The sequence below is a fragment of the Lotus japonicus genome, chromosome 6 (assembly GCF_012489685.1).
Source record: "Lotus japonicus ecotype B-129 chromosome 6, LjGifu_v1.2".
Taxonomy (NCBI): Eukaryota; Viridiplantae; Streptophyta; class Magnoliopsida; order Fabales; family Fabaceae; genus Lotus; species Lotus japonicus.
Window position 1 is genome coordinate 8261910 of NC_080046.1, and position 71092 is coordinate 8333001.

At 37.9% G+C, this 71092-nt stretch overlaps 5 protein-coding genes, 2 long non-coding RNA genes and 3 other non-coding genes across 10 annotated transcripts; 6 read left to right on the plus strand and 4 right to left on the minus strand.

Moving 5' to 3' along the window:
- Nucleotides 1-11369: 11369 nt before the first annotated feature.
- Nucleotides 11370-11476, plus strand: LOC130727049 (small nucleolar RNA R71). Its single transcript, XR_009015091.1, has one exon. It is a non-coding gene; the product is annotated as a small nucleolar RNA R71 (small nucleolar RNA).
- A 3124-nt stretch (nt 11477-14600) lies between these two features.
- Nucleotides 14601-19196, plus strand: LOC130722980 (ferrochelatase-1, chloroplastic/mitochondrial-like). The gene is made up of 10 exons (XM_057573886.1): nt 14601-14986; nt 15685-15821; nt 16579-16909; nt 17041-17184; nt 17382-17483; nt 17655-17758; nt 17843-17969; nt 18124-18276; nt 18421-18521; nt 18643-19196. Exons 2-10 carry the CDS (start codon nt 15727-15729, stop codon nt 18956-18958), a joined length of 1473 nt encoding a protein of 490 aa, XP_057429869.1. The 5' UTR covers nt 14601-14986; nt 15685-15726; the 3' UTR covers nt 18959-19196.
- Nucleotides 19197-19319: 123 nt separating this feature from the next.
- On the minus strand, nt 19320-28917 carry LOC130722978 (uncharacterized). The gene is made up of 19 exons (XM_057573885.1): nt 28785-28917; nt 28595-28664; nt 28198-28220; nt 27896-28068; nt 27160-27285; nt 27014-27059; nt 26300-26379; nt 26011-26112; nt 25441-25495; nt 24583-24676; nt 23226-23394; nt 22530-22686; nt 22406-22443; nt 21491-21560; nt 21342-21410; nt 21220-21245; nt 20229-21102; nt 20062-20132; nt 19320-19939 (listed from the first exon to the last, which is right to left on the minus strand). Exons 2-19 carry the CDS (start codon nt 28634-28636, stop codon nt 19740-19742), a joined length of 2415 nt encoding a protein of 804 aa, XP_057429868.1. The 5' UTR covers nt 28637-28664; nt 28785-28917; the 3' UTR covers nt 19320-19739.
- Nucleotides 28918-32654: 3737 nt separating this feature from the next.
- LOC130726533 (uncharacterized) lies at nt 32655-34513 on the minus strand. The gene is made up of 3 exons (XR_009014882.1): nt 34444-34513; nt 33608-33643; nt 32655-32836 (listed from the first exon to the last, which is right to left on the minus strand). It is a non-coding gene; the product is annotated as an uncharacterized LOC130726533 (long non-coding RNA).
- A 5747-nt stretch (nt 34514-40260) lies between these two features.
- On the minus strand, nt 40261-42306 carry LOC130726218 (uncharacterized). Its single transcript, XR_009014746.1, has 3 exons — nt 42143-42306; nt 41307-41342; nt 40261-40533 (listed from the first exon to the last, which is right to left on the minus strand). It is a non-coding gene; the product is annotated as an uncharacterized LOC130726218 (long non-coding RNA).
- Nucleotides 42307-48659: 6353 nt separating this feature from the next.
- LOC130726474 (probable glutathione S-transferase parA) lies at nt 48660-49949 on the plus strand. The gene is made up of 2 exons (XM_057577754.1): nt 48660-49112; nt 49424-49949. Exons 1-2 carry the CDS (start codon nt 48795-48797, stop codon nt 49766-49768), a joined length of 663 nt encoding a protein of 220 aa, XP_057433737.1. The 5' UTR covers nt 48660-48794; the 3' UTR covers nt 49769-49949.
- A 2034-nt stretch (nt 49950-51983) lies between these two features.
- LOC130727131 (small nucleolar RNA snoR100) lies at nt 51984-52095 on the plus strand. The gene has a single exon (XR_009015167.1). It is a non-coding gene; the product is annotated as a small nucleolar RNA snoR100 (small nucleolar RNA).
- A 2863-nt stretch (nt 52096-54958) lies between these two features.
- LOC130727117 (small nucleolar RNA snoR86) lies at nt 54959-55090 on the plus strand. Its single transcript, XR_009015154.1, has one exon. It is a non-coding gene; the product is annotated as a small nucleolar RNA snoR86 (small nucleolar RNA).
- Nucleotides 55091-56932: 1842 nt separating this feature from the next.
- Nucleotides 56933-59960, plus strand: LOC130721827 (uncharacterized). Its single transcript, XM_057572406.1, has 3 exons — nt 56933-58881; nt 58954-59353; nt 59471-59960. The coding sequence occupies exons 1-3, from the start codon at nt 57425-57427 to the stop codon at nt 59864-59866; spliced, it is 2253 nt and encodes a 750-aa protein (XP_057428389.1). The 5' UTR covers nt 56933-57424; the 3' UTR covers nt 59867-59960.
- Nucleotides 59961-62240: 2280 nt separating this feature from the next.
- LOC130724833 (uncharacterized) lies at nt 62241-62891 on the minus strand. Its single transcript, XM_057576104.1, has one exon. It carries the CDS (start codon nt 62889-62891, stop codon nt 62241-62243), a length of 651 nt encoding a protein of 216 aa, XP_057432087.1.
- Between the last annotated feature and the right edge of the window lie 8201 nt (nt 62892-71092).

A 71092-nucleotide genomic window follows, 5' to 3' on the forward strand; every position in this document is an offset into this window, starting at 1 on the left:
AAATGTATGATTTGATTTCCTATTTATTTCATTGTTAATATAGGTGCACATACTTTTATGTTGGCACATGCCTCCCTTGGCAAATGATGCAGCTTACTAATGGTGAGGGTCCCTCTAAGAGATCAGCTAGCACTAATGGCTTCCCACTCACAAGCGAAAACGTTCTACTTTAGACCACGGTAACCTATTCATATGTCAAAATTAATTGAGTTTTGATTCATTTAAAACCACTTTTTTTATTTTTGTCAATTTTTCATAAGGCTTAATTCCACTTTGAGCCCCTGATGTTTTCAAAATGTGCGATTGACACCCCCCCGTGTTTAAAATGTGCGGCCAGGGCCCCTAACGTTATAGAAACGTTAACTTTGGGCCCTTCCGTCCACTTCCGTTAGTTGACCAAACGGAAATGCTGACATGGGACCCTTTAATTAATAAAAAAATTCATTTTTCTAATAAAAAATATTAAAACATAATAATAATAATTTTTTTTAATTTTGGTAAATTAACCCTAAATCCCTTTCAACCTTAATTTAACCTCAATTTGAACCCTAATCCAATATGACCCATTCCCAATTTCATATCAATTTCTTCTTCTTCTTCAACAAATGCACAATCTTCATCTTCAACAATATTTTCATTGATGCCACCATTCTCTCCCCATGCGACCAAACCCCATCACGACCCTAAAGATCGTGGAAGATCAAAGCCAAGCAACGAGAGCAAGAGCGAGGGAGAAAGGGATGAAGAAGATCGAGTGAGAGCAAGAGTGAGCGAGAGAAAGAGCAAGAGCAAGACTTATGCAATTTTTGGGTCAAACCTTGGGTTTGGTTCTGATCTTCTTCTCCCTTCCCACTCTATCTTCTCACTCTATCTTCTCTCTTTCTCCTGTTTTGGTCAATTGGTTCACTGGGTGTGGGTGGGGGCTTATGGATTGTCGGGTTTGCTGAGTGTGGGTGGGTGGCTCTGGATCTGGGTTCACAGATCGAAGCGATGGGGTTCGGGATTGGGGTGGGGTGGTGTTTCTGGTTGGATTGGGGTATTGATTTGCTGTGTTAATTTGCAGGCCAGAGAGGAAATGTGCAGGGAAAGATTGCGTGATGATGAGGAGGAGGAGATGAAGGAGTAGGAGATGATGTGATGATTTAGAAGAGAAAAATTATGATGATGATGACTTCTGGAAAAGCTTCATGATGAAGATGAAGGAGTGGGAGATGGTGGTTTCAAAGCTTTATGATTTGGAAAACAAAAAAATAATTATGGAAATAGTTTTAAAGCTTCATGATGTTCAACTCTTAAATTTTCATGTTATTATGGAAAAAGTTTATGACTCCTTCGCTATATGAGGGAAAAAGATGATTATGATGTGATGAATGCTGGAAAAAAATGATGATGATGAGTTCTGGAAAAATATTATGATGATGAATTCTGGAAAAAGTTTCAAAGTTGAATTAAGCCTTTTATTTTTTATTAAATTGTATTTTTGATTAATCAAATTTTATTATTATGTATTTTTTATTAGAAAATGAATTTTTTTATTAATTAAAGGGTGCCTCGTCAGCATTTCCGTTTGGTCAACTAACGGAAGTGGACGGAAGGGCCCAAAGTTAACGTTTCTGTAACGTTAGGGGCCCTGACCGCACATTTTAAACACGGGGGGTGTCAACTGCACATTTTGAAAACATCAGGGGCTCAAAGTGGAATTAAGCCTTTTCTTAATGTTCTTTTTCTTTTCCTTCTAGATTATCAAGTCATCATCAATTTAAAATCACCAGTTGCATAAATCAAGCCATGCTCCATATGGAGAGACACAAACTCCCTCGGTCCCTCTATATTATGCGCCTTCTTACCTTGCACCATCACACTCTACATCTCCTTACCTTCAATCACTTTACCCACCATCATCCAACACTTGTTCTTATCCACCACCTGTTCTTACCCACCACAACCTTACCCTACTTCACCCCCTGTCCTTTTTCACACCATTCATCTCCCCATCAACCATCTCCTCACCCGCCACCATCATCTTACCCTCCACCATCTTCCTATCCGCCTTCATATCCACCAGCTTTCGCTTATCCACGACCTTCTCCTAGAATGTACCCTCCACCGCCATACTGAGATGGATCCTCCACACTTTACATGCCTCCAGCAAGAATAACTTTGTAGAAGATTTGTTTAATCTTCTTCTATCACAAAATCTAGGTTTCCTATGTTTCTTTTATTTTTCAACTCGGAGTATTTGGCTATTTTTTTAGTCCTGGCTATCTATACCTATATAAACTTGTAGGTGTGAATTTTCAGTATGGTTCCTCTAAGGTTTGTGTTGTTTACGCCGCCAATACCGACAAGGTTAACCTCCTTGTCTATTCATCTGTCTCTAATTATCATGGAGCCTTTGAATGAAATGATGACTGAATTAAGCTTAACTGATCCTCAATTTCCCAAGCTCTCTACTGATCAAATACTAGAATTGGACGAATTTACAATTAAATACAAGAAAATGCACTTGATCAGAATTTCTACCAGGAAATTGCTGGAAATTTTAGTGTTGGGAATAAAACTTTCATATCATGGGAACATGTGCATTAGTGGTTTCAAAATTTGGTTAACGAGTCACAGGGTCAAATTGCTTCAGCAGGCACAATGAATCAACTTGTTGACCTTTGAATTATTGCAACCTGTTGATCAATTTTGCAACAATTCAAAATCAACAGGATCAAGTTGCTTCAGCAGGCACAATGAACAAGTTGCAACAATTCAAAGATCAACAAGTTGATTCATTGTGCCTGCTGAAGCAACTTGATATTGTGACTTGTTAAGCTTATTTTGGAACTGCTAATGCACATGTTCCTATGATATGGAAGTTTTATTCCCAACACTAAAATTTGCAGCAATTTACTAGCAGAGATTCTGATCAAGTGCATTTTCTCCCATTTCATTATAAATTCTCTCCAATTACAATATTTGATCAGTAGAGAGCTTCGGAAATTGAGGATAGGTTAAGTTTAATTCAACCGTCATTTCATTCAAATTCTCCATGAAAATCAGAGATAGATGAATAGGCAAGGAGGTTATCCTTGTCGGCATCGGCGGACTAAACACCACAAAGTTGTAGAGGAACCAGAATGAAAATCACACCTACAAGTTTATATAGGTAATAGATATCCATGACTAAAAAATAACCAAATAATCCTAATTGAAAAATAAAAGAAACATAGAAATCCTAGATTTTGTGATAGGAGAAGATTAAACAAATTATCTACAAAGCTATCCTTTCTGCAGGCAACTAAAGTGTAGAGGAACCATCTCAGTATGGCAGTGGAGGGTACATTCTAGAAGCAGGTCGTGCATAAGCGGAAGCTGGTAGATATGAAGACGAATAGGAAGATGGTGAAGGGTAAGATGATGGTGGAGGGTGAGGTGATGGCTGATGGGGAGATGAATGTTGTGAAAAAGGATAAAGGGATGAAGTAGGGTAAGGTTGTGGTGGGTAAGAAACAATGGTGGATGATGGTAGGTAATGTGACTGAAGATAAGGAGGTGCAGAGAGTGATGGTGCAGGGTAGGAAGGCGCATAATATAGAGGGACTGAGTGAGTTTGTGTGTGTCCATATGGAGTATGGCTTGATTTATGCAACTGGTGATTTTAAATTGATGATGACGTGATTTAGCATTTTGTACCATATTCCAAAATATATTTTGGGGTTAATCCTCAAATTGGTCTCTATCTTTGTGTCGTCGTCTGACCTAAGTCCCGCGCCGGAAAAATTATTGAAAAATCTCTTCTTCTTTGTCAATCTTCTAGAGTAGGTCCTCGCCGGAGCTTAGGTCTCCGGCGAGTAATGATTTAGATCGCTGACTGTGTTAATGATGCTTACATGGATTTAAAAAAAAATAACTCGCAGACATGACTTGCAGAAAACAAAAAGAACTTGATTTCAGTCATTGATTTTGTAGGCCCCCGATCCAAATGACCTGCTAAGAAAAAAAATTAAAACCACTAGAGGTGCAAGAGACTTCCAAAAGCTTCTAAAGGAAAGAAAATGTGAAGTGTTGCCATGATTTAGGCAACTTTATTTTCCTACAAAAGAATATATGCTGACTGACATGTATAAATTAATTCCAGAACTATTAAAGATCCACCTTTGAAAATCCCTACTGTTACACCATAAATAACAAACACTCGAGGACAAATTTAGCAAAATTCTTATGCTGCGTCCAACAGTCATTGAATCTAAAAAAAGGCTTGGCCCCCAATCTTAATTACAGTTCCTACTAACAATAGGATTATGATAAATAAGATCATTTAAGAGTCTACTGAACTAGATTTTCCAAGACCACAATCGATTCTTCACAAACAATAAACCTATCAAGCCTGATCATAGCTTTTCCATTAGAATAATGTCACGTGAACCTTCTATCTACTAAAGATCCATGTCATAAAGTTCACAATCATGAAAATGGATCTGACATTGCTAAAATAGCAGGTGCAATAAGTTACTTCTTAACACACGATACAAAAGGATAAATATTGGGTTAAATCACCCTTGATGAAGTGTTCCAATAATATTGTAACATGTGTCTTCATGAATTCCAACTCATTTCATTATTCTTTTTAATTTTATTTTTATAATACTCGCTTTATTAAATGGTTAAATATGTTTTTAGTCCACGAACTTTTACCGAAATTTCATTTTCATTTCTCGGCCGATATAAATTTCGAAAAGCATCCTCACGATTAGAAAAATAGATGATTTTGGTCTTGACCAACTTGCTATTTGTCACCATGAGGGATTAAAATCAATTTTTTGTTTATAATGAGACTTAAACAAATTTTTTTAATAAAATATTGTTATCCCTTAATCACCTTGTCTTCATCTATGGTGTTCTTCATCTTCATCATAGTGTTCTTCATCTTCATCAAACCTCATCACCCAAAACCCAATAAATTTTCACATCATCTTTTTCTTCCTCTTTCTCGATCTTCACTCCAGTCTCATTTACCTCTGCTCAATTTTTTTTCCCTCTCTCCTACCACTCAACATAAAAAATCCTTTCCCACCACCAAATCAGAAAAGAAACCCCCAAAAAAACCAACCCAGAAAATAGATTATTAAACAACACTTAATTGATTCATCAAAACCCCAGCCACCAGATATAACACAATGATTGCATGTTACATAAACTCTTTCCAAGAGTATTCACCAGATGTGCTACAGCGATTGTTACAATGGAAGATGGAAATAGATTAGGACCAATGTTTTCCAATTTAACTGACGAAAGGGGAATCAATCAAATGAACAAAAAACATACATATTTTTTTTTTCAAAGTTCCGATATGAACATAGTAAATAGACCACGAGGGCAATTCAAATCATGACAGCGGTTGTCAAGCCAAGTGGTTCGAGGTGGTGGTGCTGGCCGCAGGTGCAGAGATGATTTTCTCTAGGGTTTCTAGGTTCTATTCTCTTGTATGATTTTTTCTGGATGAAAAAACTAATTTTTTTTCCCCTAATTGTGGAGATGCTTTTTGAAAATTATGTTGACGAGGGATGAAATTAATTTTGGTTCAAAATTCAGGGACTAAAAACATATTTAATTATTTAATAAAATGAATCTTATGAAATTAAAATTAAAAAGAATAATGAAATGAGTTGGAATACATGAAGACACATGTTACAATATTATTGGAACACTTCATCAAGGATGATTTAACCCAATTTTTATCTTGGGTCATTTAGACAACCCCTGTTAATATATATACATAACTAGTTAGAATTAGGAAACTGATCGACCAACTTTCCATCTTTCACAACTTTAAAAGGTCCGGTCTCCTCCAAATTTGAGTTAGGATACAGGAAACGGACTTGCATAATAGCTTTATCAAACCCGAACGCATACTTTAAAGCCACCTCACCCTTCAAGTCTTCTACTTCAGCCTCAAGATTCTCACAAGCCACTTTAAGTTCATCACGATCAGTCTCCAAAGTAGTAACCAAATTCTTTCTCTCTTCTTCCATCTCCTTAAACTTCAAATCCTTTACTATATTCTCAAGTTCTTGAGCATGAAACTTCTTTCTTAAATCATCTAAATCCTTCTCAGCCTTCTTTGCCTTGTCCAACTGACCCTTGAGTTCTTCGTTGCTTCTATTCAAAGTTTCAAAATCTTTCTCATGTTGCTCCCATCTCTTCTCCAAAGATTGAGAAATGAAGGTAGTTTGGAGAGCATAGGTTTCCAAAGCTTGGCAAAGTTTTTCGGAATTGAGATTTTTCACTTTCTCCACATCCTTATTATTGGTGAGATAGGTATCAATTAAGTCAGATATTGTGAATTGTTTGTCCCAGAGACTCGATGCCTCGCCAACAACCTTGTTCTCACACTCTTGGAGGATTGACTGCCACTGTTCAATTTCACTAGTCTTGGAAGATGACTTCTGAGTCGAGGGCCTCGACAAATTAGAGGTAGAAACTTCAGCAGAATTTTCAGACATCTTTTTTCTTTTTTTGGTGAAAATTTCCTTGATGGTGGACTCAGATTGTTCAGTCGGCTCTTTGTTTTCAGAGGCTTGATCTTTTCCATTAGTAACATTCTTCTTAGCTTTGTTCTTCTTGGTGTAATAAGCCAAAAGGTCTGCATCGGTCATGGGAGACATCTTGGCTGCAAAATGAAACATTAGTTAATTATTATGTTATAAACATTTAAAAAAAAAGTAGTAGTAAGTTACCTAAATACTGTCGCAAGGCAACTGGTTTGTTTCCCAAATTGATTATATTAGAGCAACTTAGGGTAGGAAAGGACTCCAGGAAACTGGCATGAGCTCGTTCGATAAGCGTAAGGCTAGATCGGTCAGTCACACTAATTGGCGAGGGGTTGGATGACTAGTGTAGAGGAAATTTATAGCCCCTGCTAGCATCTTTTATCAATTCAGGGAAATCTTGACTGCTTTTAACACGAAAATACTTGGTTTTGAAATTTTTATACGATGACGTGAAGAGGGAAAGTATACTCTTCCCTGGAATCCTAATTAGGGAAACCCACCCTTTGCGACTAAACATTCTTTCAAAGAAGCAAAAGAACAGACGAGCAGAGGGGTTTATCTTATAGTTTCGGCATAGTATGCTGAACGCGCGAACATACACCCAGCTATTAGGATGCAACTAGGTAGGAGCAACATTCAAGGTTCTCAGAACATCACATTCAAAGTCGGAGAAAGGGAGTTTTATGTTTAACCTGCTAAACAAGGTCCCATACACGTAAAAAAACTCCGGCAAAGAACCACCTGGTGGTTGATTGAAACAAACCGGCTCGTCCTCACAACATTCCTCTATAGTGATTTTTCCAGAATTTTCTTTTGAAGACAAGGACAACTGAGACCTAAGCTTGTTGATTGATTTGGGGGAGGTATAAATCGAAGATAACCTATGAACTTCTAAATTGACCCAGTCATAATCCTCGGATGAAGAAGAGGAAGACAATGTGTTCTTCACTGATTGACCAACCAGCAATGCAAAAAATTTGTAGGTTCAGAAAACTATGAGCATTTTAGCGACAGTATCTAGGTAACGAGTGTTGATCAAGAGCAATTGCATCATACCTGAGAGGAAGAAGAAGGTGATGGTGAAATCAAATGTGAGCAGATGTTGACGCTTCAGCCTTCAGCAACCAGTGGAGCACGAAGAAGAAACCAAGTCAAATGTCAAAGGTTTATTAGAGACATGAGAGAGTTACCATAAGAAGTAGCCAGCCTTTGAGAAAATTTTGGGTACCACCTAGTACGGATGCTACAAAATTAGTGTGTTTTTGTTTTGAAATAACATTAGTGTTAATTTGATAAAATTAAATTGAAAAATATGAATAACTAACTACACATAGATAAATGACATGCTTATAAAAAAAACATAGATAAATGACATGATTTTGTAAACAAAAATGACATAATTTGAATGAAGGTAGAACCAAGCACTTCATGCTACAAGAAGATTGAAATTGAATCGCTAAGGAGATGTTACACGAATCACTCTATTGGTAAGATTGAGAATAGATTAAAATATTTGTATAAGTCAATAACTTAGTTTGTAACAGGTCAAGCATGCCGACTAAATTAATTGATGAGTTATATTTATTTTTTATTCCGGTAAAAGGGGGTAAAATTAGTATTGGTACCTAAAAAAAACAATTCATTGATTTTAGTTATTTGAAAGTTATTTTCATCGATTTTGGTCTCTTATGACATTATTATTATGAGTTTGACTATTTTTGTCCCAGACACGAGCCTCACATGAAAATTTCATTAATCATTGTCGCTTTTAGGGTGTCCAATTATTAGTCCACGTGGACTTATCACTACAAGATAAAACAATTAAATAATGATAGAAAAACAGGTCGCTAAAATGATGATAAGGATACCAAATTATGTAGCGGTCTAATTTTTACCACATCCCAAATATTGGTTACTACGTTATAATTATAGAAAAGCATAAAGCTAGCACGCGTTCAAGCTTAAAAGATGAAGCAAAGATATGGGATTCAAGGGTTTTCTCAGATTATTCATGAATAGAAATAGGAATTATAACTAAAACATCCAAAGTCTTACAAAGAACCCAAAGCAAGAAGGGTTTTAGCCAAACATGGCTATGAAATCCATACAAGAAAGTAAAGATAAAACTTGGAAGATAGGACTTGGAGAAAGCTCCTCAAGCTCCAGAGACAAAACCTTACTTCTAACTTATTTGGAAATATGAAAAATGACAATAGGTTCCAAGAGAAATGACAAAAAATCAATTTATAGGCAAACTAGGCGAGTCTGGGCGCTCAGGCACCAATTGAGCACGCCTGAGCGCCAATTCAAAGTAACAGAACAGAAGCACGCCTGGCTAACAAAGAAATCTTCAATAGGCTCAAAAGAGACAACTAAGGACAAATGTTCAAGCCAACAAGATCTAAGGCTCAAAACCTACAAGTCTCAAGAATAGTGCAAGTATCACAAAGCATGCAAAGAGTGAAATCAATACAGAACCAAGAAGTACGAGTGAGTCAGGATCCTCCAGGAAAATTTTATAGTGAAGGGTCAAAGATGGACCCTTATGGACTCACACCAACTCTATCCTTAAGAAACACTCGGAAGACCGAAGTCTCCTCCTCTCTTCCCCAAAGCATGGAATCACACAACCCCAAAAGACAACACAACTATTCACAAAAAACATTTTTTAAAAAAAAACAACACAAGTTAGAGAGCAAAACTAAGGGCAAAAACATGTGATTATAGGGAAGTAAAGACCCAAAAACGACTCTAACAAAACAATGCATGAATAAAAGAAAAAAATAAAAGCTACAAAAGAAAAATATGCAAAAATGCATGAGCTAAACTAAGGGGAAAAGTTGACCTCCTTTACAAGTTACCATGGAGGCCTTAGACACACCTCCTGCTCCAGAATTCATGCTCTCATTCCCTGCAAAACGCAACAAACAAACAAGCAAAATAAAACAAGACTTGGGTTGTCTCTCAATCAGCCCTAAGTTATAGTCCTAACTCCTAGGTGGACTCTCCTTCCTTTGGTGTTATGAAGGAAATTCCTTACCATCAATCTTCCTTCCACATGTGCAAGGTAGGAACCTTGCACAAAACCTTTGGAACATCTCCTCCCAAGAGAGGGTATCATCTAAACCATCGAACCAAATCCTTGCTCCCCCCCTCCTTCAAGGATTGAGGGAAGAGCTTAATATTGAGCTCATCACTAGTCACACCTTCCATCTTTACAAGGTGACTAGCTTGAATGAATCGGGCCATGTGGGCTTGCAAATTCTCATCTTTAGACCCCCCATACTTGTTTTCACTAACAAGCTTGATGAAAGCTTGATTAGGCTCAACATATTTTTCACTTATCTTGGGGCTCTCTTTTGAAGACCTGGACAAGCTTTTGATCACATCACAAACAAAATCATCATTAAGGGTAGTTTGCTAATTAGAATTGAAAACCGAAAACCTAACCTTGTCCTTACCGACTCTGAGAATGAGCTGACCCTTATCAACATCAATCTTAGCCCTACCAGTGGCTAAGAAGGGTCGGCCTAGAATGAGAGGAATCTTTGCATCCTCCTCCATGTCCAGAACCACAAAATCAATTGGGAACACGTACTTATCAACCTTAACCATCACATCTTCCACAATCTCATATGGTGTTTTTAGGGATCGGTCCGCCATTTGCAAAGAGACCATAGTTGGGGTAACCTCACCTAAGTTCAACCTCCTAAACATGCTAAGCGGCATCAAGTTGATGCTCGCTCCTAAGTCGCACAAGGCTTCAACAACAGTCAACCCCTCAATCTCCACTGGGATAGTAAAACTCTCAGGATCCCTTCTCTTCATAGGCATTTTTCTTTGCAAAATGGCACTACACTCCTCGGTCATCATGATAGTTTCATCAACCTCACTCAACTTCCTTCTTTTACTTAGGATATCTTTCATGAACTTAGCGTAGATTGGCATTTGCTCCAAGGCTTCGGAAAAAGGAATATTGATGTGGAGTTTCTTAAAAACCTCCAAAAACTTAGAAAACTGTTTATCCAGATTTTTCTTAACCAAAGCCTTGGGGAATGGAATCTTGCTAAGTTCAGGAGAAGGAGTGCTCACAACTCTAGCTTTCACAGGTTCACTCACTCTCTTCTCCGTATCACCCTCATATTCTTCCTCTTTTTTCTCTCCCTCAATTTTTTTTGACTCATGTAACACTCTCCCACTCCTAGTGGTAACAACATCAGAATTTTCTTGTTTAGACAAAATTAAAGAATCGGGAGAAAACTTACCTTGAGGTATCTCGGCCATTTGCTTGGCCAGCTGGCCAAATTAACTTCCCAAGTTCTTTATAGCCACCTCTTGGCTCTTGTAATTGCTCTTTGAATGGTTGATGAAACTCTCCAATAGCTCCTCTAAGCTTTTCTTGCAACCACCATTTTCACCGACTTGCTCTTGGACTTGTTGAGATAGTCCAGAGCTTTGACATCGGAAACCTTGATTAGTCATTGTACAAAAATTACTAACATGAGGCCCTCCACGAGTCACACACTCCACTTTGGCTACAGTAGCACCGACCACCTTGGTCACCTTTATGTGATTTTAAATCTCCGCCATTCGTTCGGAGAGTTGCTTGTTGGAGGCTAAGAGCTTGTCATAAGCTTCAACTTCAAACATACTCCTTCGGTTTGACAATCATTTTTAGAGTCCATGGCTCTCGCTGCCATCTTTTCTATTAAGTCATATCCCGCTTGTGGGGGAAGAGCATCGAACTCCCCATTAGAAGCCGCGTCCAAACCAAACCTCCAAGAGTATTGTAGACCATCATAAAATGTTGCAACCAATTCAGCTTGGGTGAGATTATGTTGAGGGAATTTTCTCAAGAGCTTCTTGAAGCGCTCCCAAGCTTCATAGAGATTCTCTTCAGCGGTTTGCACAAAAGTCATGATGTCTTTTTTCAGCTTCCTCAAAAGAGCTCTTGGGAAGAACCTTGTTGTGATTTTTTCTGCTAGGTCTTCCCAAGTAGTGATACTCCCTTGAGGTTGTGAGCTCAGCCATTCCTCAGCCGTGTGCTTCAAAGAAAATGGAAACAAGCTCAATCGAATTGCATTCCCCGGAACATTGTTCACCCGGTAAGTGTTGCAATTCCGGATGAACCTCTCCATGTGAGCGTGAGGATCTTCCAGGGCACCTCCACCATATTGGCTTTGGCTCACCAAGTTGATGAATGTCGGTCTCAACTCAAAGTTTCTCACTCCCTCGGGGAAAACAATGCTCCTCGGATAGTCATAACTCATGGTAGCCGAAGTGAGTTCTCGAAGAGACCGGTTGGCATTCTCAACTTCTTGTTCATGTAACCGGAGGGTGATCCCCTCTTGGATTCTTGCATCAATATGGGTTTGCATCTCCTCCTCCGTTATTCGGCCACCCATGGCGGTGTCTCATGTGAGAGTAACCTGAAAGTGTGACTCTCAAACAGAGAAAGATTAGTAGCACCAATTCTAGACAAATATAAAAGCGAGAAATAAAACCACAAACTAAAAACTTAAACCAAAAACCAGAAACAATTCCCCGGCAACGACGCCAAAAACTTGTTGATCAATCTGCAAGTGTACAAAATCTACCCGGTTTTAATTTATCGAACCACAGAGAATTGGAATGTGAATTCAGTTTAAGCCTCGAGTTCACGGTTGGAAAGCAAATAAAATTCAGTTTTAAGTTTGATTGTTTAGGTGATTAATTAACAAGCAGTTGAGATATAAGTGTGTGAAGAACAATGGTGAGCATGCCTTGGGTTCTTGCTTAACTAATTCAGTTTTAGTCAACCCATTCTATCCACAAAACTCTAAGTCTCTCCTTGATGCTCTAGCCTAATCAATCATCTATCGATGTCTCGCATAAACAATCCTCTCAAGTCAAAAGATAGGCACAATTCCTTGACAACCTAAACATTTGCTAAAGGCATTAAGCATGCAATTCAGGCCAACAAACCCCAACCCTTCCTCTATTCCTAGTAGCAAGCATAGAAGGGGTAATCCCACAACAAGTCTCTAATCTATAACAAACTTCTGTTATAATTATAGAAAAGCATAAAGCTATCACGCGTTCAAGCTTAAAAGATGAAGCAAAGATATGGGATTCAAGGGTTTACTCAGATTATTCATGAAAAGAAATAGGAATTATAACTAAAACATCCAAAGTCTTACAAAGAACCCAAAGCAAGAAGGGTATTAGCCAAGCATGGCTATGAAATCCATACAAAAAAGTAAAGATAAAACCTGGAACATAGGACTTGGAGAAAGCTCCTCAAGCTCCAGAGACAAAACCTTACTTCTAACTTATTTGGAAATGTGAAAAATGACAAGAGGTTCCAAGAGAAATGACAAAAAACCAATTTATAGGCAAACTAGGCGAGTCTGGGCGCTCAAGCACCAATTGAGCACGCCAGAGCGCCAATTCAAAGTAACAGAACATAAGCTTTTTTCCCCATCTACACGCTAGAAAGCCTCTTGACCTTCTTCTTAACTCCTCTTTAAGCCTCCCTTCAATTCTCCAAGCCTTTTGACCTTATTTCTTCATCAGTTTTCAGACCTAGCTGCTTGGGAACAAAGCAAGGAAAATATCTAGGAGTTCCAAGAGTTTATTAGCACAATTGACCCTCAATTCAAGTAGAAAAGATATGCAAGTCCTAAACTTACTTAAAATGCAAGAAAGGTCCCCAAAACAAAGTAAAAACATAAAGAAATATAAAAATGCATGAAACACTACATGAGACTCAACAAAAAGACTCAAAACTAACAAAGAAATAACCCTAAAAACACTACTAAAATAGGGTCATCACCCTCTCACATCATAATCATGAAGTTATAAAGTTTTCCTACCAAGATAGTGGATAATTAATTTTTTTTTTCCACTCTCTCATATCATTAAACCATTTATCATTTTCCCCTCCCTAGTAGCAATAAAAATTTATAACCTCCCTCCAATTCCAACGAAATAAGCATTTAACTTCCCTCCTATTCTTTTATTTGGCACTTGGTAATTTTAATATTTGTTATAGAATTTTAACTCTTCAATTGATGAATCTTTTCCTTTAATAGAATTTAATGTTAACATCCTTTTTTATGTAACTTTGAAAGCTCTTTTGGGTACTTTCTTTAGAATTTAATTTCCACTTATTAGACAAGACTTTGAATTGATAATGAAAATTTAATTTTCACTTACTAGTACTATTAAGGGTATAATTGACAAAATGGACCTTAAAACATCAAAACGACAGTTAAATAGGAACACAAAATTTCTTCTAAAACGACACTTAAAAAAGGAACGGAGAAAGTATATAAATACTTAATACATGTGTAAAAAAAAAGATAGTTACAAAATTTCGAACACGAAAAATATAAGAAAATTTGACAAGAAATAATCCATTACTTATAAACTTTTTGCAAGGAGTGCATTCCTTACGGAAGTTCTCGCGCTTACGGCCTGTTTGTTAGAGAAGAGTTTGAGGAGAGGGAGATAGCCAAGAGAGAGATAGAAGAGAGTTGGAGTTACCACCCTTGTTTGGTTCAACACAACCAGAGAAGAGAGAGACAAATATTGCGGGCCCCACGTTCTTTTTTCTCTCTTCGCAAATTGCGAAGAAATCCAACTACAACAGCTTTTTTTTTTCTTTTTTATAGTTAACCTGTTTGTGGCGGTGCCACATCTCCACTAACTGACTTTTGGACCGCCACAAAGATTTAATATATATAAAAATGTCTTATCAACTTTTAAAAGTAATATTTTCTCACTCTTCCACCTCGAGTCGGGATCCTCTCAAGTGTAAAAAAACTTGAGAGTGTCAAGTTTTACCATCTCACCATTAACTTTTGTGTAGATAATAAATCAAAAATAAAATAAAATAAAATTAATGGTGAGATGATGAAACTTGACACTCTCAAGTTTTTTTACACATGAGAGGATCCAAACCCCTTCCACCTCATTACTTCTCATCTCTCTCTCATTTATCTCTATCATACCAAACAACATATAAATTCACTCTATTTCTTACCTATTTCTCTCTACTCAACTTCTCTCTTCTCTACTCTCTCTTCTCTATCTCTCTCTTCTCTACCAAACAAAGCCTTAGGGATGGTCTTCGGTTTGCTGGGAAGCGTGGTGATTGTCGGTTGCTCTGCGAATCTGATTGCTTGGATTTGGTTAGCATACTTGTAGACATTGAGAGTGTTCGTGCTCATGTCCATTGCTCCATTCTCAATGAGATCCAGGGCATGATCTGTTGGAACTGGCGGGTTGAGCTTGCTCACGAGGGTAACGTGGTGGCAGATTGGTTGGCCAGAGAGCTGCCATCGACATTTAGGGCCACCCAACTCGACGGTGGAGAAGACCAGCACACCCACCCGTGGCGACGAAGAAGCAACATAACTTGTTTGGCACAACATCTCCGCTCAAAATACCACCTCTTACCCTAGGTATGGGTGATTTCCATAATCCTAAATTGATTTCCTTTCTCTTCTCAAGCTTGATTTTGATGACATGTTTGGTGATTTGGTCATAATCATAGCCTTAGACTACTCAAATCCCTTCTACCCATCACCTTAGCTTATTTGTAGTATATATTTGTGTATTTTTGCTATAATCATAGGTTTTAGTAAAGTTATGTTCTTGGTCTTGATTGTATTTGATGAATTCGTGTGGTTCATCTTTTATCAGATTGATAGTAATTGTCTGTGCTGTGTGTGTTGGTCCAGTCAGACCTGCGTGCTCTTTATAGGGGTGAGGTTTTGAGCAGCAAGTGTATTTATCCTTCATTATTTTGAACTTTCAATGTTTTACTTTCATCTAAAAGATCCCATAAAACTTGATCATTATATAGTCTTTGTATTCCACTATTCATCCCGAGAAAGTAATATCTTTGTATGTATTACTTGTTTGACTTGACTTGATGAATATGATTATGGATTTATGGTATGTTTTTAATTTTAGGAAGGTCATGGACAAATTTTTAGTAAAGAGAGCAAGGTCATTAAGTGGATTTAGAGTTGTTTTTAATTATATTTTTATCAATTTGCTCATTTGAAAAATTTGAACCCCCTGACCCCGGGGTCCTGGATCCGCCACTGGTGGTGAGTGATTCTTCTTCTTCTTCTTCTTGGTTTGGTTTCCGCAGAACATCATTCATTTCAATTCTCCACCTTCGATTTGGGAAAACATGAACGCGGCAGCAGCAACAGCAGCTTCTTCTTCTTCGTATTCTGCACTCCTCTCCAACCCTAACAACCGCTCTCTCCATCGGAATTCCTCTTCGTAAGCTCCTTTCCTTTCCTAATGTTTCACGTTCTCGCTTACATTTTCAATTTCACCTTCAAATTGCTAAACCCTTTACCATACCCTATTGCATCACTTTTTTGCTGTGTTATGCTTCTCTTATGAACTGAAATTCTAAATACAATCACACTTTAGTCACAATAGTTACATGGTTTGTATTTGTAGTTTTCATCAGTTTCTTCAAATCCATTTTCTACAAAATGATCATTATAATTTATAAGTGTGGGATCCGTGAGTTGAGAGATCACACAGTGTTGTTTCGGATACCTCTATCATGGTTTGTGAAGTTCAATAAGAGTGCTATGCTAACCACTTGAAATCAAATGATGTATTATTGTATGGTTAAAAAAACTCAATGCTTGTTTCATGGCTGCTTGTTTTTGTAGACATGTCATGTGTACTATGTTATCTTCAAATTTATAACACAGCTAAATGCCTATATTTAGCTACCACAAACTCTTCTGTTGATCAGTTCTAAGGTGGTCACTGACCATAGATTACAAATGTTAGTTGGCAACAGGAATCCTTTATCAAAGGAAAATTGTTAGACTGCACTCCAGAAGAGAAGAGTATATGTTTTGGTCTATAAGTAGTTCACATAGTCTATTTTGAAATTTGAATTCTTTTATTTATTATTCCTTGTGTCAATATGTAGCAGGTGCAGAAACTTGTTTTCAATTGATCTGTAGTATCTGCTGACTAAATTGCTTGATCACATCCTTTCCTTTGCTCACAGGTCATGTACTGATATCCGAAACATTACATTTGTCACTTGCCACTCTGATTCTAACAAGTCTACATCTCAAGCATCCTTGTTTTTGTGTCCTGGCTCGACGAATAGGAGAAATGGCATGCTTGCAGGACCTTTTTCTGGGAACCTCTCTGGCAGGAAAAATCTTGTTTGTCAGACAAATTATTCTGTGAATACAAGCACTTTTGATGGGACTGCTTTAGAATCTCCCTCCCGTGTTGTGGAAGAGAAAGTTGGGGTCTTGCTTCTCAACCTAGGAGGGCCGGAGACGCTCCATGATGTTCAACCTTTTCTATTTAATCTTTTTGCAGATCCTGTATGTCTGATTGTTTTTCTACTTCCTGAGCCAATTTACTCGAGTGTTTTTCCCCTCATATATGCCTAAATTCCATATTAGCATACACATTCATTAGTTTTGTATGCTTATATGTTTTTGTCTTGAAACAGGATATCATTCGTCTCCCGAGGTTGTTTCGGTTTCTCCAGCGACCACTGGCAAAATTGATTTCTACACTTCGGGCTCCTAAATCCAAGGAAGCGTATGCTTCTATTGGAGGTGGCTCTCCTTTACGCAAAATTACCAATGACCAGGTGGATTTCAAATGCTCTTTAGCACTTTTCTTGTTTTGGTTTTACCATCATTTTATGCTGTGTGCCGTTCCTTTTTCTGTGCGAGTGGAATGCTTTTTTGGCTTCTTCCTTTTATTTTCAATAAAAACTCTGTGAATTTATGGTTTGGAATGGAACTAACACAGCTTTCATGATTTCTGGATTCTGGGCATGTACAGGCACTGGCAATTAAAAAGGCTTTGGAAGCAAAGGGTCTCTCTTCAAGTGTCTATGTTGGGATGAGGTACTGGTACCCATTCACAGAAGATGCAGTTCAGCAAGTAAGTCCTCACATGTCTCCATTCTACATGATTCTCATCATACATCCATTTTTTTTCTTTTGATTATTAAATGACGTACTGGTTACAAATCATGAATTAGATTATTTATTCTGAGCTCTATTTTATCACCTTAGTTTGGAATCTAAAACTAATAGCTCCTCTTGGGTGTAGATTAAGAGGGATGGAATAACAAGGCTTGTGGTATTACCCCTTTATCCCCAATTTTCTATATCTACAACTGGGTCAAGCATCCGTGTCCTCCAGCATATGTTCAGGTACTCTTTCTTGGCACTTTGTGCATACTCTTAAATAAATGATTGAAAGATTATTACTAATATTTGATGTTATTTACGTGTCAGGGAAGATGCTTATTTGTCCCAGCTTCCTATTTCTATTATAAACTCTTGGTATCAACGAGAAGGTTACGTTAAGTCAATGGCTGACTTAATTGAGAAAGAGCTCCAGACTTTTTCTGAGCCAAAGGAGGTAGTTTCATTATTGCATTGAACGCTTTCAACATGGTTCTTTTGATGCAATAAAATTAATAAAAATTCCCTATGGAGCCTGCCTTCTAAGGATTGAAGGCTATATGATGTATTTTACTGCAATCTGAACCATGGCATTTTCCCCCATATATCAGGCAATGATATTTTTCAGTGCACATGGTGTGCCCGTCAGTTATGTTGAGAATGCTGGGGATCCGTACCAAGTTCAAATGGAGGAGTGCATCTTCTTGATCATGCAGGAGTTAAAAGCTAGAGGAATTAGTAATGAGCACACTCTTGCCTATCAGGTTTGTCTTGAAGTCTTTTAACTTGCTTTTCTTGCATCTTGAGTTGAATGGAGACTTAATGTTTACTTAATGGCTTGAGTTATTGCTTTCCGTGGTTTACTGTGTATTTTTCCTATCTTACACTTATGTTGGATGAATTTCCAGAGTCGAGTCGGTCCTGTACAGTGGCTGAAACCATATACAGATGAAGTTCTCGTTGAGCTTGGCAAGAAAGGTGTGAAGAGTCTTTTAGCTGTTCCAGTGAGGTACATTATTATGGGCCTTTTGCACTTGTTGATTTGAGCTCTACGCGATAGTATATGGATTTTATAATACTTTACCGTACCAGAACCTTAGTAACAGTCATCCGTTCTTCTTATATTCCAGCTTTGTGAGTGAGCATATTGAGACCCTTGAAGAAATTGACATGGAGTACAAGGAGTTGGCTCTTGAATCTGGTGTCAAGAATTGGGCACGTGTCCCTGCCCTCGGCCTTACCCCTTCCTTCATTACTGATCTGGCTGATGCAGTAATAGAAGCTCTCCCATCAGCAACAGCAATGTATGCACCGAGCAGCACCAATGAAGATGTTGAACAAGACCCAGTTAGATTTTTTGTCAAGATGTTCTTTGGTTCAATCTTTGCTTTCTTCTTGCTTTTGTCACCCAAAATGATAAATGCCTTCAAGAATCATGTCATTTAGAAGAATATAGAATTGCCTGAGGAATTCAATCTGGAATTATAGTAGTTGAAGCTATTGATAGCAAAGTTGTACACTTGGATTTTTCGTTTTTACTCTTAAGTTTTAACTGCATACATCACACAGATATGAACAAGTAATTTTTGTAAGTGATCGTCATGAGAAGTTGTACATCGGCACGTTTCAAAAAAATAATGACCAGAGGTCTATTATAATAAAGCCGTGAACAAGTTATTTTTTATTATTAGGTATCTATATGACTAAATTTCAATTTATAAACTGATTCTTATATGAAGATTGCTACATTAACTACGTGTGAAGTTCGTATATGCACAGGAACTCATCTTTCATATCATTTTAATATAAATACTTAGCATCAACTCCTTCAATCAAGTTAAGAGACCAATGGATAAGGAGATGAAGTCAATGTAGAAAATATATGAATCAATGGCAATTGAGCTGACTCTGAATGTAGAACACGATAAAAAGCAATTTTTGCAGGGTAATGTTGAGAAATCCATTTGTAAAATCTCAAATTGATTATTTTCAACACTGAAACTACTTGCAGAATTGATTATGTGACTGAAATCAATTCTCCAAATGACTTCCACACATCTATGTTGTCATCCAAAATTGATTTAGTCTATCATATTGATTGAGGTTCCCAACAGGGAACAAACACGCTTTTTAAGTATATACAATACCAAAACTTATTCCAGAAGATTATCTGTTTAAGTTTTTACACTGCATTGCGAAAAAAAGGTGTCTATTGTTATTTTGTTGTCTAAATCTTGTGACAAATTTTACTGATCCCAGGTCCAAGGAAGACATTATTTCTTCCAGATGTTTCCTTCAATACCTTCTGAACACGCAAAAGCTGAAAGACGTAGCTTTCAAACATCACCTGACCGGACAAGCTCATTTGATCACTACAATGTTTTTCGTTCACTGAGTTTCTTCCTTCAGTCTGCCAACTCCTCGTTTCTGTGTAAACAAAGAAGAGTAGCATGTTCATCCACAGCAAAAAGAAAAGTGAATTGGTTTACATATCCAAAAAGAGCAATATGTAAGTGAGTGTAGATGAATAAAGAAAATAAACTGCATACCTGCATTTGTAGTTTTACATTTAAGAGGAGTTTCAGCATCAGAATAGCTCCTGGTGAATTTTTCCAGTTTCCTTAGCATATATCTCACATAATAAGTATTTGGAGTGTATTGACCCAACCACCAATAAGCCAAGAGAAAAAAATATAGGAATTAAGAGTAGACATACTTTCTGTTATCTACTTGGCTTTCATGTTTGTCAGGTTTCTTCAGTGACGACGATATCTCCTCCACATGACCAGGAGATTCAGCTGTTTCGGGACAGTGAGCAGTCTTTGGATTTGTGTCCTCTGTGCCTTCACATTCTAGTGTATGATTATTGGAAGTTGGAGCATCTCCAGCAATTTTCTTTTCTGAGGATAATTCATTATCTCCCATGAAAATGTCTTCTTGCTCAAAACTATTGTGTCTGTCTTTCTGCAATTTCACTTTTTTTTCACCCTTGCTAACACTTCCCTGTACTGACATACCAGTAGATGAAGTCTCAAAAAGAAAAACCCCCGTGTCTTCAGGCCCTTCTTTGAACTGGAAATCTGGAGATTCACTACTTGGGCCGGTTGGCCATGAGCGAACATTAGGGATTGCAGGTGAACAATCAAATGCATACTTTTCTGATGTAAAACTGCAAGGAGGTGAATCTACAAGAGGTGCAGCCTTTTTAAATCCACCGAAGGAAGGACTAGCCATGTTATGTAATTCAGGGGTACTAAAGACGCTAAAAGGATCTTCAGTTCTAAAGTTGGGGCAGAAGACTGCAAAATTTTCCTCTAAATCTTGACAGAATGAAGTGGTAACAGAACTTCTATCAACTGAGGCACATCTTTCCTCAAATTGCCAACTCTTATATGCTCCCAACTCTTCCTGAAGAATAGAGCTTGAGAAATGAGATGATTTTCGCTTAGATGGATTTGACGAACTTCTGCATTTCTCTTCCTTAGTACTGCACTTATGTTTAGGGCTCACAAAAGTATTTCTGTGCTTTTTTTTGTTCTCTTCTTCTGTCACTCTTCTTGATGGTGGACGCACAACAGACTCGCCCCTCACTGACATTAAATGTAGAGGTTCCAAATAAGATTGACGACAATGCTAAATGTATCAAATAGAACTATTAATCATATTTGAGCGTGCATTTGCATGTGTGAGATAAGTCGATATAGTACCTGCAGTGGATGAGCTTGACTCTTCGCTGGCCGAAAAAGGACGTAAATAATAGTCAAACACAAGTGTCAGTATAAAGAAACAGATAAAATCACCTAGGAACCTAGTAATGTTCTGATTTTACCTCAGCAAGCTCGAATTATCTCTAACATCTTCTGGAATTAAATGTTGAGAATTGAAGTTCCCATCTAATCTATAACATTAACGACCACATAAAAACATAACCAAATAGTCCTCCCACTACAGAGCTTCCCAGAATTATGATGTTCATACCTTCCCCTACTAGCGGCATAGAAGTCAAAATCATTCTCTAAATCGTCTTCAGAAAATGAAGCTAATGGCTCTGAAGATAAGAAAAAGGAAAATGAGTGTTAGACACCCATGTAGGTGTAGGCTTCACAAACGGTAAGTAAGAGAAAGGAATAGAGACGTGAGGTGATAGGAAGAGAGATAGAGAGAAAAATGAGATATATGTGGGGTGTTACAGATTTGGTGTAAGAAAAAAGGGAGCATAAAAGTAAACATGAACATGGAATGATATATAAATCATTTCTTAGGTCAATATGTTATGGACTCACAAATCAATGAAACCATACATGTACGTTAACATGACATCAGAACTATGAATCAGTGAATCACATTGATCATTAATAGGGGACAAAATTTTGACCTATGAGAAGTTAATAATTGCAAGAGTGGCATAGGTAAGAAATAAAAACCACTAACATTAATGTACAAAATAACCAGATGTGGTAGTTAGTTACAAACACACATACTATGTGTCTGATTCATTGTTACTTACCAATGACATTAAACATGAAAGGAAAGAATTCTTTCCATTGGCCTTAAAGCACTTTTTCAGGCTTCTAAATGTTTAATCAAAATATACTCATAATTGTAGCTCCATCAGAGTATAACCAACAATTGAATAAGTAGCATCATTCTTTAGAAAATAAGACATGCTATTTAAGTGTCAAATGACCAGGCAATTTCTTGCAAATATATAGATGCATCGGCATAAAGTAACAGAAGAATAGGAGCTCATAATTGGGAACTAACTAGAGTGGGCAGAAATCAATTAAGATCTTGTAGTTGTCACTGTCATTGGTTTTCCAATAATTATTTTAAAACACACTTAACCGAGAGTTTATACTATATATGATGATGGTCAGAGGAAGTAAGCTGTACCTCCTATGTTGATCTCTTCCATTGCTGTTGCTGAAGACCTACACAGCCATAGAGAACAACGATCTTTAAGACAAAAATATCATTATAAGAAACAGGGAAAGGTATGCTCAAATACAGGAAATACCATTTCGGTGGAAGGAGGTCTTCAAAAGCATAACTTCCAATTTTGGCGGCTCCTCTGTTAAATAATTCAGGATATTTAGAACCCATTTGAAAAGTCTTCTTACATGACCTATCATATCCTATCTCTTTGTCAAATTTCCCATCAGCAAAGATGGAACCTGCTATATTATACAAAGGCGGAGGGGTTAAATATTTTCAAATATTCATGAAAAAGGTCATGTCATTTATTGGAAAACTATACGAGCCCGAGAAACAAGGCCATCACTGTCTCCTAACAGATTAAGTATGGTCAAAACCTAGAAACATGTGGATTACTTGGACATGTTCTAGTTGAATCATTAACCCAGGAAACTAAGTTGATACATATTATATGTCAACATTGCATTTCAGTAGGATCCAATCTGTCAAATGATGTCATTGCGGCCTCAAACAAAGTCTAATACTTATGCATGCATTTCACATTTTTTTCTTCATCTGTCACTGCTATTTTTCTTTCTATCATTTCTGAGGGGAAGGCATTATTACATTTCATTTCATATGACGTAGACAAAACAAGTTAGTTATGCTTCACAGTTAATGTTAAATATGCAAAGCAGCAAATGCATAAAGGTTTTTGCAATAGGTCATAAAAATAAGGTGGCAAATAAAATGCAATGATATATTAGAAATAAAAATGGAAAAGCGGCAGTTATATTACCATTCCATATGTCTTCATTATTATCATAAAAAAGTTCTTCCCTGATGGAAGAGCCACTTTTGCCAGTATGGTCATAAAAATGCTTGCAGTCTGAATTTCGCTTTAGTTTGTTATATGGAAAGTTTGAAGCACTGATGGGCGAAACCCTGATATCTTGTGTCATTGTATCCTATAAGCAGTGATAGACAACATTGCATAATCTCATAATTGTTACAAAGTACAAGACATTCAATTTGAATTAAAAAGGCGGAATATCATGAAAACTAGTGCAAGTCTAACAATTATTCAATCATGCAATAATATCTTGGAGAACTTGCCACACTCTTTCAAATAACCCTCCTCCACTTTTTGTCACTCACCCTCAACTTGGATTTTAATTGAAAATATTAACTTTTCAGTTAAATTTCAGGACAACAAAACATTTTCCAAACTTACCCTCAAGTTTATGATTCTAAGGGTTAATATATATAAAATAAATAGTAACTGTTATGGATAATTGAAAAAATGTTAAACCATATTAAAATTCAAGTTAAAAGTTGAATTTTTCAGCTTAAACTACAATATAGGGAGTCAAGTGATAAAAGAAGAAAACGTTACTGGGTTTATTTTAAAGCAGGCAAACAACTACAATTATGGGAGTTAAGTGGCAAAAAAGTGTTAATGGGGTCATTTGAAAAACAGTGAAACTACATGGTGGTGTAACCTGTAATTTTCCCTAATATCTTCAATCATACCATTACCAGTAATTGCAAAGTCAGTCATCACAGCTTAAAAATGACAGATCCTTTTCCTAAGAAATCATGATTATTTCTCCAACATAGTCAAGTGATCGGGGGTTTTGAGGGAAAGAGAAGAGAAATTAAGGTTCACTAGTTAAAAAAAAAAAACTTTTAGAATGAAAGAGATGAGATTATAGATTATCACAAAACCTAATGTTCTAATCCCTCAAGAATTAAAATTTTACCCTCATTTTCTTTAATCTCTAAAACTCTCAATCAAAACACAATTTTATTTTTACATTTCATATTATAACTGATGAGTATGGACCAACTCTTGGCTCAACCTGTGTCAGTGCTACTTTCCAAGCATGGTGGTTGGTTATTTTACGGTGTCCTTGGTCAATAATTACATGGGTTGATTTTCTACCAGGGAACAGGGAATAAATTACTTCAGATGTAACAATTATGAAAGCACGTCAGTAAAAGAGAAGTTCTAAAATCTTCAGAAACAAAACTAGATATGGAAGAGTTATATCAGTTCAGGTATGGCAATACTGACTAACATATAGTTTAAGATGCAGATTGGATTATTTTACAAAATATAAAATATAGAAGGAAGATTTTGATATTTTCCTTACCGCTTCAAGTTCAATGTCATCCAGCACATGGTTAAGATTCTTTAATTTTGATTTCCTTCCATCCTTCAGCAGTGGAGTGTTTCTGTAGGGAAATCTGAAAACCACAAATTCCAAAAGATGTTAAGAAAGATTTCATCCGTCTAAGCTAACAGCCTGTGAATTTCCATCAGTACTACAAAACCACTTCTATAATAAAAGACAACAGGTGAGGACTTGAGGTTGTGTAGTTCATTAAAATATTGTCAACTTCGTAGAATTTCAATTTCATATTTAAGAGCGACAAATTACAAGTGGATGTTGTTTCCTTTAACTGATCAAGGCTACCTTTCATGAAACTAAAGGAATGATAGTCCTAATCTTTCATGAGTAGTATAACGTGTACTATTCTAAAGAGCATTAGCTAAAGTTAATACCATTTTGATGAGATTTTAAACATTGAAAAGAAGGCTAAAAACTAAGAGGTCTAGCGATAATCAGAGACTTGAATGCAGCATATTGTAACTGGCAAAAGCAACTAGCTAAATGCCAGACTGCAATAGCACATGGAGCATCCCATCCTTTCACTCAAACAGCATTGAAATTTTTATTTTGTTAAACTTGACTTCATGGATGTTTAAGTAGCAACAGGTCGTATGCTATGACAAATATGCGTATATCAGTCAAAAATTTCATCAGAGAGTGAGATAATTTGGTGATACTATGAATTGAAGCAAATTTCCACATCGTAAATACTCAAAGTTAATTGGCATAAAGTCATGGGATTGATAATAGTTTCCCCAATCAGTTGCTAGGAATAGAAAAGATATTTAAGGTTAACAGGACAAAATGACTACCCAAAAAAGTATGAATATAGTTTACCTAGCCTGTTGTTCTGGCGAATGAACGGGTGTCTCTGTTCCAACTTTACCCAAACCTAGAAGGATTTAGTTAATGTTATACGAGGAAAAAAAAAACGTCTGAGTAACAGTCAATTGAATAAAAATTGGAATATGTACAGTTCCACATATCTAAACTTGAAAGTGCATGCAATGCAATCATCTCAGAAACAATACTATGAGATCAGATATGCATTGAAGATATAGATTGTGAAAAAACACAACTAAATTGGGCGACAAAGGCAAGCATAAAATGTTTTAAGATATCAAGTTCCTGAGAAAGGAACGAATTTTAAGACTTGGACTCATTGCAACATTTGAAGATCACAAATTTAATCATCATTGTTAATTTTTCCTTTCTATTATAGCAAATTATGTTCAAAATTATAGAGAAAGACAATTACATCAGCACCTTTGCTTTCCCCAAATAATTTAAAACGAAATAAAACACATACATGACGTTAATGAGCATGTTACAATAATCACACTGATCATATTAATAATGCAATATGAAATGGGAGGGGAAACAATACGAGTTAAAAGCAAGATATACCTTCAAGTGAAAAAGAAACATGATCTTCACAGGTTGGAGACTTTTCCACAGTGGGATTAGGCTCATCATCACAAAGCAAATCCATGACAGATAATTCCGAGTCTAAGAACAAAGAAAAATCAATAGGTGAGGGAAGAAAGTTTGGACGGTGAAGGGTAGTGTTATAATATAAAATCTTAGATGATAAATAAATTCTAGTATTATGGCCTCAAAACCAAAATTGCTAAGAGGTCATCTAATACAATCCCAAACATAGGTTTATTGATTATCTGCGATATGCTCTACATACATTGATCGGTTACTGTCTTCCAAGGGCTTGGTGATCCACTAAAAGTAGTATTCTGGTGATCACGATCAGATACTGAAACCCTGTCAAGTGATAAAAATATCAGTACTTTGGGTGGTGAAAAAATTAAGTGCATGTTTGGTGAGTTTGCCTAAAACAACCAAGCCAATGCAATTAGAATGAATTCCCAGGTAATTTTTGTTGCATTCTCCCAACTCCAAAAAAGAGAAGAAAAAGAAAAGGAGATACTTTTGGTGTGGTTTAAATTCTTCCCTTTGCTTTATTTTTAATTGCTTTGATTATTTGGTCCAAACTCCAGAGTTCAGAACATTTCTGAGCCAGTCAGAATTGACCCAATTAATATAGCATGAAGTATTTTGAACCACATCAAACCAACATCTGGGCACCCATATAAGGAAAGAAAAATGTACAATGGAATCAGAAACATCCAGTGAATATATGTTATGTTAGACATTTCTTATAGATTCACTGAGAACACCTTTTATGTGTTTGCTTTCCATGACTGTTACTAAGTGGAGCAATAGGTTAGAGGAAACAAGTGAAATAATGCATACAGTTATGCAATGCAATCCTTCTCCAACCTCCTGAAAGCCCCTTCTAGCCATTTAATTGCTTTAAGATGTCTTAACCAGTAGCGGAATAAAGCAGAAGGCCCAACTAAATGATATTAACAGATAAAAGCAAGTATACACTCACTTCTTTGGTGATGTTTCAATCTGGCAGGACAAAGGTGCTCCTGGTTCTGTATACATTTATTGTATATTACCCATCTCAGTTCCAAGTTGCATTGAAATGAAACCATACAGACTTGGCAGGTTGGGAAAATGCACAAGAGAACATACTTGTTTCTTCAAATCCACGAGAATTTATAGTGGCCTCCACATTGGTAAACATTCCTGGCTGATTTGTTAAGACACTTCCTGGCATGGTAAAAACGCTGATTTCTCCATCACCCCTCTCTTTTACTACTGTACAAGTAATATATGGAGAAATTGATTGTTTAAGTATACTGTACATAGACAAGAAACATAATGCCATCAAAACAAAAAAGACACAACAGGAAGCAGCACGAGCCACAAAATTTGGCAAGGAGTCCTAAATCATAACCATATCACACAGCTATCTTGTAGGAATCTATCAGGAATCTGAATGTTTTACCCTAATGGCTTATTTACCAAATTTAGCATCCGGATTTTAATACAGTGAATCATTTCCATTTTAGTTAACTAGTAAAATATCACAGTGGGAGAGAGAAAATAAGTGGGTAATAATACTGAGCATGTGTATGATATTTGCTTGAAAAGCTCATAAAGAAACCTTTTTTCTCTTTTGTAAATAAGCAGACTAAAGAGAAGATCCAGAGTAGGTTTGGTTAATATTTAATGCAACATCTACTACAAATTACCCTGATAGACCATGCTTATCCAAACATGACAAGATTGGCAGACTACTTCACTGATTAACATATCCTACAAAAAATAGTGTTTCTACACTAACATACAATGATACAAATCTCACTTCTCAAGACTGTAACAGAAACTATAAAACTGCTACGCTGAAAGAATGTTAGATGCTTACCCTTCGGGCAGGAAGAATTGCATTTTTGAGCATTTTCTGACAAGTTTAGCAAATTAAGAATGTCCAGAGACCGATGTTCTTTGAGGCTTTGTCCATTTATGCCTGGGTTATCTGACCCCATCATCTGCAGATTTTGTTGCTGACGCTTCCTTTGTTCAAAGTATTGCTTTTGCCTGGTGGAAATAAAAAATTTGTTATCCGACAAGAAATCATAAAATTTCAGCCGAATCGCTCCTCCCAGTCTCAACTCTCAAACAACCAAATACCACTAGGACAAACATAATTAACATATATGTCTTTACCTTTTCTGTGTAGACTTCCTTGACTGAAAATCTCCATCACAGCACAAGCCACATCATGCAACAAATAGATAGCATCATTGAATATCAGAACAAAACAAACATCTACAATTGCAACTTGCAATTTTGAATCATATTTGAAAAATTGAAAATCATATTTGAAAAACTTTTTTCCAGAAAACCTAATGATTTCCTTAAATACATAATCAATCTCCATTCTCCAAAGTATGTTAGCTTTTGAATCAATTCAAACATGTAAACTCCCTTGAGATATTGTTAATCCTTTAAATGAAATTTAGGTTTTGTTCTTCCCTAATTAAGCATGATACATGATTTCGATTGAATTCAAATTGCAGTATGAACAAAAGATTATTGAAATTAGTACGAAAATCCAACTCACAGTAGTGACTTTCCGCCTGGATCCTCCCATCCATTGCAACATCGTGCAGAACGCGATCGAAAACCTAACACTGGATAAAGAAAAACTGCAATGGTCAAAAATAGCATTACGAAGTTCAATTGAAAAAAGTAATGTCAGAGAGAGATTTTGCAGTCACAGAGGAACTGAAGAAGAAGAAGAAGAAGAAGACCTGAGAAGATGGATCGAGATTTGAATGTCTGTGTTGAACGTAGTGAAGAGAAGACGATCGTTGAAGGTGAAGCTGAAGAGTGAAGAACGCGTCGTTGCTTCTTCAAAAACCGAAAATTTCAACTGCAAATGGCACCGCGGGAAGAGAGTGAATCTCAGAGTCACCTATTTATAAAGAAGAGATTTTAATTAATAAGATTTTAAAATTTAAATTTAAATGCGGCAAACATTTTTACTCATACTTCGAGGTTTTTCTTCCAAAAAGAAATGAGTTTTTGACTTTTTGTAAATAAGTAATATAATTTTTTTTTCTAAATTATGCATTCACTTGATTTTTTGTATGGAGATGTATTTTATTCAACTAGAAAATGTGCGGAAGAATATCCGACGGAATACGAGTTTGAAAATAGGAAGGAAAAATATAAGAAAATCAAATTGCAATGATTCTCCTTCTTTAAGTGTTGCGCAAATTTTATTATGTAGGGGACTCAAGCATCACATGGAGCAAATTTTCAATCATGTCCTCTTGCAATTTTATAGTTATGCTCTTTTTAAGAGAAAAATAAATAAAATTAAGTAAAACTATTCATAAAAACTGGTTGTCATAATTTAAAATGAGAGAGCATGTATTTCTCTTTACTTTTAGGGTTTATTTTATAAGGTTTTAATGAGGCTTGAGCATGCATAGATCCTTGGCTATTGTCACGCTTTTGGGTTAGTTTGGATGGTAGGATATCATGCATGGAATGGAAGATGGCTATTTTAGTTGGTTGTTTTTAGTGATGCTGCCCTTGGTGTATTGCGTTTCTCTACTTTGTGGATTTTGCAGCAATCGGCTAGGTAGCCACGTGATGGAGGGACTTGATTTATTTTCAGAGAATTTGTGAGAGGGGCTTGTTTGGTTGACTACTGCAGTATGTCTTGGAATGGAGGCTTTGTTTTGTACAATATCAATGGGTATATTTTTGCTGGAGACACTTGCTAGCTGCTCTGTTTTGGGATTTTGGGTTGAGCATTAGTTTTAAGTTTTAACATCCCATATTAATCCCACATCCTGTTTATTGCACAAAAATGATTAAATACCCTTAAAATTAATTTCATTCCAATTTCCAAACATATCTCTTTTTCTACCTTTTTACCACCATCTCTTTGTTTGTCATATCATCATTCACTTTCACACTCCTCACATGGTTTTTTTCGTTGCTACGTTTCACACTTAATATGTGTGAAACATTTCACACTTTGTAAGTGTGAACCGTGGTCTGTTCACTCTCTTCACCTTTCGTTTAAACATTTCACACTTAGTGAGTGTGAAACATTTTAACACTCTGTGAGTGTGAAAATGTTCACAATTAATAAGTGTGAAAATTTCATTTTATCATTATTGTTCGTATTTCACACTTTAGAGTGCGAAATTGGTTCGTATTTCATATTTTGGAGTGTGAAATTGTTGTTCGATCCAAACTCTAAAGTGCAAAATTTGTCTTGCTTGCAAATTTTTCTTTTTTGATTCTTACTCTTTGCCAAGTTCTAGTTTCCTGGACATAAAAGCAATTGGACAACAGTTTCACACCCTTGAGTGTGAAATTAAATTGTGTTTCACATTCTTTAGTGTGAAATTATAATTTAAAAAATAAAATATTTAAAATTAAAAATAAAATTCTCAACAGTTGATCCATTCATATTTTTGAGTGTGAAAATGATTTGTGTTTCACACTCTTGAGTGTTGCTAGTGGCGGAGGCAGGTGTGAGTGGTTTGCGGCGGCAGAGGCAAGTGTGGATGGCGGAAGTGTGTGGGTGAGAGAGAGGCAGATCTGATTTCAAAAGATTTAGGGTTAGGATTATTGGTTATAAGAGAGGGTATTAAGGGAATTTACAAAAAAAGGAAGTGTGGGATTAATAGAGGGGGTGTTAAAACTAATGTCATTTTGGGTTGGGTGGTTTTGATTGTTAAGTCACTATGTAGTTCTCCTTGGAAATCACCTTTTGACTTTAGAAAGTTGGTACTCTTTTTTCTTCACTAGGTTTTCCCAATGGGATTTTTCATAATAAGATTTTAATGAGGCGTCTTTTCTAAAGTCTTTTTCCAAGGAGGTTGTTGGTAAGTTTTAGTAGTAGAAGGATCATTGTCATTGTAAATGTTGTTACATTTAGCTTGTTTTCCTTATGTTCATACTTGTATTAGGTTGAAGTACCCCTTGTACTTCATTTCAATATAATTCTTATTGCTTATAAAAAAACATAGTACTATACATTATAGTATAAGTTTAGACACTATATTTTGAGTTTATCCATTGTTTGGTGCTAACATTGTATTGTACAAACTCATCTTTCAATCTACTCTTATAAATTAAAGTAATGGATTGTTTAATCCATCATATAGATGATGAATAAGTCTGATAAGATTGTGATATATAAGCTACTATAAATTATTTAATCAACTAGCACAATCACAGTCATCACCCTCCACTACCATTGTCTTTGTCGTCGTTGCCACCATTCTCATCGCCACCATCGCCTATCTATCGCTGTCACCGCCATGATCACAACCAACTCCACTGTCACCCTCACCACCAGCTTTACAACTGTCATCTCCACTACCACCACCACCATTCTATTGCCATCACCTCTCATCATTGCCACTACCACTACCTGTAACACCCCGATTTCGGTGGCGTCACTTTAGTAACCAAAAGAAACTTAATGCGGAAAAAAACGTGAATATTTTTTTTCGATATAATAATATAGACAAGACTAAAATAAATAAACGCAAATGCGAGAGATAGCAGAACTAATACACAATATATATTACAGCCCCCGCTGTAAGTGGCAACCTCGTCACGAGTAACCTCCAGTGACGGAAAAAGAGAAAGATGTAACGCCCGTAGGCAATATGTACAAACCAAATATAAAGGTGAAGTGTCCGCAACACCATCCCTCAAAACTGAGAATAAGCTGACCCAATGGTCTGAAAATAAGACCTCCTAAGTCCAACCAACTCTCTGTGATTCCCGTAAAGAAACCACACAAAAAGCTATCGGTGGGAAACTACCCTGTCCCAAAGGAAACAAATGACAGTCAGAGCTAAGACTCTACTCCTACACTAATCCTATCTCGAGGAGCTCACACCAGCACTAAAACCTACATGCTAGCATGATCGTCGTCCGAATTCAAAATCCAGAACGACCTAGTCTATGTACACCATCCGTCCTCCTCTCGCTACCGCGATGCGCTCCGGTTCCAGCATCTCAACCCTAGTTCCCCCCGAAGGGTGAACCGTCGTGAACCAGCCCGCCAAAGACATCTGACAAAGGGCGTAGTCCGCCAAAGCACACACAGAAGACGCGAGGGTCAACTCCAAAGAATTATGTAAATAATAGCACCGATAGATACAGATAATATAATAGCCACTTAGGCTTATAGCTAGGGATAACATCCTAGGGTGGCATATTCCATAATGAATATAAAAGACAGTAATAACAATTAGCATGCATCAAATAGGATTATCAATTATCAATCACACTCAGCAACTAAGTCAGTATCTATGTTGCATGAAATGATATGACGGTTAACCTAGTTAACCAAATGCATTCCGGAAAACGGATGGACATCAAACGGATCAATCCTAGCACCAGCAACGGTGGGACCATTTCTGTAACACCCCAATTTCTCAACTGAGGAGTCACATTAGTAACCTAACAAAGTCTAAGGACCAATCTGCAATCCCTAAAAACCAAGGGAATTTTTTTTCTGTAAAACAACTAAACACTTCGGCTAAAAGGTTGGAAACATACCATAACTTTATTTAGATAACTTGTTTCCCGATATACAGTAATAATAATTTACAATACCATAAGTAAGGTTCAGAATAAACATGCGCACTTTAACAGTGGCGGAAGCAAGACTTTAATAACAGAGTTCTCATAAAGTAAAAGAGACTCCAACATAATCCACAAGAAGAGAAGCAAAGCTGCTTCTCATAACTCTACTCCACCGCTTACAACTCGATCTCCAACTCGAGTAGCTATGCCTCGGCGGAAGGATCTCCATCGCCTAATAGCGTTAAGCGCCCAAACAACAAGTAGCAAATAGAAAGGGTTAACTCCATGCAATTACCATGTATAAAAGAGAAAAATCATGTTGTTCGAATTTAATTACCTGGCATGGTAAATAACTAGCAACATAACTCAACTCATATATCAACAACTTAAACATAAATCGGACTCAGATAATAATAACCTCAACAATGTAACATCAAATCAGATATCAATAAACCAATACGAAAATCCAACAACATAGGGTCAGGTGTTAGTTCCCTATAATGCAACTATATGCTGCTAACAAAATGGATCGATCAATATCGTCTCTCAAGACGGGACAATGATAGGACACACCTCCTCATCGCCACTTATACGTCATACATGACGGGACAATCATAGGACACACCTCCTAATCGCCACTTAACGTCACACAAGACGAGACAATCATAGGACACACCTCCTGATCGCCACTTAGCACCTCGCAAGATGGGACAATGATAGGACACACCTCCTCATCGCCACTTGACTCAAGCCCTATATGCCAAGTCAGACAATAACAAAGCCCACCCAAGGACCAATCCAAAGTAACCACATGTTCCATCCACTAGGAAGCAGTAACGACAGAAACCAGTAAACGGCCGAAGCCTCTCAGAAAACATTTTCCAAATTCAGCATAATAATCATAATCATCTGCCAATCAATATAAACATCTTCATCTCAAACACAGGCAGTGCGATAAAAGCATGCAAGACTCAAAGACGCTCTAAAACCGAGTTACCCTTACCTTCGTGAGTAGAAGTTGGGCATGGAAATTGCGAACCTAGAACAAAGAAAACACAATCATCAACACAAGCTTCACTAGGAGCAACACGATCTACTAATACTAATCGAAATCGTAAAGAAAGCCTCTAAAGCTTCAGAGTTCCTATTTAGGCACAAATTGACAACGGAGACTTCGTTCGCTAAAACGAGCATAACTCGAGCTACAGAACTCAGAATGACACGAAACCGGCGCCAAAATTTCGACAATTGAAAGAGCTACGCAATGGCTCAGGTCATAGAGACCCAAAAATTATTTTTGGACACGGTACCCAAGCAATTAGGTTTCGGCCACTATGGAAAATAGGGTTTTCGAACTTTTTCTTCGATCTAAATCAATTCACAAGGTAGTTTTAGGGTAAAACTAAGGCAAAGAAATTGTCGGAACAATTTTCGGACAATCGGGTCGAAATACGACTATCCAGGGGCATTTTGGTCCAAAATAAAGGCTCAAAACTTCAAAGTTATCAGTTCGGAAAACAAATTTGACAGCATTGATCCTCATGACATCCGTGACAACAAATCCTAAAGGCACGAAGTCAGATTACAGCTTTTCGACAATAAAGTTTCGAAATGTGCGACTAATGGGGTTTTGAATCAATTTTTCAGATCTTGGACAACTGAATCGCAATCGGCGATTACTGACAGAGGTTTTAGACTCATGGGAACATAAGGAACATAACCCAACCAAGAAATCAAGGAAATCGGACAATATTAGAAAAAGCTCAAAACTGTGAGCACAGAAACGACTTCAGAAACGCAACAGAAACAGTAAACAGAGGTAGGATTCATGCTAGTTACCTCGATACCTAGAAGTAGGGACGAACTGCACGAAGATTGGTCAAGTTTTCGTGAAAATTTCTCCTCTCCTCCTCTCTCCTTGCTCGCGGCCTTGAATGGGTGAGAATGAAGAGATTTTGCTTTTTCGAGCTATTTATAGGCAGGTGAAATCGCGGGAAAATGAAAATTTCGCGATTCCGATTTTTACAGCACGTCCACCGAGGAATTCTAAGAGAGATTCTGGCGTCAGAATTCCAGAACTCAAAACAATTATCTATGATTTGGGAAAAACGATATCTAAAATCCCAAAGGCGGTGTAAGTTAATCTGTCCCGAAAAACTACTTTTTGCTGTGATGCTCAGACGACAAAACTTCCTTCTGAAGAAAGATTGGAAATGTCGAAACAAATCTGGCAATGCGAACGGAAACTTCGTTAGAAGTCCCGAATAGAAAAAGTCTTCATCCATCGCTCGAATCTAGGGTTTCGAAGCAAGGAAATTAGCGTCGTCGGACTTCTGAAAAGTGAATACTATCGTGCGTACAGTCTAGAGTTCCGAAATGAAACGCTGGTCGAAGGAAAAATAAAGAAAATCTTTAAATTTTCCAAGGATTTGAAATCTCACTTAAAACGTTGCTCTAAAGCGAAATTAGCCTATTCTGGACACGCTTGCCATAAGGCGGGTGTGCAGACGACTCGCTCTAATTCCTAAAATGACTACGCAACATTTCTCAAGCAATTCCTGAACTTTCTTCTTCATTAATCTTTCTCAAATATCAAACTCCTGTCACGCTTACACTGATTCTACGCGTGAGTCGGAAATTAGCTTGTTCTGAAAATCCAGGTCTTACAATACTACCCCCCAAAAAGAAAGTTTCGTCCTCGAAACTTAAGGCTCAGTGAAGAGTTCCGGATACTGTTCCTTCATCCTCTCTTCTAGTTCCCAAGTAGCATCGCCCGTGACTTGGTTCCAAATCACTTTTACCAGAGGAACCTGCTTGTTCCTCAACTGCTTGATCCTACGTTCCTCAATCCTCATTGGTGCCACTTCAAAAGACAAGTTGTCTCTAAGCTGAATATCATCTTCCTTGATGATGTGAGAGGGATCAGGAATATACTTCCTCAATTGTGACACGTGTAGCACATCATGAATCTTGGAAAGAAAAGGTGGCAACGCAATCCGATAAGCTACTTTACCGACTCGCTCGATAATCTGATACGGTCCAATGAACTTCGGTGTCAGCTTCCTCGACTTTATCGCTCTTCCCACTCCGGTAGTTGGTGTCACGCGAAGAAACACATGGTCTCCCGCCTCAAACTCTAACTCTCTCCGTCGTGTGTCAGCATAACTCTTCTGTCGACTCTGTGACGTCCTCATCTTCTCTTGTATTTGCTTCACTTTCTCAGTAGTTTGTTGTACTAATTCTGGTCCAACGAGAAGATGTTCGCCATCTTGAAACCAACATAAAGGAGTTCTACATCTCCTCCCATACAAAGCCTCATAAGGTGCCATTCCAATACTAGCATGAAAACTGTTGTTATAAGTAAACTCGATCAACGGCAACAGCTCATCCCAGCTTTCTTGACTATCCAGAACACAGGCTCGCAGCAAGTCTTCCAATGACTGTATTGTCCTCTCTGTCTGTCCATCCGTCTGAGGGTGATAGGCAGAGCTCAACCTCAACTTCGTCCCAAGCGCCTCGTGCAACACCTTCCAGAAATGCGAAGTAAACTTCGGATCTTTGTCAGAAACAATACTCGATGGTACTCCATGAAGTCGTACAATCTCAGCGACATACACTTTTGCAAGTGCCTCCACATTGAACGTGGTCTTCACCGGTATGAAATGTGCTGACTTCGTCAGACGGTCCACAATGACCCAAATGGAATCAAATCTCTTCCTCGTAGCTGGCAAAGCTACCACGAAATCCATAGAGATACTGTCCCACTTCCACTCCGGCACATCAAGTGACTGTAACATACCCGCAGGCTTTTGATGTTCTATCTTCGCCTTCTGACATGTCAGACATGCCGCCACAAACTCTGCTACATTCTTCTTCATTCCTGGCCACCAAAAATTCAACTTTAGATCTTGATACATCTTTGTCGATCCCGGATGAATACTCAATCTGCTCTTGTGACCTTCGTCAAGAATCATCCTTCTCAACTCCATGTCCAATGGTACGCAGACACGTCCTTTGCAACGCAGAATGTTGTCGGTTCCTACCTCAAAATTCGGCGCTTTTCCCAAAATGATCAAGTTCCGTTTCTCGATCAGCTCCTCATCTAACAGTTGTTTCACCTTGATCTCGTTCAGAAAATCACTAGTGATCGTCACCATCCCAAAGCTCAATTTTCCAGGTGTCACTTGCATACCCAAACTGAGGTCGCGAAAAGTCTCGATAAGTTCCAATTCCTTAATCATCAACGATGAAACATGAATTGTCTGGTGACTCAGTGCGTCTGCTACAACATTTGCTTTTCCTGGGTGGTACAACAAAGTGAAATCATAGTCCTTGATGAATTCCACCCAACGCCTTTGTCTCATATTCAGATCCTTCTGATCGAACAGGTACTTCAAGCTCTTATGATCACTAAAAACAGTGAAAGTGCTCCCATAAAGATAGTGCCTCCAAATCTTGAGCGCAAATACCACAGCCGCTAACTCCAAATCGTGCGTAGGATAGTTCCGTTCATGTATCTTCAATTGCCTTGAAGAATAAGCCACAGCCTTTCGGTGTTGCATCAACACACAACCCAAACCTTGGTACGAAGCATCGCAGTAAACCTCGTAGGGTTCCTTCTCTTGTGGTAATGTCAGAACTGGCGCGGTCGTCAAACGCTTCTTCATATCTTGGAAACTCTGTTCACAATCCTCTGTCCAAGCAAAAGGTTGGTTCTTCCGGGTGAGTTTCGTCAATGGTCCTGCAATCTTAGCAAAACCTTCGATGAATCGTCGGTAATATCCAGCTAAACCGATGAAACTCCTTATATCTGTCACAGTCTTAGGACGCTCCCATGCAAGTACCGCTTCCACTTTACTGGGATCCACAGCAATACCCTCCTTTGAGATGACATGTCCTAAAAATTTTACTTCTTCGAGCCAAAATTCACACTTTGTCGCGTTAGCATACAGTACCTTATCCCGAAGAACTTGTAATACTTGACGTAGATGTTCCTCGTGTTCTTCACGATTCCTCGAGTAGATCAAGATGTCGTCGATGAACACCACAACGAAGCGATCCAAGAATGGATGAAAGATCCTATTCATGTAGTCCATGAATACAGCTGGTGCATTCGTAACTCCAAACGGCATCACCAAGTACTCATAGTGCCCATAGCGTGTCCTAAACGCCGTCTTTTGAATATCCTCATCCTTGACTCTAATTTGGTGATATCCCGATCTCAGGTCAATCTTCGAGAAAATAGCAGCACCCTTCAACTGATCCATCAAATCGTCAATCCTTGGCAACGGATAACGGTTCTTTATCGTGACTTTGTTCAACTGTCGATAATCCACACAAAGTCGCGATCTTCCGTCTTTCTTCTTCACAAGCAGCACTGGCGCTCCCCACGGAGAAACGCTAGGTCGGATAAACCCCTTCTTGGTTAAATCTTCGAGTTGACTCTTCAGCTCAGTCAGTTCTGCTGGTGCCATACGATACGGTGCGATTGATATAGGTCCAGTGCCTGGGACTATATCAATTGTGAACTCCATATCTCTGACCGGAGGTATTCCAGGTACGTCTTCGGGGAACACATCCTCGAAATCTTGCACAACAGCAATTCCGTGTACTCCATTCTCCTTAGCTTCCACCACGGTTGTAGACATGAGAGAACTCAAAGCTCCTTTCCTCAAAGAAAACTTTGAAAAGTACGAGTTCAGGAACTCAGCGAGTCCAGCATCGGGAAAGATAACTACCTTATTGGCGCAATCAAGAAGAACATGATGGTGGGACAACCAATCCATGCCTATGATCACATCCAATCCCTTGAGAGGTAAACAGATTAAGTTTGCTACAAACTTCTTATCTAGGTACATCCAAGGACATTCCAGACATGCAGTGTTAGTTACTAGACTCTTAGATGCAGGGGTAGACACTGTCAAGTCAAACGGTAGCTTTGACACTTCTAGCTTTAACCTTGCCGCACAAGCTATATCTATAAATGAATGCGTAGCACCAGAATCAAATAGCGCGATAAAGGAATTACCCGCAATCTCGCAGGTACTGCGGATCAGACCATCGTCTTCCTCAGCTTCAGTTCCACTGATCGAGTAGACCCTTCCACCAGCAGTAGGCCTCCTAGCCCCAGCAACATTTGCAGCAGCCTCAACTTTAGGAATCCTGCACTCTGCAGCAGTGTGGCCTGGCTTGTTGCAGTTCCAACACGCCGCAAGACTCTCAGAACAGTGGTTGGCATAGTGCCCCTTTTTGTTGCACCTGAAGCAAGTCACATCCTCCCGATTCCCAGATGGGGTTCTTAGTGCAATTGCATTTCCACCAGTAGGATAAAAGGACCCAGAAGTTGTCCCCCTACCCTGAGGACGAACATACGGCTTCTTCTGGAAATGCCTACCCTTGTCACCTCTTCCTTGGTTAGTCCTAGCCGGACCTCCACTTCCTTGGTAAGGCTTGTTCAGACCTTGGAATTTGCCCCTTGCATTATCAATGGCCTCAATCCCCTTGGTCTTCTCCACCAGCACTTGGTAGCGATTCAGTCCTAGCGGTTGCACCGCCCTCTGCAGCTCATAACACAGCCCCTCAATGAATCGCTCACACATGTAGCCTTCATCAATCTGTCCTCTAAAGTAACGGAAGTGTTTAGCCAACGACTCCAACTTTGCAGCATACTCAGCAACGGTCATGCCTCCTTGACGGAGTCTCAGAAATTGTGCTTCCTTAGCGGCTCTAGCACTTCTAGGAAAGTACTTGTCCAAGAAAGCTCCACGGAAACACTCCCAAGTGATGGCTTGATGGTCAGCCTCCATCATAGCCCTAGCCCCACGCCACCAATACTCAGCTTCACCCGTTAGCAGGTAGGTTGCATAATCAACTTTCATCTCTGCAGTTGTACGCAAGAAGGTAAAAATCTTCTCCAACTCTTGGAGCCATAAGTCAGCTTCTTCCGGATCGAAGCCCCCAGAGAACTTCGGCGGATCCTGACGCTTGAAATCATTCAGACCCCTGGTCTGAGCAGCAGCTAATTCACGTTCCTCCCGCTGAACACGGCGAGCATTCTCTTCAGCTTGGTTTTGTGCAGCCACCAAAGCAGCAGTAGCAGCACGTTGAGCTTCAGCTTCCTCCCTTGCAGCTGTGTTAGTAACTTGTTGTGCCATAAGGGCAGTCAGATTAGCAATAGCTTGCTCCATCGGATTCATGCTGTCTGAACCTTGAGTCTCGATCGGTTGTGGAAACCTCCTGTTCCTGTTTTCATGAACAGTCAAAGACCACAACAGATACTCAGGCCAGAACAACACAAAGTTCTATAATAACTAACTATGTATATACTTATATCAAATGTATAATTAACAATAACTAGCATAAGGTTATTCACTTACGAATAACCTTCAAAAATAATCTATATAAACAGTAATCAAGCACACTCTTCCTCCGATTGACACCCCATCAATCGGTCTCAGAGTTCAAACATCTTAAGTAGGCACTCTACCCAAAAGCTCTGGTTTTCTAGACCAAAGCTCTGATACCACAATTGTAACACCCCAATTTCTCAACTGAGGAGTCACATTAGTAACCTAACAAAGTCTAAGGACCAATCTGCAATCCCTAAAAACCAAGGGAATTTTTTTTCTGTAAAACAACTAAACACTTCGGCTAAAAGGTTGGAAACATACCATAACTTTATTTAGATAACTTGTTTCCCGATATACAGTAATAATAGTTTACAATACCATAAGTAAGGTTCAGAATAAACATGCGCACTTTAACAGTGGCGGAAGCAAGACTTTAATAACAGAGTTCTCATAAAGTAAAAGAGACTCCAACATAATCCACAAGAAGAGAAGCAAAGCTGCTTCTCATAACTCTACTCCACCGCTTACAACTCGATCTCCAACTCGAGTAGCTATGCCTCGGCGGAAGGATCTCCATCGCCTAATAGCGTTAAGCGCCCAAACAACAAGTAGCAAATAGAAAGAGTTAACTCCATGCAATTACCATGTATAAAAGAGAAAAATCATGTTGTTCGAATTTAATTACCTGGCATGGTAAATAACTAGCAACATAACTCAACTCATATATCAACAACTTAAACATAAATCGGACTCAGATAATAATAACCTCAACAATGTAACATCAAATCAGATATCAATAAACCAATACGAAAATCCAACAACATAGGGTCAGGTGTTAGTTCCCTATAATGCAACTATATGCTGCTAACAAAAATGGATCGATCAATATCGTCTCTCAAGACGGGACAATGATAGGACACACCTCCTCATCGCCACTTATAACGTCATACATGACGGGACAATCATAGGACACACCTCCTAATCGCCACTTAACGTCACACAAGACGGGACAATCATAGGACACACCTCCTGATCGCCACTTAGCACCTCGCAAGATGGGACAATGATAGGACACACCTCCTCATCGCCACTTGACTCAAGCCCTATATGCCAAGTCAGACAATAACAAAGCCCACCCAAGGACGAATCCAAAGTAACCACATGTTTCATCCACTAGGAAGCAGTAACGACAGAAACCAGTAAACGGCCGAAGCCTCTCAGAAAACATTTTCCAAATTCAGCATAATAATCATAATCATCTGCCAATCAATATAAACATCTTCATCTCAAACACAGGCAGTGCGATAAAAGCATGCAAGACTCAAAGACGCTCTAAAACCGAGTTACCCTTACCTTCGTGAGTAGAAGTTGGGCATGGAAATTGCGAACCTAGAACAAAGAAAACACAATCATCAACACAAGCTTCACTAGGAGCAACACGATCTACTAATACTAATCGAAATCGTAAAGAAAGCCTCTAAAGCTTCAGAGTTCCTATTTAGGCACAAATTGACAACGGAGACTTCGTTCGCTAAAACGAGCATAACTCGAGCTACAGAACTCAGAATGACACGAAACCGGCGCCAAAATTTCGACAATTGAAAGAGCTACGCAATGGCTCAGGTCATAGAGACCCAAAAATTATTTTTGGACACGGTACCCAAGCAATTAGGTTTCGGCCACTATGGAAAATAGGGTTTTCGAACTTTTTCTTCGATCTAAATCAATTCACAAGGTAGTTTTAGGGTAAAACTAAGGCAAAGAAATTGTCGGAACAATTTTCGGACAATCGGGTCGAAATACGACTATCCAGGGGCATTTTGGTCCAAAATAAAGGCTCAAAACTTCAAAGTTATCAGTTCGGAAAACAAATTTGACAGCATTGATCCTCATGACATCCGTGACAACAAATCCTAAAGGCACGAAGTCAGATTACAGCTTTTCGACAATAAAGTTTCGAAATGTGCGACTAATGGGGTTTTGAATCAATTTTTCAGATCTTGGACAACTGAATCGCAATCGGCGATTACTGACAGAGGTTTTAGACTCATGGGAACATAAGGAACATAACCCAACCAAGAAATCAAGGAAATCGGACAATTTTAGAAAAAGCTCAAAACTGTGAGCACAGAAACGACTTCAGAAACGCAACAGAAACAGTAAACAGAGGTAGGATTCATGCTAGTTACCTCGATACCTAGAAGTAGGGACGAACTGCACGAAGATTGGTCAAGTTTTCGTGAAAATTTCTCCTCTCCTCCTCTCTCCTTGCTCGCGGCCTTGAATGGGTGAGAATGAAGAGATTTTGCTTTTTCGAGCTATTTATAGGCAGGTGAAATCGCGGGAAAATGAAAATTTCGCGATTCCGATTTTTGCAGCACGTCCACCGAGGAATTCTAAGAGAGATTCTGGCGTCAGAATTCCAGAACTCAAAACAATTATCTATGATTTGGGAAAAACGATATCTAAAATCCCAAAGGCGGTGTAAGTTAATCTGTCCCGAAAAACTACTTTTTGCTGTGATGCTCAGACGACAAAACTTCCTTCTGAAGAAAGATTGGAAATGTCGAAACAAATCTGGCAATGCGGACGGAAACTTCGTTAGAAGTCCCGAATAGAAAAAGTCTTCATCCATCGCTCGAATCTAGGGTTTCGAAGCAAGGAAATTAGCGTCGTCGGACTTCCGAAAAGTGAATACTATCGTGCGTACAGTCTAGAGTTCCGAAATGAAACGCTGGTCGAAGGAAAAATAAAGAAAATCTTTAAATTTTCCAAGGATTCGAAATCTCACTTAAAACGTTGCTCTAAAGCGAAATTAGCCTATTCTGGACACGCTTGCCATAAGGCGGGTGTGCAGACGACTCGCTCTAATTCCTAAAATGACTACGCAACATTTCTCAAGCAATTCCTGAACTTTCTTCTTCATTAATCTTTCTCAAATATCAAACTCCTGTCACGCTTACACTGATTCTACGCGTGAGTCGGAAATTAGCTTGTTCTGAAAATCCAGGTCTTACAATTTCTGCCCGCGTGCCTCTTACACCACACAAAGGTAGTCAGATCAGCCGTAACCCGTAGGTCTGCCATTTCGGTCTGCTACAAGAGTCGTCTACAAACGCTCTTACATGGCATTCCGGGTCTTATGACCATTTTGGAAACCGACGAGGTCCAGAGTACGTCCTGTGTTAATACCTCATTAATGTTGCATGAATGCAGGATGATTAGTCAATCAACGTCTCTGAATCTCACTCGACACGTCGCCACGTGTTCTAGTTAAATTAAAGTCTCTAAAAGCTTACTCTAAGGTAACAGTCGATTCTGCGACAAAAGACACATCTTCACAACAACACATAGCTCATGATGATCTCCAAATCATCTGACTCATCTCAATCCGATGGTCAAAACTGCTCAACGAGCAAGAGTATCAACATACTCGGAAACTATCAATTTCCCGGACTTATCCCCCGGATAGCCCAACAACACAGCTGCTCCAACAGCACAAGAGCATCAACATACTCAATACTCCTCAACACTTGGATCCGACGACACTTCTCGTTTTCCAAAAACTAAGATTTGCATCTTAAGCTTCCTTTCGAGTTTGTTATCATTATTTGAAGATTTAGAGGTTGTTTAATGTCTTATGAGTTTTCTTTACAAAATAATATCCTTTTAGTCTTATCGCAAAAATCTTATAAGTTCTCGGGATCTCCTAATCCCCAACTGACTCCAGAGAATGTCTCGATCCATAAACACCATAACAAGGCCCGAATCTCATTCGTCCTATCAAACTTTCTCAAAACTCTCAAAATAAAATCGGCATGACCTGCCCGCTATTCTCACTACTCAGAAACTCAAATTTCAGTGTAAAAGCATAATTAACTCAGCACAATCAACCAACATGTCATATATCAACATATTATGCAATAACCACGTAGCACTTAGCATATAAGGCATGCATCACACATCCTAAATTACCCACTTAGCACTTAACATGAAATTCACTCTCAAAAACATTCAGTAGATGAATCATCTACATTGTCAGCCGAAGCCTCAGAAAACATTTTTCCAATCAAACACAACCAAGTGCATAAACAGTAAATCAATGTCGAAAGCATCGACCCTAAGCATTAACTAGAGATTCAGTGAGAAGCCCTCACCTGTAGGTTCTCAAGAGTGATCTTCGAACTCTTCCTCACAAGCAAAGCGTTGCTCCTCAGGAAATTCCTCAAAAGCACCTTTAAAGTAAAACCACAGAATACTATCAGAATCTATCGGAAACTAAGCTATCAATACTTAATAAGGTTACACGAAGTAGTATATACTCCGAGGTACGATAATCTAGCGCGAAAGGACAAGTTTTCGGAAAAGGAAATTTTCCTCCTCCCCCCTTAAAGGGCTCGGCCACTTTTGGTAATTGTGGGGCTCGATTTTTCTTCGATCAAACTTGGTTCCTATGCTATCATTAGCCGTAACTAAGGGTATTCTAAACTCGGAAAAATTATCGGATCAAAAACTGTCGCAGGGGTATTTTGGTCACTATTTTTATCTCAGAATTTCAAAACTGAAATTTCGAAAAACAAATTGGATGGGGACGTCACCAACGACGTTTATGACAACTAATCCTACTAGCACTAAGCTAAGGCGATAGTTTTCAGCCCAAATAACGAAGCTTTACTCCAAAAATGGGTATTTGAGGCATAAATTGATTCCGGCGGAATTTCGGCGACATAACGGAAAAACTAATCCGACAGAAGTGATCTTGGGCACGTAAGGAAGATGTTTAGAATCAAAAATGAAATATTCAGGATAGTTTTGCAAAAACCTCAAAACTATCAGCTCAGAAAAGTCTAGAGAAAAGCTATGGAAAAAGCGATCAGAGGTAAGGATTAGCGACTATACCTCGAAACCTTGAAGTAGCAACTGATTAATCGACGATCAAGCAAGAAATGAAGAAAAGCTCTTCTTCCTTCCTCTTCAATGGAGCTCGCGGATTTGGGAGAGGAATGGAGGAGTTTTTGTGATTTTTCTCACCTTTCTTGCTATATATAGAGGATGGCAAAACGCGGTAAAATGAAAGTTTCGCGAATCTGATTTTTCCGGCTTCATTCTCCATGAATTCTAAGATATGTTTTGGCGAAAGAATTCCAAAACTAAAATGAGGTCTCCTTGTATTTTTGGTAACTAATGCAAAGTCGGTGTAAAACTATTTTACCCGATAAGTTGCTTTTTGCATCGAATGTCGGAATAGAAAACTTCCTTCTGAAGAAAGATTGAAATCATCAAGAGAAATGGGTGTACGCGTGTGGAATCTTCATTTGATGTTCCGAATAGAAAAAGTCTTCATTGTCGGGTGATTCTAGGGTTTTGAAATACCAGGGTTTCGGTTTCGGCAAACTTCCGATGATTGGAATCGGACGTTCGTAGATCCTAGAGTTTCGCCTCGAAACGATTATCATATATGGAAAAAGAGAAGTTCTAACATTTCTCTGAAGATTTTTGGAATTAATTTCCATCGTGCCTATAAGTGAAAACTAGCTATTTACTAGGGTTTCTGACCTAGGTTTAAGCGTATATCGATCGTGCTATACCTTTTATCGACTTCAATACGATCCTCAGACTTTTCCTGAACTTTCTCCTTCATACATTTATTTCATTTGGTAAACTCTAGTTCAGGTTTCCCTTCACGATACATCAACCCTAATCGTGAATAGGATTTTATTTACTTGGCATAAGTTTAAAAACTTGGGCCTTACACTACCGCTACAACCACCACCCTTCGCCACTGCCACCACCATTGTCGTATGCCCTACAACAATACTGCCACCACCACCATAGCCAATTCCACCACCCTTCACAATCGCATCCATTATCCTCCACCACCACCACCACTACCGCCACAACTACCACCCCACAGTGTTGACGCCATCACTGCCATATATATATATCACCACCATCATCGCCACCACCCTCCACCAAACATATGATTGTATCAATTTAAATAATATGACAAGTCATACAATGTATGATCAAATTTGTATAATATTAGCTTTTTTTCACAGGCATTATCCTCTCAAACCTAATATTATCAAACTTTATATTATATAGCATATCAAACGGTTCCTTAGTTAACGTATGAATATATTACACTTTATTTGGATAGAGAGAAAATAAATAGAAAAAAAGGAAAATGTGAGTTATGGAAGGAAAATTGACTCTTTGTATGTTTGGACCGAGGAAAAGAAAAATATTGGTGGGTCCCATACATTTTGGTTGAGAGAGGTTTCTAATATTTTTAGATATAGCTGAAACAAAATAATTTTTTTTTAATAATAGTTGAACATGTAAATTTTTTTATTGTTAACTTTGTTTTTTATTTTGGTCGAAATCTATACATTATAATTTTCCATCTCTTTTCTTTTGTTTTGGTGTTTCCCGTGAAAAGCTTAAACATATGTTCGGTTTTTTTTGTTAGAATAGGACTTGGAGCTGGGCAAGTGGGTATACTGCAACTACTTGGGATCTATATATAGGTAGTAAAAATTTATTTTTTAGGCTTAAATGCATTTGGTGCCCCTGATGTTTCAGGTTCATGCAAATGATACTCTCCATCTATTTTTGTCGACGTTTGTACCCTCGATGAAACAAAATAGTGTAGTGAGTACCCCTCCGTCAGTTCAACGTTAAAAAACTAACGGAAGGTGCTGACGTGGCTTTTTTATTTATTTTTATGTGGAAATTACATTTAAAATTTTAAAAAGAGGGAGAGGAAAAAGGAGAGGGTGGGGGGATTCGAACTCAGGATCTATAAGTGGCAAAACACAACCCTAACCAGTTGAGCTACACAAAGAATTGATATATAATGCAATACAATTTTATTTATATCTTTATTTCGTCATTTTCTTCTCACCAACACAGTTCTTCTCCCTTTTCCTTTCCCTTTCACGCTGCCATTTCCCCTTTCCCTCTCCTCTTCATGTTTTCCTTCTCTTGGTTGTGTCTTCTTCTTCACCTTATCACCACCGTCACCGTGTTCCTTCCAAAGTTTCTTCTCCTTCAAAGGACAACACCATGAAACTTACCCAAGCTTTGTCCTCCTCAACCCAAGATCAGATTTGGGCTTGGAGTTACCCCCACTTCCGCCAGTGGCCGACCACCACCACCACCACTGTGAGTTCATCTTCTTCATTCGTCTCCGGCGAGACCGCCACCAACACCATATTCGTTGCACTTGAATCGGCTAAAAAACCCCACAAAATCATCATTCCCGTCTACCCAAGTGAAGAGGAACGACCAGAAATGCCTCTTGGACGTCTCACGGCCGCGATCTGGTCGTTCACCGACGAACCATCCGACCTGTAACTGCGATTTCCTGGAAAACCGTTGAGAAATTGGAGAAACGGATGCCACCACCGTGTTCCTGGCCACGAAAGGATGGAGAACCATTACACTTTTCCCCCCCGGCGACATCTCCGACGCGGGCCACCATCCTTGCCGGCGACACTTCGCCGGAAAATCTCCAGAATTGCGTTTTGGTAAGTTTTGACCTACAGAACTCATTTTTGGACTCCAAACTTCAATATTAAATAGAGAATAAAGTGTTGGTTGTTGAATAAAGGTGAAAAGGTGAAGAAGAAGAAGGGTAATCTATCGTTCTACACATGAGCTAGATGCTAATGATGTTGTTAGTATCAGCATGTGGGTTGAAAGCCACCTGAATTGTGTTTTCTTCTATGAAGATTTCTCAAACTCAGATCCTTTCATTTTGGGTATTCAAACTGAGTAGCAATTGCAAAAAAACTAACATCAAATGGATAAATGATATAAATAAAATTGTGTTGCTTAATATATCAATTGTTTGTGTAGCTCAACTGGTTAGGGGTGGGTTTTGCCACTTATAGGTCCTAGGTTCGAATCTCCCCCACCCTTTTTTTCAACTTTCAAAACGTGGTAGGTCCAAAAAATTTAAAAAAAAAAGCCACGTCATCACCTCCGTTAGTTTTTTAACGTTGAACTGACGGAAGGGTACTCGTTACACTATTTTGTTTCATCGAGGGTACAAACGTTGACAAAAATAGATGAAGGGTGTCATTTGCTCGAACCTGAAACATCAGGGGCACCAGATGCATTTAAGCCAGCCTATTTTTTATAGGGGCCTTAGGCATGTGCCTGTATGACCTTATGCTATCTGCGACCCTGCCTATCTCTCTCAAATGATGCACGCCCTTTAGGTGTACCTCAATCTTTATTCTTAGGCAAGAGATGCTGATCCTCCCTTAAGTGAGACCAACCACATTTCCAAACCAGATTCATAAGTGTTCTTGAGGATAAGAAAAGAAAAAGACAGAGACAAAATGAGAGAAATCTAAATCTATGCGTCAGGGATATCCGTAACCCATGTATATCTATCGATTTGACACCCCAATTAACTTTCACTTCATACTTACTCTTCTACTACGTCGACATCCGTGTCAAATTTGATTTCTAATAGGTTTATTTAAAATTTATCTGAATTTGTTCCTTTCACATTTTGGGTGGTTATTCTTTTCACATTTTCAAGTGTGCTCCAATTCCATAAAAGAAGCATTAAATATTGTACAATTATTGGATAGCTATCACTCTGCATTCAAAGAAATAAAAAAGGAAAAAAAATAAGGGAACAAGGAGCACAACAAAGCTAGATCCCAAGTCCAACATGATCATTGACGCCATCTGTGATATAACACTTCCACGTTTTATTGTTTGCCAAACAAGCAATGCACAACTATAAATACCCCAAACCTACAAAGATCAAAATCAGCTAAACAATCTTATAAGTTTCTCATCAAAATTAATCCAAGGCAAATGGCAGAGAACAAGGTGGTTCTGTTGGATTTCTGGCCAAGTTCTTATGGAATGAGGGTGAAAATCGCTTTGGCAGAGAAGGGCATCTCATACGAGTGCAAGCAAGAAGATTTTCAAGCTAAAAGCTCTCTGCTTTTAGAGATGAACCCAGTTCACAAAATGATCCCTGTTTTGATTCATAATGGAAAACCCATATGTGAATCACTCAACATCGTTGAGTACATTGATGAAGCTTGGAACCACAAACCTTCCCTTCTACCAGCTGACCCTTACAAGCGATCTCAAGCCAGGTTTTGGGGAGATTACATTGATAAAAATGTAAGATATCTTTTTACTATGTATATTGTTACGAATTTAATTAGTATATATGTTAGGGTTAAATGTGTTTTTAGTACCGTAAAATAGGTGTGAATTGAATTTGGTTCCTAAAAAAAATCATAAATTTTGGCCCAAAGCCCCAAACCATCACTGAAATATGTGAAGTTAATCTTATGGTGGTTTAAATTCTGCACCATATGGACTAAAATGTGAGTATTTCAAAAGTTTGATCACATCCTACATATGCTTCTTGTCCACAATTTGCACATTTCATCATTCTTCTGATCTTCTCTAACATGATGTAATTGTAGGTATACAGCATTGGAAAGAGAGTGTGGACAGGAAAAGGTGAAGATCAAGAAGAGGGCAAGAAGAAATTTATTGAATGCTTGAAGATTTTGGAAGGAGAGCTTGGAGACAAGCCATATTTTGGTGGTGATAACTTTGGGTATGTGGATGTGGCTCTTGTTCCGTTCACCAGCTGGTTTTACACGTACGAGACATGTGGGAAACTGAGCATAGAGGAAGAGTGTCCCAAGCTTGTGGCTTGGGTCAAGAGGTGCATTGAAAAAGAGAGTGTGAGGAAGGCACTCCCTCACCCTCACAAGATCTATGAGTTTGCCCTGCAATATAAACAGAGAAATGGACTTGAGTAAAGATTGCTGCTGATGAAGCAAACTCTGTGTTCCGTGGAGAATAATACATTATGAGTGTAATCTCAATAATGTAAAATTTGCATGTTTTGTTTTGTTTTGTTTTTCCCACATAAAACATGTTCTTACTATGTCTATGTAACCGTCTTCCCTGGGCCGAAGTTTCTGTCATACTTCTTATCAATATATTTATTTGGCTTCTACAAAAAATATTGCACAATTTGAATTTTGCTCAACATGTGATTGGAGTCTTTATTCCATGACTACTTTTAATGACTTTTTGAATTACTTTAGTTTATCTTAAAAATTTATGTATGATTTAGATTGTGTTTGTATGATTTACATTTTTGTCAATGTAACCTCCCTGTAAAAAAAAACACAATTTTGCTCAACATGTGATTGGAGTCTTTTTGTAACCGTCTTCCCTGTTTTGGGCCCAAGTCTCATACTTCTCAAAAAAAAACTTTGGTTAGAATATTAAAAATCATTATGTTTTAATTTAAAATAAACACACCCTTAACATAATAAATACAAATGCTTCCAAATAAAATAATGAATCATTATTATTTTTTGGCTTAAATATGTTGGAGGTCCCTCTAAAATAGGGGTCCTTTGGTTAAGGCCCCTGCAACAAATTTTGGGTGGAATAAGCCCCTAATGTGAAAATAATATATAGGGATAAGCCCCTGCCGTGAGGTTCCGTTTAATTTTTGATGATTCTACAAACGATGCTGACGTGGATTATATTTTGTGAAAATTATTCAATTAAAGAGGGTGTCCAACATATTTAAGCCTTATTTTTTTAGATCATAGTTTTCTTTTTCTTTTTTAGACTTCGAATTAAATAAACTTGAACCGGTATAGACGCCAAATAATCCATAGAAACAAACGGAAGAGCATTGGTGGGGACTTCCTCCACCCATACCAAACCGGCATAAGTAGAGACCCTCCTAGCAAGAAAATCCGCAACCAAGTTACCAGAACGTCGAACAAAAGACAAAGTCATTACATCAAACAAATCCGGGGCTTCTTCCACCTTTGGAATAGTTGCAAGCAATCCGTTTCAAAACAAATCCGGCGAAAACAGAAAAAATAGCCCACTTTTAAAAGTAACACCCTAATTAGAGGAGGTTTCTACCGGAAGCTTTTTCTCTTATAAATGCTGATATGTTGACTTCAATGTCATCTCTTTGAATTTTTTTATTGGTCAAAGGATCTTAGATTGATAATCAAAGGATGCCCAGCGACACTTACAAGCAAGCTTACAAGAGACACTTACATCAGTGAAACTATACTCAAGGACTAAAATTACAATGCATTACAGATTAAACCATTAAAATTAAACATTTACCGTCAATCAGCAAACTAACACCTACAGAGATCCAAAATTTCAAAGATCACCAATGTGTCAAACTGACTTTCTGGACAGTGTTAATATTCCATTTTATCTCTTTGAATTAAAATAAGCATCTTTCAAAAGCAAATGTAACACCCTAATATAAAAAATTGGTACTATCAAAAAAAAAAAGTAAAAAGCAATCCGTTCTCTTTTTTACAATGAAGACCTTACAGAGAGTCCATTATTTAGGCCCAGTTTGGAAGAACTTATTTGAGCTTATCTGACAGCATAAGCTCTTATGCCAGTGTTTGGGAGAGTTTATGCAAACAACTTATGGTATGCCATAAGCTATTTTCAGCTTATTTTCATAAGCTACTCAGGATAGCTTATGAAAAACAGCTTATGCTTATACACAGCTTATTTTTAATTTATTTCAATAAATTTTTAAAAATAGCTTATGAATAAGCGCTTATGTCATAAGCGCTTATGACCATAAGCGCTTAATTAAGCTGTTTATCCAAACGGGGCCTTAGTTTTTTTTAATTACTTTTGGGCCAAAGTTTCTAAACGGTCTAAGCCCATAACAAAATTGACGAATTCACCCACCAGAAGAAGCAGGCAAAACCCTAAACGCCTCTCTCCCCTTTTATAAATACCCTCTCCATTCGCATGTGTACTCAAACCTCGTGAATACAGTAGAAGCATTAGCGGCTATGTTCTCGTTTCAAACTATTTTCCTCTCGGAGATTCTGTTATAGCTTCTTAGTTTTTTCAATTCTCGTTTAACTATTGTGATTTTTGTTTGTTTGTTTGTTTATGAATGATGAAATTTGGTATGAGATTTGAATCCGTTCACAATAAGCCGATGCTCTGGATTAGTAATGAAGGAACGCATGGTTATGTGAACGGAAATTGATTTAGCGCTTGGGTCAACATGTCTGCTCTCTCTGATTCCTGAATTGATTTGAGGGCCTGGTTGCGACCTACATTCTTTCCTTTAAATCCTCATTTTTTAAACATTTTTCTGTGAAATTTAAGGATTAATTGATCGGGATTACAGATCTATTAACTTGATGAAGGTTCCTTTTGCAATATCATTGACTTGAATAAAATAAATATATTGGATCAAATTTTTTATTGAAAACGTCATAGTAGTATAGTACTATAAACCGGCAAAAATCGTTAACTTCCTGAAGCTTCCTATGCCCTTAATTTTGGAAGGCGTTTGTTACAAGTTATCAAAAATGGGTAAATAGTCAAGTTGGTCCCTAAATGTGTCAGCCGCTTTTAAGTTGGTCCCTAAACTTCTAAAATGCCTCCCGTGGTCCCTGAATGTGGCAAAACACATTCACGCTAGTCAAGCTAGTCCTTGACATTAAAAAATGAGACTGCCGTTAACTGAATCTTTTTTTTGTAATTTTTTTACTTACGTGGAATGCCTACGTGGAACTAGAATGTTGGGAAAAAAATTTATACGTCAAATTAGTCCCTGAATGTAGCAAACAGTCCCCAATGTAAAAAAAAAGTGAATTTCTATCATAATTTTGTCATCTTCATCCCTAATCATTTTCAACCTCTATTATCTTCTTCATCTTAAAGTTTAAATTTGAAACTCAGAAACCCAGAAAAATTTCTAATTCAAGAAAAAATAAAATTAAAACCCCTAATTTTTTTCTAATGTTAAATTTATTTTTGTTCATCTTCTTCTATTGAAAATCAAACCCAGAGACTCATGCCCGCGAGTATCATTTCTGAAAACAAACTTAGAGACTCAAAACATTCACTTGTTTCAAAACAGCCAATTATTAGTATATTGTAGGAAACTTCATCCCTGACAGAAATATTAAAGACATTCTGAGTAAGGTTTATGCATCCACAATTTGAATATATCTATCATAGAATTAGCAATAAAAATATCAAACTCAATACCCATCCTCAAAGTAAATGCACGGACTTCCATTCCTGACTTAAAAAATCCAAATTCTCCTAATACTGGTAACATACTGGAAAGGGTAACAGAGTTTGGTGTCATTCCTCTATTAAACGTCAACCTAAATGCATCCAGAGCATCCTTGCACAACCCTCTGAAAGAAAAAGTGGTAATAATAGCATTCAGATCCAAAAAGCTTCGAACTTCATGACAAATTGAACCCAGTAAACTTCAACAATGAGTTAATTTTCACAATGAGAGTTTTCAACCCATCTTGTTCAGATTTTCAGATTTTGTTCGCATCTTGTTCAGATTTTTTCTCTTCAAAACCCCATCTTCTTCTTATTGCAATCTCAAAGTTCTCAACTTTCCTACTTCCCATAAACTCTTTCCTCTCACTCAATCCAAAACCTTTCTCCACCCCACCCACTTCTCCTTGCAAAACCCCTCTCAGTTCTCAACTAGATGCGAAACTGGACAACCCAGATGCAGATGCAAAGTCTCCACCTTTGTCGAAATCTCGCATCTAGTGGAGTAGCTGGATTTGGAGCCTCCGAATCTGAGATTTGATTTGGTGGAAGAAGATGAAGGTTGAGGGAGGTTGGTGTTGGTGGAAGAGGGTTTCGATGGTGGTGGTGGTGTTGGGTGAGAGAGGGGTTTTGGTGGTGGTAGTGGTGGTGTTTGGTGGGGCTTCAATGGTGTTGGGTTTCTAATTTTGAAGGAGTTGGGAGGAAGAAGATGAAGGTTGAGGGAGGAGGAAGAAGATGAAGGTTGGCTTTTTTTTTTTTATAAGCAAGATGAAGGTTAGTTGTTTAATTTTATCTTAAGTTAATTAAGGTGACAGAGACCAATTTGACCACCATTTATGCCTATAAGTCTCTGACACGTGTCCTGTGAGTTTCATTTTTTTGGGGGAAACTAAATAATTTCCACATCAGCCCTCATTGATGGAAAATAAAATTCCAGGTCCGACTTCCGTTAACGGCAGTCTCATTTTTTTAACGTCGGGGACTAGCATGAATGTGTTTTGCCACATTCAGGGACCACGGGAGGCATTTTAGAAGTTTAGGGACCAACTTGAAGGCGGCTGGCACATTCAGGGACCAACTTGGCTATTTACCCTATCAAAAATTGTTTTCGGGTATGAGGTTTTTCAGGAATAGTAGAACCGGAATAAAATGTGTTTGGTTAATAAATTCAGGTCCTGGGCATATTTTTAAATTTTAATTAATTAAAAAATAAAAATTGAAATAAAATGAAATGTTTGTGGAAAATAACTTCCATAAAATGCTCATCTAGTCCATGATTCTTGGGAATAATTTTTCTAAAACTTATAACAAACATGAGAAATTTACATTCTTGGCATTATTTATTGGGAATGTTCAAAGTTTCCTTTTACCAAATGTTCCCTTTGAACTTAATTAGGTTTAATATCTCTTTTGATGCCTTACTTATCACAATTTTACATTTTGGTCCCTCTAAAAAATATTAATAAAATTAGTATTTTATATTTACACTTTTACTGTTTTAGTCCCAAATTGGGATCACTTTTGCAAAGAATTAAGCAATGTGGAGGTTCAAAAATTCTAAATTTTTTTATTGGGACTAAAAGTGCAAAATAGTGATGAGTGAGGTACTGATAGAGCTATTAAGCCTTTAAATTATGTAGAAAAAGGTTTTCAGAAATCAACAATTGAAATAGTGTATAATGCGGTTTTGTACTAGACTTGGTGGAGTGGTAATCAGTTACACATATGCCCCCCTATCTTTATTTTTGAGGCTTCTGCTTCTAATTTTGAACTTTGGCTTCTTTGGGCTTGTGACTAATAATTTCGATTCTTGTTCTTCTGGTTCTCTTTTTGTTTGTGTTTTACTTGTTATTCATTATAATTTCTTTCACATAGAAAATGAAAGCCAATTTGCAGAGCAAGAGCGTCAATAAAAAATAACGCACCTTGCCTTGAAGGTTGGCAAAATTAATCACCATTGCGATTCTCCGTGCCTATCAAGTTGATTCACGTCGTTTTGACGATGGTCTCGAACAAATCGCTACATTTTTAACACGTTTCATTATTTTTCTCTGTTTGATATTTCTGAAATCTTTTATTTCTGATAATGGATCTATTTCATGAATTAGTAAGATTTAAAAAAAAGATTAAAATGGTTTTAGAATGTTATGTACTTATGCTCATATATAACTGAATGTAACTCTAATACCAGACTTTGAGTTTAGAATGGATGAAAATATGCACTTGATTAGGAATAAGAATAGAATATGGTGGTGACTGGTGAGGCTTATCTGATTGACAAAAGATCAATGAGCCTCACCATTATATTTTATATTCCTAATTTATTGTAATATGTTCATTTATTTTAAGGGCATTAGTTTTAACACCCCCTCAATTAATCTCTCACCCTCCTTTATTCACTAAAATGTCTTAAATACCCTTTAAAATTTAATTTTATTCCAAACATATCCCTTTTCCTATCTTATCAATACCATCATTTTTTTTTGCCACACCACCCTTCACTTTTACTCTGATCATCTCATAGTTTTCTTCATTGCCACTTTTCACACTTAATATATGTGAAAATATTTCATACTTTGTAAGTGTGAACTGAGGTATGTTTATTCTCTCTTCATCTTCTTCCTTTTGTTTTAAGTGTTTCACACTCAGTAAGTGTGAAACATTTTCACATTCTTAATAGTTGGTTCATTCACACTCTTGAGTGTGAAATTTGAAAATATTTCACACTCTTGAGTGTGAAATGAAAATATAAAAAACTAAAAATTATTTTTAAAAATAAAATTATTAACAGTTCAATAACTCACACTCATGAGTGTGAAATTTGAAAATGTTTCACACACTTGAGTGTGAAAGTTAATTATAAAAAGCGAAATATTTAAAATTAAAAATGAAATTCTTAACAGTTGGTTCCTTCACACTCTTGAGTGTGAAATTTGAAAAGATTTCACACTCTTGAGTGTGAAATGAAAATTTTAAAAAATAAAAAATAAAATTTAAAAAATAAATTATTAATAGTTCAATAACTCACACTCTTGAGTGTGAAAATTGAAAATGTATCACACACTTGAGTGTGAAATCTAATTCTAAAGAAACGAAAAATTTAAAATTGAAAATAAAATTTTCAATAGTTGGTCCATTCACACTCCTGATCTTGAGCGTGAAACTAAATTGTGTTTCACACCCTTGAGTGTGAAACACAATTGTGTGAATCGAGTATGATCATTCTCTCTTCACCTTCTTCCTTTTGTTTTAAGCGTTTCACACTTAGTGATTGTGAAATATTTTCACACTTATTGAGTGTGAAATGTTTCACAGTTAGTAGGTGTGAAAATACTATCACACTTTGACTATCTCTTTTATAAGAGAGGGTATTAAGGGAATTTAAAAAATAAAAGAGAGTGTAGAATTAATAAGGGGGTGTTAAAACTAATGCCCTTATTTTAAACTCAAAACATTAGTTTTAGAGTTATGTTTGGCATTGATAGTAGTAATATTACCTACATACTATTCTAAAACTATGTAGTTATTTCTTAAAAATATTCTTGCACTTCTAATGCACCTTTATACTTTTTTGAATTTATGGTTAACCCCACTCAAATTCATCTATCACCATCAACTAAAATATTATAACCACAAGCCTCTAAAATTCAATTCAAGTTCAAACACTGGTGATCAATGTTGTCAGACTCGCGAGTTAACTCGCTGACTCGGTAGACTCGCGAGTCTACATAGGAAAAACGAGTCGACTCGCTGTTAGACTCGTTTTTGGTCAAAACTCGGTCAGACTGGGTCTGACTCGGTTGACTCGCGAGTCATGACCGAGTCACCGAGTCAAGGTTTTTTTTTTTTTTAAGTTAAAAAATCCCCAAATTCTAAACCTAATTTTATACCTTCTGCGTTCTATCTTCCCTGCGTTCTCCTCAGTCCTCTCCTCTGCTTTCGTTCTTCCTCACTCAAGGATACCTCTCAACCTCGCGCCGCCGCCCGCGCCTCTGTCTCGCGCCGCCGCCCGCGCCGCCGCTGCGTGTCTCATCTCCTTCGTTCGTGGGTTCGTGGGTAACCTTCTCCTCTGCGTTTGTTTTATTTTTTTTTTTCATTTCCTTCTTCCTTCATGATTTGCTTTCATCCCCTTCTTCTTTGTTTTTGTTTCCTTCCTAATTTGCTGTGCTTAATTGCTTATGTTCCCTTCTTCATCCCCTGATTGCTTCATCTCCTTCGTGTACCTTCTATTTTTGTTTTTTTTTTCATTTCCATGTTCTTTCATTTCTGTGAGTGAGATGAATGTCAGGTTTTGTGAGTTCTTTCATGTTCTTTCCATGTCCTTACCTGCTATTTTTGTTTTCTGGGACAGTGAGTGAGCAATGTCAGGGGCTGGAAGTTCACAAAACACTAGTAATGCTGCTACTGCTTCTTCTAATGTAAGCGGAAGATCGAACTATCCCGGTAGAAGAAATGATCCTGGGTGGAAACATGGGATAGATGTTCTTGGAAATGGCAAAAAAGTTCGCTGCAACTATTGTCATAGCGAATTCTGGGGAGGAATTAATAGATTCAAGTTACACCTTGCTTGTTATGGAGGAGATGCTGGGCGATGTGTTAGTGTCCCAGATGATGTGATGCAATTGTTTAAGCAAATTGTGTCTAATGCTGAAGATGCAAAAAATAAAAAGAGGCATTTGATTGACATTAGTGCAGAAAATGAAGTGGAGGTTGATGTTGCTAGGCATCAAATTCAAAGCAAAGGGAAAGGTCTTCTTAGCTTCACATCAAAGGGAAAGAGTAGTGGAGGAGGGGTGCAACAACATTTGAATGAAATGCTGAAAAAAGACTTGAAGGAGCAAGCTTATGATGAAATTGCTGAATTTTTCTACACAAGTGGTCTTTCTTTCAATGTGGTGAAAAATCCTGCTTTTGCAAAGATGTTGGAGACTGTTGGGAGATATGGATGTGGTTTCAAACCACCTTCTTATAATGATATTAGAGAAAAGCTTTTGAAACGAGCTGTGGCTCGAACTGATGGAATAAGAGATGAGTTTAAGGAGGAATGGAAAAAAACCGGTTGCACAATCATGTCTGATGGATGGACTGATAGGAAGAGGCGCTCAATTTGCAACTTCATGGTAAACAGTCCTAAAGGTACATTTTTTCTGTATTCATTGGACACTTCTGACATTTCAAAAACCACTGATAAGGTTTCAAAAATGTTGGAAGATGCTATCAATTATGTTGGAGCAGAAAATGTTGTTCAGGTGGTTACTGATAATGCTGCAAATTACAAAGCAGCGGGAGAAAAATTGATGCAAACAATAGATCATTTGTATTGGACCCCGTGTGCGGCACATTGCATTGACTTGATATTAGAAGATTTTGAGAAGATTTTGAATGTGCATAAAGTCACTATAAAGAAGGGAAGAAATATCACCACCTACATATATTCCAGGACTATGCTTATTACTTTGTTGAGGAAAGAGACTTCTGGGAGGGACTTGATTAGGCCTGGTGCGACTCGCTTTGCCACAGCATATTTGACTCTATCTTGTCTTAGTGAACTCGAAACACCACTGAGGGCCATGTTTGATTCAGAAGATTGGAGGTCAACTAAGTTTGCTGCTTCAACAGAGGGGAAAAAGGTGCAAAGAATAGTAAAGGATTCTCAATTTTGGAAGAACATAGTGATATGTCTCAAGGCTGCTGGTCCTATGATAGAAGTCCTTCGCTTGGTGGATTCAGATGAAAAACCCGCCATGGGTTTCATATATGATGCAATTGATACCGCTAAAGAGAAGATAAGAACAAACTTCAAGGATGTCAAGAAAAGGTAAATACGTTTTCCTTATTCATAGATTATTTTCACTCTTTCTTAAAACTAAGTGTTCTCTTTATATTGTAGATATGAGTCTGTATGGAAAATCATTGATGAGAGGTGGGATAAACAACTTCATAGGCCCTTACATGCAGCTGGATATTATCTTAATCCCTACTTCCATTGGGATTCTAATTTCAAAAAGGAAGATGTTGAGGTCAAAGAAGGGCTATACAGTTGCATGATAATGATGGTACCCAATGTCGTGGAGAGGAAAAAGATTCATGCCCAACTTATTGTGTTTCATAATAGAAAAGGCATGTTTGGACTAGAAGATGCACAAAGTGTTAGGAAGACTGTGACTCCAGCAGAATGGTGGGAGGCTTATGGAGATCATTGTCCCGAACTAAGGAATTTTTCCATTCGGGTTCTAAGCTTGACTTGTAGTTCTTCCGGGTGTGAGCGTAATTGGAGCGCATTTGAAATGGTATGTTTGACTTCTATCTCACTTTGTTTCTACATATTAATATATATGGCTTAGAATTTAGGAAGTTATGATATTTTTAGATAATATTGAAATTGTAAACTTATGTTTTATTTCTAGGTGCATACAAAGAAAAGGAATAAATTGCACCAAAAGAAGATGAATGATTTGGTTTATGTCATGTACAACTTGAAGTTGAAGAATAAACCAAAAAAGAGAAATGTTTTTGCCTCTTGTTCATTTGAGGAAGTTGCTTCAGATGATGAGTGGATAACTGAGGAAGGAGAAGATGTTAATGTCAATGAACTGAATGAAGAAGTTGGACTTGAACATCTTAATGATAATGATGTTAATGTTGATTTGGATGAAGTTGAAGGAAGTATTAGTACTCATACTAATGCAAGTGGAATTAGACAAGACTTTTCATCTGATTCTGATGAAGGTGATGTCGATGGCAATGATGATGGAGGAGAATCTGAAGATGATGATGGTGATGATCATGGAATGGAAGAATGACTTTTCATCTGACTTTTATGTACTTTGTTTTAATGCTTTTGTTGTGGTACTTTGAGTATGTACTTTATTTTGGTACTTAACTACTTAGCTTATGGTGTGGTACTTTGTTAAACTTTGCTTAATTGCTTTATTATGAAGTTGGATTTTGAGTTTATTTGATTAAATGCATCTTGGATGCTCTTAATCCTCTTATAATTAGATTATATGTTTGTATTTATTTTTCATATGACAGGGTTATACTTAGTAAATTTTCATTTCTGGTAGACTCGAGTCTCGTCGAGTCTACGAGTCGAGTCTACGAGTCGAGTCTACCTACCTAAAACGAGTCTGCTTAGACTCACGAGTCTGACAACCTTGCTGGTGATAATGATTGCTGAGGTTCTGCACTTCTGCTTGAGTACAATAAAATGACATGTTCTGCTTGAGTACAATAAGAGCATCTGCAGCAAAGAAATTTAGTGTGTTTCTTTGTGACATATCATCTGAAATAAAGTTTCTTAACTGTTGCAGAAAATAAAGTTTCTCCACGTGGCAAACAACTTTGCTCTAGAGAAACTTTGCTCAAAGTTACTTTGCTCAAAGTTTCTCTTCCAAATTTAATGATTAAAAAATAAATAAAAAATAAGAATTAGTTAAAATGAAATATAAATAATAAAATTATAAAAAAGGTGAGGTATATTGAGGGGTCCATTTAAAAAACTTTTTAGAGTTGCTGAGTTGGAGTAAAAAGTGAGTAGAGTTGATTAAAGTGATTTAAATAACGTGACATTAGCAAAACTTAAATTAGAAACTCATTAGAGTTTCTTGGATAAATAATGATGGTCTAAAATTACTTCAGTTGGATTTGAGTTGTGATGAAATACCCCGCAAAAGCAAGTTTGACATCGGTGGGTTGGAGGCCAAAATAAACGGGACATCGGTGGGTTGGAGGCCAAAATAAACGGTGAAATAAAAAATGACTAAAGAGATCATTATCGATTGCTACAAGACTAGAGACCAACTAGGAAATTTATTCAAAGTGTTGCACACTATGCTTAGAGAAAAAATTACATCTAAGAGGAGTGATGAAATATAATGGTTTTTTTTCATAGGCAAATGTTAGTGGTTAGTTGTTAGTAAGTTATAAAATTCTTTTAAATTTTCTTTCAGAATTTAAACCCTGAATCTTCTCCTCCCCAACTCTTATGTCCTAGCTCTTATCACTTGAGCTAACTCTTAAGGATGTTGCAATTTATGGAATCATGTAGAAGATTTAAACTATTGTAATGTTATAATTATCTAGAACCATCACGATATGTCTTTCTCTATAATAGTCTAAATCAAGAGTATGTAAACCGACATTGATGGGTTGGTATGTAAAGCTTATAAATTAGCTTCAAGTATGAAGCATGCATGTGTGGAGAAACAACAATCACCATTCCCATATCAATGGAAATACATTGTTACAAGTATGAGTGTCACCCGTTTCTAAAAATATTTTATTTTTAAATTCTAACTAGTTTCATAACAAAAGTGGAACTGATGAATACAGAATATAGCATTTTTTTAAATATTTATATTGACAAAATTACTTGTAGGTTTATTTTATTATTTTTTCTAATTCATACGCTTTTGTTTCTCTTCGTCATCAAGCCCTCACTCCCATCTTCTACTGCCTACCATTTTCATTGTGAAACTTCGATTTTGTCCTTGAGGACATACTTATCATCGTCATTACCAACCTCGTTGAGTGAATGAAGCCTTTCATTTGTTTTGTTTCAGTTGCAAATCTGAGCTGCGACTTTACTTGTAATAATCCACAAACCACAATTGCAAGACGTGCGTAACCAATAAAACCGTCCTTCTTCACGATTGCCAATTGCTTCAGTCTTTTTTTTTATACCTTGGAAGATTTAATTGCTTCAGTCTTATCACACAGGTTTCTTTTTCCTTTTTATTATCAACGCTTGTTGTTCTGGAACCAAGAGAAATCCCTCCCTTCGGACGGTCGTGGCGACCCTCATCCCCCGAAGGAGCTAAACAACCGGTCCGAGGGATTACTGATCCAACAGAAACCACTAAGCAAAGGGACGACCGCCTGAAGAACTACACCCGGGGACGACTGGGTAGACCGACTATAGGGCATAAGGGACGAGTCGACCAAACACTCGTCCCACCGGTTACCCCTTTGGACAGGATGGGCCGGTCAGGGAATAAGGGATCCCTCTGTACAAAGAATTTCGATTAACATACTAGTACATTCAGTTATCATTCCAAACCAAAATCAGGCTAACAAGTATCCACCAGAAACACAATAACATTATAGCATTAAAACAGACATTACATAAAAGGATATCAAAGCCCAAACTAGTACAATCATCAAAACACAGAAACATCAAAGTTCAAAAAACTTATAGAAAGTAACAACAAAAGACAACAACGACTTAAGAACCCTCTGTCGGGGGTAAGAAGGAATGGAGGCATTATCTTTGACGGAACCGATCTTGCCACCGGAAGCACACTTTCGGTAGTGGACAGGTTTCACGTCAATGCCCGGATTAACCACTTGAAGCTGACTGACAGCATTATTAAATGCTGCCTTGTTGATCTTGGCCAGACTGCCCTTAAGCTGCTTCACTTCCTCCTCCAAATCGACTATCTTAGCATCCCGATCCGTCAACGCCCCTTGCATGTTGGTCTTTTCCATTTTCAAAGAGGCACTCTTCTCGGCCATCTTCACCTCTGCGACCTTTAAAGCATTCAGCTCCGCTTCTAGCGTCTTCACCCGATCGTCCCTCTGGAGGAGGAACTCTTGAGCTCTAGCTAAATCGGCCTCCGCAGAAGCCAACTTGTCCTCACACATAGACTTAACTTTAACAGCAACTTCCAATTTTCGGGCGAGATCTCCCTTAACCCGGCTAGCCTCCTCCAGTCCCTTGGTCAGTTCCTGCACGACCTTTTGACTCTCGGTCAGATCCTCCTCAGCCTTCCTAAGACTTGCAGCCAAGTTCTGCTCATTCTCCTGGCACTCGGAGAGCTGAACCATCACGTCATTATGAGTAAAGCGGATTAAGGAGGCCAACCGCAAAGAACTCCTGAGTGCATGGTTGTACAGCGAAGGGAGATTATGACCAAGCACAAAATCCCGGTCAATCTCTTGGAACACCAGCTAGTCGATCCGATCCAAATGTTCATCAGAGTTAAGAGTTTCGTCCCTCCAAACCGAGATTGGTCGAGGGACTTCATGAACCACAGACCGAAGATGAATGGCTTGGGACGGGTTGACATTCACCACCGGTGGATCGGGACCCTGAAAATAAGTGTTAAAAACTATGCGTCGCGACCTCTTCGGGGGACGAGCACTCTCTGTACCCTCATCTCTACCCTCATCATCCGCGTTTTTCGGATCGCCGCTGCCACCGTCACCTTCACCTTCGAGACCGATGGCCGACTCTTTAGTCCGACCATCTTCCTTGTCATTCCCATCAGACCCCGAGCCTACGGAGTTCTGCTCCCCCCGGGATCAACACGCCCTTCCTGCTCATGTCCATGCCCCGGATCGTCTTCTTCCCCCTCGTTTTCTTCTTCTCGACCTTCATCTTCCTCATCATCAGTTACTTTATTATCCACGATCTGAAGAGCGCGGATCAAATCAGGATCTACGTCCATTTTCGCCCCTAAAAATAAAAATGGAACGAGTTAGAATCACTACAAGAGAGAACCAAAAGAAAGGTCGAGAAAATAAACTTACTTAGCTCCCTAGAAACTCTACGGGCACTAAAACGACAGAGATCAAATGCCCTCAAAGGCTTTATCGTCTTCATCTTTCCCTTGACCATAACGTCTCGGGTGGACCTTACCAAAATGGAATGAAACTAACGGCGGCTCTCCGACAGCGCCCCCGAGTCCTGAGTACAATACCTTTGCGCACCCAGTTTGAAGTTCCGATCAGTCCAAACCAAAGGAAATCGCGGCCGCGTTCCCCCACCCTCGTTTCTCTCAAACCACCAAGCAGGATCAGGACTAACCGGGGCGACTTGGAAGAAGGCATTCTTGAAGTCCTTATAAGAATCAACAAAAGGGTGGAAGATCTGCTTCCGGGACATCAAGCTCACCATACCTTATCCACCGGCCCCCTGGGTATGAGAGGGCTCGAACAGATGGAAGAAGAGGGCCAGGGTCGGTTGCTTTCCGAACAACATACAGGCGGCTTCATACGCCTGGACGAAAGCCCACCCCCCGGGAGTAAACTGGGAAGGAGCCACCTGTAGGTGGTTCAAGACACGCACCAGGAAGTCGGTGAAAGGCATCGACACTCGTACCCTCTTGATTGTGTACATGTGCATGTATATTCCAAGGGGGGGGGGGGGAAAGGAAGCCTCTTCTTGGGACCTGGAGAGAAAGTCTCATGACCCAGTCCTACCAAATTTTCCGGGACAAAATATTGGGTCCGGAAATATCCTTCGTCCTCATTGGCATAAATCGACGGCATGTCCAGAATATTCCGGCAGCACCAGTTGTAGGGGGCCAAATCCCCCTTCAGCAGAGGATACTTGACCTGCTCCCTCTTGGGACGTTTCGGCCCACTTTCCCGAGACTTGGAGGCCGGAATCCCCGAGCCGTCGGCCTTCTTCTTCCCTCGTCCCAACATCTCTTCACCTGCACAGGGGAGCACGTTATAAGAGTAAGGCTACCACTAACGGGACCCCACGCCTCAGCCCACAGAGAAGGACGACGGAGAAGAAGGCCTACGTGAGCACCGTGGCTCGCTGTAACACCCCATTTTTCCCATTGTTTTATTTAAAAATGTTTATCAGAGTTTAAAAAACATATCTAGGGAGTATTACACTTTTTCATGAAAACTCATTAAAATTAACGCTGATTGTGTTTGAAAATTTATAAGTTCATATGATTTTCAAAGAATGAATTATTTATACCTTTCATGCATAGCACAACAGGCAAAATATGTATCCCAAAGATTTATATAAAAATATGGGCAGAGTTTCCTCCGTATTGTCAGCATTTCTAAAATAACAAGACCTGCCAATCAAATTTCTAAACCAGCCAGATAATCCTAAGATGCATAAAATCACTTATTTAAATAGGTTTATCTTCCATGATATTCCAATAATATTCATCATACTCAGAAATGAATTTCATAAGCACTTCGGCCATCAACAGTACGACATCGCCATAATTTAGAAAATTATTCAACAACTTCCATAAGGAGAGGTTATAAAATCCTCTCAACAGAAATGCAAAAGTAACGTAAAATTTCTACTCAGTGTTACATTACAGAGCAAGACACTTTATTTTATTATAATAATAATAATAACATAAACTAAGACTCTCCGAAGCTACTCCTCATGAGCCACATCTCTACCTCCAGTACCTGTACGATGTCGCATAGAACATCATTCCAACAGAAGGGTAAGAACTTACATTGTATAAAATATAACATAACAAAGAACAAGTAAACAATCACTACACCAGAAAAGGGCTTTTACAGCGCCCCTATTACAGCGCTTCTCCTAGCAAGAGCTGTAAAAACAAAAACACGCAGCGGATAATAGGATTTTATAGCGGTTAAAGAATAAACCGCTGTAAAATCATTACTTATTAACAGCGGTTAATTTTGCAGCCGCTGTAAACACAAAAACGCGGAGCGGATAATAGGATTTTATAGCGGTTATGTTCTAAACCGCTGTAAATAATTGGGTTTCACTATTTACAGCGTGTATCTACTAACCGCTGTAAATAATATATCCTGAAAATTAAAAAAATGTTTCATTTAGGATTCGAACCCGGGTACATCAAAAAATTGTATGACTTCTTACCACTGGGCTCGAGTGAGCTTTAATTAAATATGTTGGTTTTTATATATAAGTATATTATATTGAATTCGTACCCCACTAACAAAACCCAGTAACTGTAAACCCTATTCTTTACCACACTTTCACTCTCTCGACTCTTAACCTCTTCTCCTTCTCTCAAACGCGTTTTACCTCGGCCTCCACCGTCCTTGCCGCCGCCGGAGCCATCCTAGCCGGCGTCGGAGCCGTCCTTGCCGCCGCCGTCCTTCCCGCTCTTGTTTTGTGTTCCTTTGTGCACAGTTCTTGCCATCTTAACCTCTGTTCCATCTCTCAAAAGCTTGCTGCACCTTGTGCCTCCACCGTCCTTGCCGCCGCCTCCGTCCCTGCTGCACCGTTGCCTCTCATGTGTTGTGCCCCTTCGTGCACGGTTCGTTGCCCTGTCCTCAGAGTTCAAAAGCGCTCCATTGTTCCTCTCCTCGATCAAGCAATTTTCTTCTTCCTCATAAGGTATGATTTTCTTCAATTTTGTAAATGCAACCTAGGGTTTGAGTGTGTTTTAATTGAAGAGACAATATACAGTTGTCAAACTCATGTATTATGTCTATGTGGGACTTGATTTAGTCACCCCTGACTCAAATGAAACATTAAGTTTTATTAACGAGGTGTTCATCCTTGTTGTGGGTTGTGTTTTGTCTATGTGGGACTTAAGTTTTGACCACTTCATTTTTTTCTTTTTTATTAACGATGCGGGACTTTGTTTAGTCCTATGGTGTGGGTTGTATTTTTCCTATGTTGTACTTTGCATATTCATACCTAGAGAAAGAAATTTTAGAACTAATCAGTGAAAAAAATAAAAAGCTTGACTGTGAGAGAGTGGAGCAGAGGAATCAGAGAGAAAGCAGAGCTAGAAATTTTACATGAGAAGTTGTGACTTGTGAGAGAGGATGAATCAAAGAGAAAACAGAGCTATTAATGTTTTGGACTTGAAGGAGATTGTCACGGTGGTGAAGGTTTTGGGGATGCAGGAAAGTTGATGATGGTGGCTATGAATAGTTGTTATTATAGTGATCTGTTGGTGGTTCAAAGGTAATGGAAAGAAGGGAAATGGAAGATGATGAAGTAGAGGTGCTGCTTAGTGTAAGGACTAAGGACATTGGTGGGAAGGTGGAAGAAACATTCATGCAGATGAGTTTTGTGATATGATGCTATGGGATGAAGGAGATGATTTTTTGAGGTCTCTGTAAAGAAGTGAAGTAAGTTTTTTGGTGGTGAGAAGTTCCCCAGATAACTTCTACTTTTCTACCTATACAATAGCTAAATAATAAACTTCATTGCTCTTCACTTTCTCATGTATGTATTTTTATAGATATTCAAATTCTCATGAGTTCAAACTCGAATTTATCGGTTCAATTCTCTTTTTGGTTGCTTAATTGGTATGATTATATATGAGATTGAATTTGTGATGTTTGTGTTTTGCTTAGGAAAAAGGTGATAAAAATTATGCACACCAAGTATTTGTAAAAGGTTCTTCAATAAAGGGGCTTAAAATTTTCTTGCAAATTATACTCCTTTAAATCTTAGTCCCCCCCTCCTGAAATTCCTGGCTCCGCCCCTGATTAAATCTCCATCTTTTTGGGCTGAACTTTAGTACTTTGTCTATTAACCAACTCATCTAAAGCTTCTTTCATCCAAGCATATGGGCATATTTCTTTTGCTTCAGCCATAGTAATCTGCATGATGCAAATCAATGAAACTTTAGGACACCAAACAAATATGTTACTTAATTAAGAAATTTGCAATTGGGAAGATGAATATAATTGACCGTGAATACACTGAATAGAGGCTATGTAGTTAACTTACCCATTTTCTTCTTCTTGTGTTCATCTCAGGCCAGTTATCCAACTCCTTGCTAACAAGCAAAGGGAACATGTACCCCTCATGAACTGTGGGTTGACGTTTGCTCTTGTAATACCATTTACCCAATTTACTCTACAAGAGAAAAAACAAACCAAAGTACACAAGGTAAGAATTCATTCAAAGGCCTAATCAAACTTGACAACTCATGCTTATCAAACTTTTACTTGATAAGCTTTGACAATTCAAACACTTAAAGGCTAAGACTCTAGATAAATAATTATTTACCATCTTCTAGGAAATTCTAGGAAAGCAAGGGGATATGATATTATTTACCTGCTTTGATATTTAACCTTTCATACATTTAAAGTTAATTGTACTTTAATTGATTTTTATAGCTGTTTCATTGTAAATTTTATTTAGCATTTTGTAAATTTTTGCCCCCTCATTAAGTTTCCTAGTTTTGTTCCTGCTTGGTCATGAGTAAATACAATTTAGGATTTTTTGAAAACTAATTGGTTTTATGTTAATCTGCTAAGCTTGGTGTACTTGTAGTCATTGGAAATTAACAGGGGATTGAAAACAATAGTAGCCTTAGACTATGTTTACATACGCACAATACTCTTTTTATGATTGGAGCACTAATCCAAGGTACTGCCTGAGCAATCTATGTTTGATACGTAAGTACAAGATTTTTTTTTTTTTTGACATACGAAATGATAAGGGAATTTGTTTACTTCTAAATCTTATTTTTTTCTTGGATTTATTAGGGCTCTGAAGGTTCATCGGTCAACTTCTGGTATGAGTGTACCCAAAGCAAAGCAAATTTATATTTCGTGGAATATCATTGAGGTATAATATTAACTCGTTATTACCGTTTAGTACGTTTATATACAGCGGTAATAATGCTAAGTGCTAACAATTTGGAGAAATTTTATAGTATTTAGGATTGAATGCTACCTGTCCTAATTTGTCATAAGTTTGTAGTGCTTTGGTTGTAACAAGACATTGTTTGCAGAACTGTCGCACTAATATGTAAGTACTTGTAATTTTTGTGATATAGTAGCTGCTAAGTATCCTTTGCCTCGTGATATAGCTGGCAACCTATAACTTGTAGCTAAGTTAATGTAAAATGGAGTAGTATCTGTTTATAAACTTGTCTATTTATTTACATGAAGTTTTCTATATAGAACAAAGATATATGAGTTTATAGCATTCATTTAGTGTTTATTCTTTGGCTTTTGTAGTGCCCTCGTCAGACTAATAGTGTTGATTGCGGATATTATGTGATGAAGTTCATGAAAGATATCATCACTCACCAACAACTTGTGATCCCAACGAAAGTAAGAAACTTTGATATGCGTTCGCATTGGATTTTAAAAGCTCTAATTGTAACTTAACTCTATTTTTATGCTGTTTTGTAGTATTTTGAAGATTGTCAGTTCGTTTCCTACAATGAAGAGCAATTGCGTGAAGTTAAAGATGAGTGGGCTGCTTATGTTTTTTACAATTGTTTTTAGTATTTAATCTATTGGATAGTTATCTATGAGATGGTGGTAGATGAAGTTAAGGACGTGGTTGAGATATTATGCACTTTAGAAATTGCTTCGAATTTATGAAGCTTTTGATATTTAGATATATTGGTTTTGATATGCTGAAGTTCAGAAAATGTTTATTTTATGGCTGAGTTGATATCCTGTGTTTAGAAAATGTTGATGTTTTTTGTTTGGAAGACTCAAATGGGGAGAGGGTCCTTATGATTTGGAGACTCAAGAAACATTTCTATTGCAGAAACTCATTTATGAGAGTTTTTTTTTTGCTGTCATGAAATTACTGTCCATATGCTTGCTATAAGAACAGAGGTTCTGTTTACATGAGATGTTACTGTGCTTATATGCTATACCTTGTTTTAGCTTATGTTACTGTGTTATACCTTGTTTTAGTTTGGTGATGTGTATTGATTTTGCAGTCAGCTTTCATAGCTTTTGAAATGTGTACCCTTTCGGTTAAATTATGATCAATATATCTTCTTTTCAGAAAAAAAAAAAAAAAATGTTGATCTTTTGGCTGAACAGGTGTGGTAATTAATTCAACAAAAAAAAAACAAATTACAGCGGTTCCGTGGTGGAACCGCTGTAATATATATTATCAAATACAGCGGTTACCGGCTGAAACCGCTGTAAAAGAAGACTCAAGTACAGCGGTTATTCTAGAGAAAAGCTGTTGTAGGTCTGTATTTACAGCGGTTTTATTAAATCAACCGCTGTAAATAATGCGTCTTTTACAGCGGTTAGAACCGCTGTTAAGGCTTTTACAGCGGCGAGATCTACAGCGGTTCTGGACCGCTGAAAACCGCTGTAAAAGGCCAAAAAAAACCCGCTGTAAAAGCCATTTTTTGGTGTAGTGAATTCAGATTCTGCTTTATAAACTCTTCACATTTTCTTTAAAATCTGAGTGATTATAATATTTGCTCTCAAGACAGTTTCACAATTCTTATTATTGTTTCGGAAAATTATAAGCTTTAAGAAGAATAATAATTCAACTTCACGACTTCACCACAATAGCAAAACAATTCACCAACAATTCACCAAACACATAAAACCACTGAAAACGTGAAACTTAGTGTGTGAGACTCCAATGCATGCATGTGGTACCAATTGTTAACCTTAGCGGTATCACCGCGTCCACTCTAGACAGTTAACCACCAATGAAGTCCACTCCAGACTTCCAGAACCACTCCAGTTCTGGGACAAGCCCCAGTTTTCCGAGGAAAACCGACACATTGCCTCTTGACAAAATGAAGTGTATTTCGTGCAAAAACTCATAAATTAAAACATGCCATTGGAGACAACTCCAGCCCCAAATATATAACATATTTTCTCACCAAATTCCATAACGGAAATCACACCAAAATTGCACAAAATAACACTTCAATATAATTATCAAATCATTCACTATTCCACCGACAAACTAGCAACACAAAATCACAAAATGTCTCACATCAATTACCAGAACCAGTTCCAGAATCAATCCCAGAAATAAGCAGAAACATGGCAAACTTGCAGATAATTCTGGTACTAAACGAGCAGTCCAAAAATTATGAAAATTTTACCAAACATAGCCTTATACGTTAGCTTTCATATAAAATTGGTTTCACCCAATTTTAGAGAGAGTTATGCTCTCTACAGAACATGTTGTTAGGGTGTCTGCGAGCAGAAACAGAGTGAACTTGCAGATAATTCTGGTATTGAACCAGCAATCCAAAAATTATGAAATTATTACCCCATATAACCCTATGAGTAAGCTTTCATACAAAATTGGTTTCATTCAATTTGGAATTCTGTAGAGAGAGTTATGCTCTCTACAGAACAGGCTGTTAGGGTGTCTGCGGGTAGAAACAGAGTGAACTTGCAGATAATTCGGGTATTGAACCAGCAATCCAAAAATTATGAAAATATTACCCAACATAACCCTATGAGTTAGCTTTCATACAAAATTGGTTTCACTCAATTTAGAATTTTGTAGAGAGGGTTATGCTCTCTACAGCACAGGCTGTTAGGGTATCTGCGGGCAAAAACAG

Coding starts and splice junctions, on each gene's coding strand:
- LOC130722980 (XM_057573886.1), top strand. CDS start 15,727: ATGAACGCGGCAGCAGCAACAGCAGCTTCTTCTTCTTCGTATTCTGCA. Junction 17,484..17,654: donor CAGAAGATGCAGTTCAGCAA/GTAAGTCCTCAC, acceptor TCTTGGGTGTAG/ATTAAGAGGGATGGAATAAC. Junction 17,759..17,842: donor GTCCTCCAGCATATGTTCAG/GTACTCTTTCTT, acceptor TTTACGTGTCAG/GGAAGATGCTTATTTGTCCC.
- LOC130722978 (XM_057573885.1), bottom strand. CDS start 28,636: ATGTTGCAATGGATGGGAGGATCCAGGCGGAAAGTCACTACT. Junction 24,677..25,440: donor TCGCCAGAACAACAGGCTAG/GTAAACTATATT, acceptor TGTGGTTTTCAG/ATTTCCCTACAGAAACACTC. Junction 21,561..22,405: donor GGAAGAGATCAACATAGGAG/GTACAGCTTACT, acceptor TCTTATCTTCAG/AGCCATTAGCTTCATTTTCT.
- LOC130724833 (XM_057576104.1), bottom strand. CDS start 62,891: ATGGTTCAGCTCTCCGAGTGCCAGGAGAATGAGCAGAACTTGGCTGCA.
- LOC130726474 (XM_057577754.1), top strand. CDS start 48,795: ATGGCAGAGAACAAGGTGGTTCTGTTGGATTTCTGGCCAAGTTCTTAT. Junction 49,113..49,423: donor GAGATTACATTGATAAAAAT/GTAAGATATCTT, acceptor ATGTAATTGTAG/GTATACAGCATTGGAAAGAG.
- LOC130721827 (XM_057572406.1), top strand. CDS start 57,425: ATGTCAGGGGCTGGAAGTTCACAAAACACTAGTAATGCTGCTACTGCT. Junction 58,882..58,953: donor TTCAAGGATGTCAAGAAAAG/GTAAATACGTTT, acceptor TTTATATTGTAG/ATATGAGTCTGTATGGAAAA. Junction 59,354..59,470: donor ATTGGAGCGCATTTGAAATG/GTATGTTTGACT, acceptor TTTTATTTCTAG/GTGCATACAAAGAAAAGGAA.